At 37.1% G+C, this 65,549-nt stretch overlaps 3 protein-coding genes and 1 long non-coding RNA gene across 4 annotated transcripts; 1 reads left to right on the forward strand and 3 right to left on the reverse strand.

Annotated features, from left to right (window-relative positions):
* Positions 1-23,038: 23,038 nt before the first annotated feature.
* LOC104587067 (Tetratricopeptide repeat (TPR)-like superfamily protein) lies at positions 23,039-30,613 on the reverse strand. Its single transcript, XM_010244520.3, has 2 exons — positions 29,740-30,613; positions 23,039-25,431 (listed from the first exon to the last, which is right to left on the reverse strand). Exon 2 carries the CDS (start codon positions 25,282-25,284, stop codon positions 23,233-23,235), a length of 2,052 nt encoding a protein of 683 aa, XP_010242822.1. The 5' UTR covers positions 25,285-25,431; positions 29,740-30,613; the 3' UTR covers positions 23,039-23,232.
* Positions 30,614-33,753: 3,140 nt separating this feature from the next.
* Positions 33,754-36,313, reverse strand: LOC104587066 (BTB/POZ domain-containing protein At1g21780). Its single transcript, XM_010244519.3, has 4 exons — positions 36,081-36,313; positions 35,742-35,887; positions 34,579-34,694; positions 33,754-34,475 (listed from the first exon to the last, which is right to left on the reverse strand). The coding sequence occupies exons 1-4, from the start codon at positions 36,191-36,193 to the stop codon at positions 33,867-33,869; spliced, it is 984 nt and encodes a 327-aa protein (XP_010242821.1). The 5' UTR covers positions 36,194-36,313; the 3' UTR covers positions 33,754-33,866.
* A 3,882-nt stretch (positions 36,314-40,195) lies between these two features.
* On the reverse strand, positions 40,196-41,563 carry LOC148791480 (uncharacterized). The gene is made up of 2 exons (XR_016076770.1): positions 41,203-41,563; positions 40,196-41,124 (listed from the first exon to the last, which is right to left on the reverse strand). It is a non-coding gene; the product is annotated as an uncharacterized LOC148791480 (long non-coding RNA).
* Positions 41,564-42,658: 1,095 nt separating this feature from the next.
* On the forward strand, positions 42,659-48,879 carry LOC104587065 (uncharacterized). Its single transcript, XM_010244518.3, has 7 exons — positions 42,659-42,881; positions 46,134-46,233; positions 46,357-46,477; positions 47,380-47,501; positions 47,603-47,724; positions 47,831-47,990; positions 48,608-48,879. The coding sequence occupies exons 1-7, from the start codon at positions 42,755-42,757 to the stop codon at positions 48,660-48,662; spliced, it is 807 nt and encodes a 268-aa protein (XP_010242820.1). The 5' UTR covers positions 42,659-42,754; the 3' UTR covers positions 48,663-48,879.
* Positions 48,880-65,549: the final 16,670 nt, after the last annotated feature.

Below are 65,549 nucleotides of genomic sequence, written 5' to 3' on the forward strand. Positions count from 1 at the left end.
TAAAAACAATTATGTATTTTTACTCTTGGTGAATAGGTGGGAATTTTAAATACCCCACTTATTTTTCCCTTGAAATTATTTAAGTTGAAAGAGTTAGACTTCTTTTGGTTTTATTAGTAATTTATTATTTTATTAATAATTAATTATTAAATGAAAATTATTATTTTTTTATATGAATGGTGGAAATTTTGTATGGGACCCACGTGTAATTTTTCAAATATATTTTGAAAGCCAAAAATCACAAAAAAAAAACTCAATAATCTCAATGCCATTAAGGATCAAAATTTGTTAAAATAGCAAGAAATTGAGGTCATGTCAAGTTGTCAACCTAGGAGTTAGGGATGTTCATGGGTCGGGTCGGGTCAGTTTGAGTCATTCTCTTTGATTGATTCAACCTAGTCGATTTATTTATTGACTAAACTGAAACTGATCGATTTTGAAGTAAAATTGACCCAAATATGAAGGGTCGGTTTGGGTCAGTTTATCAGTTTTGTCAATTTTTATATATATTTTAAACCAAAATATCTATATTTAAATATCTATTTATATTTAAGTTTATTTCTTTTTAGTTTCTATGCAAAACCAAAATATATATTTAAAACAATTAGTTTTTTTATGCAAAACTGATATTTTTGTCAATATATATTTAAATTTATACAAAACTGAATTAAATATTATACCATTGTATTATATTTGTATTAGTTTTGCGTTTATAGTTTTTATTATAAATAACCAATTTTTTCAAAGTTCAAACAAAACACAAATAAAATATATCAACATTTAACATATAGGGTGGGGACTAATTAGTAATTACTTAAACATACAGGATCGGTTCGATTCTGAAACCGAACCAAGTTGTCAGTTTATTTTCTCATACAAACCGCAACTGACTGGTGGTTTTGAAAAACCAACTAGCTCAAGTTGGGTTGGGCCAGTTTGGTCGGCTTGGCATTTAATGTAAATACCCCTAATCATAATATTTTAAAAATCGATCTGGAGGCCGATTCACTTTTGCCTCCAGGTCGTAGGGTCAGGTAATCAGTTTCATTTCACCTTAAAATTGCTTTTTGGCCAAAAATCATTGATTTGATCAGCATTTGCTGAACCAGACGATCGAACTATCACCCCAAGCAACGGTTTTTTACCTTTTATTTTATTTATTTATTTTTAACTTTTTTCATTTTTTAAGTAAAAAAGGGTCATTCATTTGAACCGAATAGTCAGACCGTTCGACTCGAGAATCAATTCTATGTTTGGTCTAGTTTTTAAAACCTATATATACTAGTAATTAAGCACATGCGTGAGAAACTTTTCTTCACATTAATTACTTGAATTTTAGATATATCATAGTTAAGATATAAATTGAAAATTAAAAAAAAAAGTAACAATATGATTAAAAATAAACTTAAATATTTATTATTCAATTATGACATCATGCATTTTTTTGAAAAGTTGGATCATTAACCCACCATCTAGATAAGAAATAGCATTGCTTTTGGATTAGTTTTAAATTAGGGAAAGTTATAGTCAGAGTCGGTTGTATATTTAAAATTTGGTTACAGGTTGGTCCATAAACCAAAAAAACTCTAACAAACGGCTCTACATTTCAAGTTATAAAAACCTTTGCCATGTCATCGGAGGGTTATGTGGCTATTGCCAACATGGGATTCTTAATCCATATTGGACACAATAAAAAGCTTATACTAAAATTGCCCTTTAATGTTGGGTGATTGGAAAATAAAAAAAGGGTTTTTAGTGTCTCTCTCTCAATCTCCCTCACACTCTTTCACTCACAATCATCTTTATCTGCTCAATGACTATGTGATTTGAAAATAAATAAAAATGGTTTTTGGTTTCTGTATTTGCGTTCTCTATATCAATTTCTCTCATTCTCTCTCTTTACCTATCGTTCTCCCTCAATCTCTCTCATTTTCTTTCTCGGTCGATCTCTCCTCCCTTAATTTCTATCGTTCTCCCTCAGTTTCTCTCCCCCTCCCTCTCTCGCTTTTTTATTTTCTTATTTTCTTACACACTTATATAGTATTAATCAGATCGTATAAAAGAACATGAGACCAACTTGGTATGGTTCAAAAATTATTACACCAAATTGATAAAGTTCACAAGAAACTCTTGGCTATGAAATTTACACCAATTGGAGAACGATAGAGATTGTGGGAGAAGGAGATTTTGACCGAAAGAGAGAGTGAGGGAGAAAAATGAGAAATATTGAGGGAGAACAATAGAGAGAGAGAGAGAGGGGTTTTGATTTGGCTACAGACCGAAGCAAGAGAGTGGGAGAGACAAAGGGAGCGGGAGATCGAGAGATGATTATGAGAGTGAGAGAGAAGGGAGGGAGATCGAGAGATAGAGGGAGTGGGAGAGAAACCGAAAACCTATTTTCGATATAGGTTTTCTACTGTGTCCAACATGGAATAAGAGTCCTAGGTTGGCAACAACCACATAAGCCTCTGATGACCTGGCGGGGGGTTTTTATAATTTCCCTCTATATAATATTTTTTACTTGTCACACTTAATTTTTTTTTGTCTATGGTATCATTTTACTCAAACCACTAACCCACCATCTAAAAATAAAAATTGTTTGATTTCTAGGTTGACATTAAATTGTGTATTACATTTCCATCATTGATAAAATTATTTCTTATGTATAAAACTTATTTTTGTTCAATATAATGAATGTACAATATTAGAGATGTACCCAATATTTTATTTTTATAAATATAAAACATTAGAAATGTGCCCAAAATTTTCTCTTATATATGTTTTTTTATTTTTGTGATTCTTTGCATTTTTTATTATTAAAAATTTTCTTATTTGACTATGACATCATTTAATTTGTAGGTAGATTTTGAAATTGGCTTTCCATTTTCATCATTAATAAAAATACTTCTTACATTTCATAGTTATTTATATTAATTTTTTATTATTTAATTATGGCATTATTTATTAATCCATTTGACCCCAAATGGTCAAATTGCTTGCCCACCACTGAGAGGGAAGAAAATGGTTTTATTTTCAAATTACTTTTCAAAATATTTATTTTTATACTATTAAAATTAATATTGTGGATTTAATTACAAGAATTTAATGATGAGAAAAATATATTTTAAATATAGGATTTAATGAGAGAGAATAGGAAAATATTTTTATTTCCAATTGGTTTTAAATTTTATATTCCATTTTCATCATTAACAAAAATATTTATTATTTAACATATTATTGTTTAATATATATGTTAAAAATGTTCCCATTTTTTTTTAATTTCTATTTTTTGCATTTTATCTATTTTTTAATTTTATTATTTAATCTTGGCAACATGGATTAACCCATTTGACCCAAAATGATTTATTTTCTTACCACACCTTAGATGAAAACACTATTTTTGCTAGGTAGATTTTAAAGGTATAAGCTTTTATGTTATCGGAATTATTAATTTATTAAGTATGAATTTTATTAATAGAAATTAATGATGAGAAGAAATAAAAATGACTTAAATATATGATTCAATAAACATGAATGCAAGTTAATAACTTAAATGTTGAATTTAATGAGAGAGGATTGAATGCATTGAATATCTTTAAATTACCTCTTTTCAATTCATTTAATATCAAGAACCAATTATCCTATTTGCCTTAATTTTTTATCATTAAATTTAAATATAAAAGGGTAAATATTGTCTTTAGAAAATTCCAAAAATATTAATAACCAAAGCTACAAAGATGTGCTTCTTTATTGGAATCTGTTGATTATCTAAAGTTCCTTATGAGTACGCATGCAGTACATTGGTGCATCCAACAGGGATAAACAGTTGAATTTTGTGATGTAGAAAGTAAAGGAGAAGGTCCTGCCACTTGGTAATGGTTTTCTGGAAAGATGAAAAAGAAAGAACTCAAATCTGACATAAGGGGAATTAAAGAGTTTTATATCTGAAATATAAAAGAAAATAAAGAAGAAAGGAGATATTGCACACACCTTTAGTAAGACAAAAAAAAAAGGATGGTTTAAAGAAAGAAGAGATACTCGGAGAGATCTCTCCTAACCACAATTAATAAAAGCATAATTACTGTTCATCAAATCCAACTCTAAAATTTTAATCACAAAAACTCTATTCATAAACTCAGCATAAGGGCTCAGATAACCCTTCATAGACTCCAGTTTCAACCAGGAAAAGGACAAAAAAATCCAAACTACTTCAAAACTAAGAAAAACACATAAAAGCCATCCCACTACAACAAAACAAGGCAATTCCAGGATAAGCCCAGAGGACTCAATCCCATCAAAAGGGGCATGGGTCATGGGTTGAGGTCGTGAGAAATGATTTAAGGATCACAATGTAATAATGGGCATGATCTGTGATAGAGTGGAGTGGCAAATCAGGTTTCATGCAGTTGACCCCCTATAGTAATAGAGGGATTGTGCAGCATTAATGATTTTACAGGGATTGTGCAGCATTTGATTCTATAAAAGTTTCATCACCAGAGATCAGAAATCATGGATAATAGCAGAAGAGGATAAGAAAACCAGAGATCAGAAATGAAAATATGACAATGATAGGCCAACATTAATGATTATACAGGGACCGATTCTGTAGAAGCTTCATCCCAGTTCGATAAACCACTAAACCACTAATGCATCAATGAACCACTAAACCACTAAATCTTCATCACCAGTTTGATAAACCACTAAAGCATCAATAGCAGATGGGATTTACCGGAATCAATGTGGATGATGGATGGCATGAAAAGAATCTCTAAAAGACAGTGAAAAACTTCTGAAAACCCGAGTGAAAATGTGGTGAATATTGCCGTTGTAATGGCTGGAGGACAGGGGTGAAAAATCTTTAGAAAACAGACGCCGACGAGAAGAAAGGAGGGGAGGAAGCTGAGAGTTCATTCTCGATGCTTCTTAGTTCAATTGCTGGGGAAGAGAGTTTGAACTCAGTCGAATTTTTGTCAAAATGTCAGGAAGCTGAGAAGCTCAAATTGTCAATAGCTTGGCTCATCTGCCTTTTCATCTATTAGGCTTTCAATAGCTAAATAAAAAAAGACCATTTTTGGTCTATTAGGCTTCTAAAAGCCCAAAAGATTTTTTAAGAAGACTTGTCAAAAAAGACCCTAATTTCTTAAAAAGCTTTGTTGAAAGCTGGAGCTGAAGGAAGCAAAATCCTAACTACTGGAAATTTACCTATGTCTTCAAAATTGGGAACAGACCGTACCATTTATTTGAAGGGTTTATCCGATGATGATTGTTGGGTGGCTAGAACGTGAGGCATTTATAAATGGATCATCAAATAGATATCCCAGCTTGGTGAATATTGTTCCAAGGCCGAATTACAAAAGCTGAACACCATGTAAAAGTCCTCCCAAAATAGTTATGGTGCCAATATATGTGACCGGAGAAATCCATTTAGGGTGGAATCATCTCTATTCCAGCCTCATTTAGGGTGGTTCTCTGCCGGGATTGGAGAAATGGGGAAAATTGTTAATCCTAATCATGGTTTGAAACAGTCATCAACTCGCTCAAATATAAAATGTGAAAAAAAAAGGAGTAAATGGTTCTGGATTATCTTTTAAAACTGTTTTATGTTAGCATAGTAATGAGAGAATCTATGATACCAGAAAGACATGATACTAGAAAGGCTTTTTACCAATTGCAATTCCTGTGAATTTTGATGAAAACTCACATGATTAGTTACCACTTTTATGATGCCAATTGATTGTTGTAAGTTTTTTTAATATTATGTCTTTCCAGCATCATAGCGGAACCCCTAGTAATACATTTATTTAAGGTAATTTTGACCAAATTACATTTCAAGAACTGGACATTCCAATAATCAAGTGATGTCAATGGATTATATTTGGTGATGTGGTCCAGGTCAGGGTAGACAGTCCCAACTTGACAAGTAAATGTGCAAAATCAGTTCTAAACTAGGATATGGACTATCTTGAAAGTAAAAATCTTGCAAACACCATGAAAGCACAACATCTAGGTGTACATTGGGAACATCTTGGGACTATTGTGTCAATAACACCCAATCATAATTGATAGCTCTACTAAAAGGAAATTGACAACAAACCTACTTATTTATTAAATTAACACTTTTGGACAACTCTTCTATTCCATGACAGATCCAAATCGTTTCTGCCAATTGCAGAACTGTTATATTCCAAGATCTCTCACTGCTCGGTGAAATATATTGGTAAAAGATGCAATAAGGTGTCTCACGAACTAGAGAAACATTCTACTTCCCTTTCTAGGCCCTATACTTGGTCCTTGTCCACTTCATTTTATTTTTTATATTTTATCTTTATTCCTAAGCGGTTTAAAGAAATTATTTATTTTATGGCGTCCAAAAAATAATATTATAATATTATACATGAAAATATAGATATTCTTTATGGTGAAAGAGAAAATTAGATATTAGACCCAAGGTGTATCTTTATAATATACCAATAGGCAGTTTGGCCAAGAACAATCAATGTTGATCTTGATTCCAAACTTAATTATAAAATTTAGGGTAAATTACAAAGACCCCTAGCACTAACATCAATGATAAATATCTCTTGAACTTTCATTTGCGACAAAGACCCCTTGATCGTTAAGTTAGATGATGGAATGAAAGCATTAAATTATCAAAATGCCCATATGAACTTTACTTATCTTTTTCCTTACCCTTTATCTTAAACTTTAATTGACAAAAAAATACCTCCATTCTCCAAATGAAACCAGCTAAAATAACAAGAATCATTTTATTGGCATAGAATTTTTTTTTTTAATTCTTGATTCATTTCACTAATATGAATGTCTCTCTTCATCTTAAAATATAAAAATTATCCACTCATTTCTCCAACAAATAAAAAAAAAAACAAATGAAACTATAAATTTATATTTATCAGAAAGATACCTTCACTATTTCATTAGAATATTGAATCCAACCAGAAATCTACAAAGATTTATTGAAGCAATTGAAAGGACTTCAATGTTAACTGACGAAACTCGAATGAAGGTCTCAAATTAGCATGGACTTCGGGCTACATGAACATTGTGCTGGAATCAGATTCTCTCTCGGCAAATGCTCAACCACCCCAACAACATCTCTTGGAGATTTAATGTCTTAGGTAGAAGTGGAAGAGTTATTAAAAAAGGAATTGGACAAATCAATGGAGACATTGCTACAGGAAGGCTAACCGATGCGCAGAGGCAAATTTGGTTGAGTTTGAAAGACAGAATTAAGCATTTTCAATCCCCACAGGTTTCTAAATTATTACTTCTTGCTAATGTAGCGGGGTTTCTACCCCCCAGGTTTTGCCTTTTAGATTCTGCTTTGTTTGCTTAATTTAATCTATCAGATGAATCAAATAAAAAGAAGAGTTCAGGTGGGTCTGTCGCAAATAAAAGTTTAGTAGTATTTGTCACTGTTCCCATACTACAGAGCGCTCTTTATAATTTGTCCTAAAATTTATAATCGTGAAAAATAACACAGACGGAGACCATATATAATTGAATTGGTTCAGCAAGGATCTATCAGGTCTGACTGACCCTTTGGATTGGGCTGCTTGTTCCAGGTTTTAACAGTCCATCCATCAGTTTTGATCTGACAAAAGTTACTACGCCATAAACATTGCCAAGTAATTTATGGGACCAAAAAACCTCATTTAAACATGTCTGTTTTATTGGAATTTTATTCCTATATTAGTAACAACAATAACAGGGTTTTGATTGAATAGAGAACCCAGGACATAAATAGAGGGTATTTTTAACGGCCCGTTTGCTTTTAGGTAAGTTATTTATTCGGATAAGTGTATTTACTCATATTCTTAGAGAACCCATGACATAAATCTAAAAAACAAATATGAGTTTCTTGTTCAATGGGAACTAAAATCCAAGATCAAATCAGCCTCCACAAGATTGCCCCCCACAATGTCCCACAGTACATCCCCACCATGTATTAGGAACATTTCTCGATGATAACATCATCATTTCTAGTATTATCATCGGGAGATGTCAGGTAATGCACATATCAGTGAAAGTGTGGTATAGATGTCCAAGTATTCTCTTATCTGACAATAGAAAGTTCCCTTGTTTAATCATAACCAATAATAATAATAATAACAGAAATAATAAATGGCGTAGAGTAGACATTCCTACCTCAAAGCATAAGGATTGCTTTAAATTTGTAGCCTAGGACAGTCAATAATTTTCTATTTGATTGACTTTCACCTTTTAGGAATTGAAATTGTAGATAGCATCATGTTACGGTCTAACATAGGTTTAGCCTTGCCTATGTTTGACAGGCTTACGTTAGGGACATCACCGTCATTTTCGCCTGTAAGATTTTTGGGAGAATTGATGTTATCTTCAGGCAGACCACCAAAAGTTTAACGTACTCTTTGAGGAGGGGTGGTCGACCTCCTTAGGTGCCTAACCTTGGCACTCCTAGACCTTCATCCCTTGCGGGGTGGCCCTGGTTAATGGCTAGCATGGCTACCAGGGTTCCTCATGGGCGCACACTTGCTCATGGGGACAGTGTTGAACCGGCACTGTGCTACCGATACTCAAGGGAGGATTGACATGCTGGCCTAGCTCAAGCATGACCCTTCACCACGCCAGCCCCTTGCCCAAGCTGAGTGAGCTACCCCGTTGCCTCTAGCGCACAGGTGTGTTTCGGCCCAAGCGGTTGCCTATCAACATGGCACACAGGTGCCCATCCTCATCGGCATATAGGAGACCCTTCACATCAGTGCTAATTCACCTCTTCGGCGCAAAGTCGCCTTACATTATGGCTGTCCCCCTTTAGCACGTAAGCGGCGCCTCCCATGGACCGGTCTAAGCCAGTAGAGTGCCCCGGCCATTGGACTTGAGGTCAGGATCCAGTGCTACTGACTTTGGTGGAACCATCCCATCGGGCAACTCCTAGCCTCTAAGCACAGAAAGGCTTGTCCTAGCCTGCCTTGGCCTGGACGCCGCACGGGTTTCTTCCACTGTAGAACTACCCCCGTGACAACCGGGCATTTGATACGTATCCTCATCTCCTATTCCTCCCCATGATGATAAATTAGGCAAGTCACAAAACTTTAGTGCCTCTAAGGATTGAAATCCACCTGTATAATCAGTGCCCAGAGATTGATTTCCATAGAAGTTACCCTTCACTACCGTCAACAGATCCATTTTACTTACTTTGAGATGCTTGAGAGATGGGAGTTGCCCAAAGGATGGGAGGGTCTTGCAATCCTTGCATTTACAAATGGAAATTGTCACAAGATTTTGTAAATAGGAATCACCACAAGAAAATTGGGATTTAGTGACAATAATGATGTTTGTCACAATAAATAATTTATAGTAATAGATTTAAAGTTCCGTCACAAGAAATATAATATTTAGTGACGGCAAAATGACAAAAACTAATAATTGAAGTTTCTATCATTAAAATGTAATTTATAGTTGTTGTCCGTCACAAAATCACAAAATCTTGATATATAGTGATGGATAGTTATGATCTGTCACTAATTGTTGAATTGTAGTAACGGACAATTGAGTCATCATGACTAAATGTTGAATTATAGTGACGAATTATTGAATCATTGTCACTAAATGGTTAGCTATAGTGGCGAACAATTAAATGTCTGTCACAAAATCACAGAAGTTGATTTATAGTGACAAATAGTTTAATGTTAGTCACAAAAAATTTATTTACAATGACAAATAATTGAGTATTTGGTACAAAATGTTGATTGAATGTTTTTTCATAAATTAAAATCAAAATATATTTTTAGTGACATTTTCTTACAATGACACTAAAGATCTATATATATATATATATATATATTATATATATATATATATATATGTATGTATATATGTATGTATGTATGTATATATATATAGGGTTTGGCTTTAGTCAAAGTGTGATGGGTTCGAACATTATGAGAGGATAACATGCGCCCATAAGCACGTATGCATTCCTCATTTGTGCGGGGATGGTAAACGGGCATTTAACTTGAACGTCATTAGCCATCCCTCGTTCAAAGTATTTTTGTGAAAAACCTTTCGTTCTCTTCCTTCCTGCGTCTCTCCATTCTCCACCCAAACCTTTCGTTCTACTATAATCTCCAACTGGCAAAGGTAAAAGGCATCACTAGCGAAGGCAAATTTCTTCCGATGACCGACGATAGAGGTTTAGTGTTTTTCTCCCTGCAGTGGTTCATCTGCAACTAAAACCCAAAAGGAAAAGGCATCACTAGCGAAGGCAAGCTTCTTTCGGCAACCGGGGGCAGAGGTTTAGTGCTTTTCTCCCAACGGCGGTTCATCTACAACTGAAACCCCAAAAGGCAAAAGGCATCAATGGCTTCATCTACAACTGCGTGCTTCTATGGCTTCATCTGCAATGGGCAACAGAGGTTTAGTGTTTTTCTCCCTACGGTGGTTCATCTGCAACTAAAACCCCAAAAGGGAAAGGCATCACTGGTGAAGGCAAGCTTCTTCCGGTGACCGATGACGGTGGTTTAGTGCTTTTCTCTTTGTGGTTGTTCATCTGCAACTGAAACCCCAAAAGGCAAAAGGCATCAACGACTTCATCTTCGACGGCTTTCACCTGCGGTGGTTTTAAGGCATCAATGACTTCGTCTGCAACAACTACATTTTACTTTGGTATATTTTAGAACAGAACAATAATAAGATCATTTCTGGGTTAATTTTTTTCTCTTATGTAAAATCATTTATGGGTTATTTTTTTCTTCTCTTATTTAAAAACATTTCTGGGTTATTTTTTTTTCTGTTATGTAAAATCATTTATGGGTTAATTTGTTTATGGGTTATTTTTTCTCTTATGTAAAATCATTTCTGGGTTATTTTTTTCTCCTCTTATGTAAAATCATTTATGGGTTTGTTGAATTGCTTAATTTGTTTATGGTTTTATTATTGCTTAGTTTTTTGCTTCAGTTTGGTATAACCTTTGTCGCCGATCGCCGGATGGAGAGGATAACAGAACAAAAGGTTTGGGTGGAAAATGGAGAGACGCGAGAAAGAAGAGAACGAAAGATTTTTCACAAAAATACTTTGAATGAGGGATGGCTAATGACGTTCATGTTAAATGCCTGTTTACCATCCCTACATGAATGAGGAATGCGCATGTGCTTATGGACGCATGTCATCCTCTATATATATATATATATGTATGTATGTATGTATGTATGTATGTATGTATGTATGTACATATAACGTCTATGCATGCATGTATGTGTATATACATATATAAATAGGGCATACTGTTGTTCCTAATAGTTTGGAGGCACGTCAAATTCAACATGTAGAATTGCTTGAGAATAAAAACTTTTTACTTGTTTTGGATGATGTCTGGAGGATAGATAACAAAACATCTAATTTCTAAAAATATTCACATACATACAACTCACTTATTTTACCAAAAGATAGAAGAACAATAGATGATGAAGGAAATTGTTATTTTGATGGGTTGTGAATGGGGTTTTTATTTCAAAATGTAATTGGTGGCTTAGATAGGCATTCAAAATATGTAATGCATGATCTTATACATGATTTGACACAAATTCTCTCGTGAGGAATGTTCAAGAGTGGAAAATTTTGACAAACAAAAAGAGCAGAGAATCTCTTCAAATGTCATCCATTCATCATGGCTTTGCAAAAATACAAGTATTTATCGGCAGATTCGAAGTTCATATATGAAATGAAGAGACTGCAGAAAATCGTGTTGTGATGTACATAACAAGGTATTAGTATAAATATGTTTGAAGATATCAAATACTTGTGTATGTTGGATCTAAGCACTAATAGCATTATTGATTTGTCAAATGTCATTGGTGGTTTGAAGCACCTTAGATACCTTGACTTATCTAAAACTAAAATCAAACTATTGCCTGAAACAATTGTTAAACTTCATAGGTTACAAACCCTAAAACTCAAAGATTGTGGAAAGCTCGAAAAAATACCACAAATGAAGCAATTGATGAGTCTACAACATCTTGACATGGATGTTGATAAAAAGCTTGGAGAGATGAAGGGTATGGAGAACCTAAGATCACTTTGCATTTCAAAACTTGAGAATGAAACTACAGAGCAAGATGCTAAGGATGTTGCATTGGATGAAAAGAAGTATATTCGCAAGTTGAAGTTGGAGTGGAATGAGGGTGTAAACATTGATAAGAACATTGTCAAAGAAGTCCTGCAAGGACTTAAACTAGATGTGGATCTCTATGAGTTGCATATTATAGCTTATGGTGGTCTGGAATTCCTAAATTGGTTGAGTGCAATACAAGAAAATCAGTTTTTAGTAATAGACAAAAATCATCACTATAAATCATATACCCGTCACTAAAAAGTCTATAGTGGCAAGCAATCAATGGAATTGTGTTCGTCACTATAGGCAGCGCCACTATAACATATGGTGACGAATTTAAAAATCCATCATTAATGGATACCTTATATTCACGATTTAGTTCGTCACTATTATGATTAATTTTAGTGACGAATATTTTGTATGCATTACTAAAACTTATAAATAGTGACAAATATGTCCGTTACTACTGTAATATGTTTTAGTGACAAACACTTTTTGTCGTTACTAAAATATAAAATAGTGACGAATATGCCATCATTGTAGGTAAAATTTTAGTGATGAAGTTTTTAATATCCGTTACTATTACATAATATAGTGATGGTCACTTTTGTAACTATTATCAGATAATAAACAAAATTGTGATGGATTGTCCGTCACTATAAATAAATGTATAGTGACAAAATTTTTAAAATTTATCATTATTAAATAATATAGTGATAATTATTTCTGCCACTATATAATCGACTTGTAGATATAGTGAGAGTGTTATTCGTTAATATAGATATCCTATAGTGAGGAATACTTTTGCTATTATTATCATATGAAAAGGAAAATTGTAATAGATTATCCATCAATATAAATAAATGTACAGTGACTGAAATTTTTAAAATTTGTCATTATTAAATAATATAGTGACAATCATTTCTATCACTATATAATCAACTTGTCGATATAGCAACGGTGTTGTCCGTCCCTATAGGGTATTTATAGTGACAAACAATACCATCTCTATAATAATCCACTTAAATATTAACAATGTTATTGCACATTGATATATATTATTCACCTCATTGATGTTTAACAACTCTATTATTTAATCTCACAAAACACAATGCTAAGTATATTATAAAAAGTAATAACAATCAAACTTTTTAAAATATTTATTACACGTCAATTCTATAATAATTTATGAATTTTACAAAAAAAAAGTATAATAAACATCGATCTCCAACAACTTTATCAATAATCGACTTCTACACAAATTCAACCTACATTTTACAAAAAAGACTATGCATTAGCTAAAAATCATATAAATAAATATAAATGCTTGTATAGTAATAAAATACTTACATAATCTTTTACTCAAGAAACTTTTAATTGTACAATATTTTGTTGGGTTATAATGTGTTTATATGGTTTCATTAGTAATGTTAAAGGGCTAAGTACAGATTTAATGCACACTTCTACTCATCAAACTCCTAATGGCTCTCTACATACAATTTTAATAGGATCATCACTTGATAAAACACCATAAGCTACAATTCCATTAACTTTTAAAAACTTCAACTTAACTTGTTTCTAGAAAAACAAGTGACTATAAATTGTAACTACAAAAGTTGATTAAAATAACTTAAAATAGATAAACAAAGTGTAAAAGAATAAAAAAACTTGTAAATATAAATTTGATTATTTAATATACCTCTTTTAATTGTGTTGTTCTATTCACATAAGATGTACTGGTAAACATAGTTGGAGGACTAGCCATAGGAACTTGGTTCTGTTAATTATTAAGAAGCTTGTAATTATATGCATTAAATAAAAAAACTTAATAATAATATCATTTAATTAAATAATATATAAAAATTATCATAAAATAAAATTTGACAAAGTAAAAATTACAATATCTTACACTTAAAGAATTTTCTAGTTGAGCCCTGATGGAGTTGTCAGTTTACCTAAGGCTCAGTTTGGAAAGAGTACAAATACAAATATGTATAGTATAAATACAAATAAATATTTGTACTCCTTCGAAACTGAACCTAAATCTAGTTGAGCCCTGATGGAGTTGTTAGTTTACCTAAGGCTTAGTTTGGAAAGAGTACAAATACAAATATGTATAGTATAAATACAAATAAATATTTGTACTCCTTCGAAACTGATCCTAAATCCAGTTGAGCCCTGATGGAGTTGTTAGTTTACCTAAGGCTCAGTTTGGAAAGAGTACAAATACAAATACGTATAGTATAAATACAAATCTATAGAGTGAAAAACCTTATATTTTGAATTATTTTGTATGTATTTGTATTTGTACTCCTTCCAAATTGAGCCTAAATTCCAAACCAAGGTTTTTAAAATCGACCCAAAGAATGAACCGGTCAGGGGTCCGGTTCCCAGGTCGAATGGTCCAATCGTTCGAACCGAACAGTTGACCCATTCTAACAAAAAAATAAAAAAGAAATAAAATAATAATAATAAACGGTCAAAACCATTGAATGATTCGAACGATTCAAATGGTTCAACCACCCGGGTCAGTGGTTTGCTGACCAAATCAATGTTTTTTTTTGCAAATATCTAGTTTTGGAGAAAAACAGAACCGATCACCTTACTAATTCCCGATTTTTCCGGTCCAACCATCTGATCCAATTTGATTTTGAAAACCATGTTCCAAACCTACCTAGAAAGTTAGCAAAGCCTTAAATTCTCTCTCATTTGTTAGTTTCACTTTCACAAATAGAGGTTCTTTATGTATCCTACCACTATATTTGAATCTTTCATGTCATAATTCAACTTGGCAGCTGCAACCAATCTATTTATACTTGGTTGATAATACTTGCACCGTTTGGGCCCGTCAAATCAATCTTACATTCCTGTGTTGTACTTTGCCTTATAAGCCATCTGCATGTGTTATTGACACAATTAAAGAAATCACAGTCATTATTCTCGAACAGCTCTTTTGGTATTTTATAGTGTTAAATTCATCTATAACAATTACCATGACTAGAATTGAGATCTTGGGTATTTAGCTTTTTGTCTGTGCCTCTGGATCTTGGTCAGCCCAATTATGGAAACACATTAGGTGGAGTGGATGCATGTAGTTTTCTTTTTGAGCCTTGATAAATCTCCTCCTCCGCCACCACCATCTCCTCTTCCTCCTAACCCTCGTACCCTATTTTCTTCCTCAACGTTACAATTTCCACTCTCCTCATTTCTTCAGGTCTCATGATCAAAGCATTGTGCATACAATTCATGAATATTGGAGATTGAGATCTAAGGGATTGTCTTGGTTTCTTGCAATTATTTTGTTTTTTTAGTTCCTTTCCTTCATATTTTCAGTTGTTAGATTGTAAAATAGCTGGAGGGAAGTCAATAGAAGATATTGTCTTTGATAGAGAGAAACGGTAACACTGGATTTAGTAGCCCATCCCAAATTGTTAGAATAAGGCTTGGGTGATTTGAGCTGAGAACTTGATGTAAATCTTACTTAGAGAGTTTGCACTTTGTACCTTAGGCTCAGTTTGGAAGGAGTATAAATACAAATACGTAGAGTGCAAAAGCTCATATTTTGTATTATTTTGTGTATCTATACTGTACGTTTTTGTATTTATACTTTTTCCAAACTGAGACTTAAAAACCAATCAAGATTAAAGTCTCACCTTTCATGAGTCAAGGATTAATGGATTGGCACCACTGCACCATGAGGTTATATAAAGTTGTGTTCCATGAATATCATCTCCTTTACCTTAATGCCATATCCGTTCTATTTAATGCCATATCCACTATTAAATTATGAGTGCTTAAATCATTTCTTACTACCATTTTTTTGTCTATCCCTAGCCCTTCTAGTCCCTTCAACTCATAACAAATCACTTCTTCTAACTAGTGTTGTTGATAGTCTTCTATGCACATGACCAGACCATCTTACTCTACTTTCTCTCATTCAATCACCTATTGGAACTACTAGGTTTCTATGAATGACTCCATTCTTGATCCTATCCTTTCTAGTTTCTCCACCATCCATCTTATCATTTGCAATTCTACCACACTCATTTTTTTGGATACATTTTTTGACTGTCCAAAACTCTACTCCATATAGTATAACTGGTCTTACAACTGTTCTATAGGGTTTTCCTTTTAATCTAAGGGTCCCTTTGGTTTGCAGCTGGAATCAGAATCGGCCCCCCACTTGTTTGGTTCAAATGGAAATTAGAATTAGAATTGGAATTGGCTGGAATAGTCTCAAATGGGAGAAATCCACTCCACCAGGAATGGGAATGCTATTCTCCCTTGTTATGGTTGAACCAAGGTACTGAGAATGGTCACATTGAATTATCTCTTGGTCTCTGATCCTAAGTGTATCCTGATTTACACTTCTACTAGATTGAAAAGATACTTGTTCAGATATTGATGAATAATCAAATAAAGATCATTACCTAATGATGGCCTAAATTATCTGGGGTCTTGGGAGGATTATACTGGATATGGACCTAATCTTTTGAATTTTTCATTCATAAAGTGGCTGCTGTTTGATTTGAACCTACATTTTCATGCTTGTCACTTGTCAGCCTGAGGTTTTACCATTATATAAAGCAATGGCTCCTTCACGAGTAATCAAATATTTTTATTAATTATAAGGATGTTTAAGAAGGAGAACAGGAAATATTGCTCTAAACTTCTACAGTAATACCACTTTCTACACCCAATTCATTGTTGAAACTACCATCCCTTTAACTGATCTGAAGCATGCAAGGGCGAGAGACTTATTCATGAGAAAACTACTTGGATCTGTACAATGATGGAGAATGGATATTTTTTGAAAAGATAGCTGTTGTATTGATGAGAAAACTATAGACAGAAAACACCTTCGTACAACAACTAGCTGCTGTACAGTAGGATGGGAGTTTTTAAATGCCTTTAAAAATCTTATAGTTCCTTTCTTTCCAAATGGTCTAGCAAATATTAAAGGGAATCATAGCCCAAATAGAAGCACTTCTAGCACCTATTTATAGTGGAGGTCATACCTGAATAACTACGAATGCAAATGGTATATATATTGTTGAATTCATATTTAATTCAAATCTTATCTGGTTAATCCAGGTTTGATCTGTTTACAGTTGGATTAAGCATGGATCCGCCTATATCCAATCCAATCTGATAACATTTAAATATTTATGCTACATAAAATGATAAAATTTATATTGTATCTATTGGTAACATTGGTTTAAACGTTTTTTGTTTACAAAAGAGTCATAGGTTCGTATCTTGTAGAATTTATTTTCACTTCATTTATCCATGATATAGTATGTCAGTCATGTTTTAGTTCATTTTTTTTGTAATATATAATATTTTGATAAACTTTAGTGTAATTTATTATTGGAATTTAATATCTGAAACTAACTCTGAATTTGATTATAATCCTATCTAAATCTGATGGATAAGATTCAATTTGAATCTAAGTATTTTGAATTAAATTTGGATCTAGGGCACACCATCTATCATAGAGAGATGATCTGCATTGATGTAACCCAAGGAATAGACTCCAGTAACAGAGTCAGATACAAAGGACTTGCCACTAAAATCCTTCCTGATCCACAACACCTCCAACAGGTTTGATTGCCTTTTGCTCAACCATCAAGTTTAAGAATGTAGGTTTTGTTTAGTGTTTTTGGGTTTCTATTATTTTCTTTTGCCTTTTGGCTGCATTTGGCAAGAGTGAAAATTCAGAACTGAAGCAAATCTGTAGTCCAGATCAGTTTTTCAGGTGCTTGGTAAGAATGTGCTTTCTGTACTGAAAATGAAAGTAAAACGTCTGATAGTAAACACTTTCACTGCTTGAAGATGGATGAGAAAATTTTCAACAAAAAATTTATTGAAAGTGTAGCACACAGTTTGCCAGATAAGTCATGCTTATAAGAGAAATTAGGTACCATTATGAAGGCCCTGTTCAAAAGAACTAAAGAAAGAAACTTGTCTTCCTCTTGTCTGCATATTCTTTTTATAGTAAGCTTGTTTTCATATTCTTTTTGCTCTTTTCTGTCCTTCAAGTTGGAGTTCAAAGAAAACAAGTACTGAGCTTGCTAAGTAACTCAGACCCATCTTGTTTGAAACTACCCTTCATCAGTTTAGCATCAGAGTGGTTGTCTTACATTGAGGTGACCTTCAGGTGGTGATTAGTTGTATGGGCAGCAGTTCTTTGGATCTGTAGTTGGTGGACAACTACAATGTTGTGCATGGGACAACTGAGTTAGATGGATCCGAGGGTTGCCTGGCCCATTAGCTTACAGTAGATAATAGAAAAAAAGTAAAGATTTGAATCATAGTTTTCAAGGCGCCAAGGCGAGGCTTGGCAACAGGGGAGATGGATTTTTTTTAGTAAAAACATGTATCCTAGGATAGTTCCCTAGGTTCCATAATCATATTTCCTTAATAAATATCCATAATTCTTATAAGAAAATTATAAACTTCATGTTGAAGTATAGAAAATCAACATATTCATGAGAAGAAAAAGAAGAAAGAAAAGAAAATTCAAAAAATATAGGGGCTGAACCCCTATTTCTGTTATAGGAAAAGAAGAAAAGAAAAGGTGGAAGAAGAAGAAGAAGAAATTAGTATATAAACACACAAAATTAGTAAAGAAAAAGAAGAAAATGTATTTGATTGGACAACATTTTATGTTCTTCCTTATTGGTTTAGGTTTTGAAGTTTTTGAGGGTGCAATACAGCATTTAGCAATGTTTTTGCTGATTAAACCCTAACAAATAAGAAAATAATAAAAAAGAAATTAGTATGTAAACACACAAAATGAAAATTTTAGTTTAAAATGTCTATTTTATAATTATAACCTAAAAAATTAAGAATATAAAAGTTTTTTTATAACACGCTATAGAAAACTGCTTGGCGATTAGTCGAGGCGAGCCTCCAAGGGCACCTTGTCGCCTAGGCGTCGCCTTGACAACTATGATTTGAATTATATTTGATTTATTTATGTTGATATTTTTTCTTCTTGTGAATTTGCTATCTGTAGTTTCTGGGGAGCATTTGGGATGAGTTCTATTCATTGGATTTAGTACTTTATGTATTTTACCTCTTTTTGTTTTTTAATCATTAATAGAATCTATTATTGATAACAAGGGACAACAATTTTAGTTGCATGAAATCCATTAAGTATTCAACTTTCCAAGAAATGCCGGATGCTAGAAAGGCAAACAAAACAGTTAATCAGATGCTAGTAACCATAATATGGGTAGATGGAAACATATCATGAGCTTTCTTACAAGAAGGGATTGTGTTCACACTTGTAAATACTAAATACTAAACTGTTATTGTTTTTTTTTTTTCTTTTACTTTGGCAGTACTTCTGTAACCTGGATGGTTTTGACTATTACAATACATTAAACAATGCTTTTCTCTAGGGATGTGACAGTACTATACCTGATATAGGGAAAGATGCAGATTGGGGCCAGTTGTCACACCATGTATCTGCTCAGAACTATACCTTTTTCAATTACCTAACTTAAAGATTGCACCCTTGCTGAAGGCTTCGAAGGATTTGTCAATCCCATTCTGAACAGGGCACATATGTGTGCTATGGGCCACTCCTGCATCCCAGTTGCCATTGCTTAACTCTATAGTTCACCTCTACAACCTCCTTCCACCAACTGTTAAGTTCTATGCTAAACCACCAATGTCATTTCCCCACCAATGCAGCACTTATCACTTTCAAATTCTTTATCTGAAGATCCCCTTCCTCTGGTTTAGAACTGAAGTCTTCCAAATGTGTCTAGGATGTCTCTCACTGATGAGTTTTCTCTGTGCCAAGGCACAGAAGCACACTTCACCATGGGCAGGCTTCTCAGACAATCTAAACTTCATCTGGTCTAAAATAACTGCTGCTCCTGGTAACTTAAGTCTTGTTTATTCAATAGACTTTTAAGAGTAAACAACAGCCTGGGCTTTCATGTTTGCCAATCAGATCCTTTCACCACTAATTCTTTTGCTGCTAGTTGCCTTGTTTCTCTTATTGTTGGTTTAAAACAATGCATCTGTCTTTTATTTTCTTTTTTTTTTCCATGTTGTCAATAACACAATCACCACAAATCTGATGTCTTGTTTAAGGAAATTGACAAATAGTGGTTCTTGAATGCAAAAGGGTAAAAATAATGTTGTTCATTTTGCCCCCTAAAACTCAATCTGAAATGATTATAATGTACTCATGAGTAAAGAAAGTCAAATATTGAAAAAGAAAATAATATGTTTCTATACATAATTTTGCAGTGTGCCACATGAGGTGGCAGATACAAACTGGTTCATCTGTTTGTGATTTGTATCTTTGTGATTTATTTTGTCAAACCAGTAAATTGGTTATTTTTGTTTCGCACATATTGTAATAGAGAAACGATGATCTTCACGACCTTTGTTCAAGTTGGTTGATGTATTTGCTTGCAGCAGCACTGATGTTTCTATTTGTATGACAATGCAGCCACCAGCCAGCAATGGATCAGGTTGGGGAATACACAATTCAAACTCAACCAAGAAATGGATAGTGTTTACTTAAGTTGGTAAACAATGGGATTGAAGTATTTAACATTGGCTATTAAACAAGACAAACAGCAATGAGCAGATGAAGGCACATCAAGCTACAGATCAAAATTTACATTCTGATCAATTCATTATGCTAGAAATCTATGCATCAGTACCAATTCAGACCCTGATGCATCAATGGAATTTGAAAAAAAAAATGATAGATGCCGGTTGATTATACCTGAACACAATGAAGAACAACAAACATTGATGAGAAAGGAGAACACGGTGAAGAACATGAACATAGTGAACAACAAGTCACGATTAGCAATTGTGAAGAGAAGAAGAAGAAGAAGAAGAAGAAGAAGAAGAACATACCTGTGTTCGATGCTTCTCAATTGCTGGGGGCAGAGAGTATCTCTGAGTCGAATTTTTGTCAAAAGTATCGGGAAGCTAAGAAGCCCAAATAGACCATAAGCTTGGCTTGGAGCTTCTCAGATCCAAACCATTTTGGTCTTTTAGGTCTTTCTTGGGATCCTGTCTTTTGGTCTAGTGGGCTTTCAGTAGCCAAACAGAAAAAGACCATTTTTGGTCAACCAGGCTTCTAAAAGCCCAGAAGATCTTTCACAAAGACTTGCCAAATAGGGCCTAAGTTAGTTGTAAACTATAGGGGTGTTTAATAAAAAACAAACTATAGGGTAGGTTTAGTAAATCCATTAAATTATATGGGCTGATTTAGTAAATGGCCCTGATTAAAATTACCATGCATGTACAAAATACAAATTCCATAACTAGTGGGTTTGGGCTATAAAGCTTTCTGCTTGGTTAAACTGTTTTGAAGAAGGTGCTTTGGTTCAGCTGCATAAATAACATAAACTATGTTGACAACTGGCTTAGCTGTCTAAGTGAGAAGCCAGATGATTTTGGCAAGGCACTCTATTTAAGGGGCATTCAATACCGTGTTTATATCATGGACAGGGCTATTTTGGTCCCGTCCACAATAATAAGTGGTGTTCAGTTCATTGGGAAAGGTCCCCGTCGCCAACAATTCATGGACAGGGACCATCCCAGATTAAATTCTCGTCAATGCTTATTTTTCGTAGATGGTCCCCGTCCACTGGTGGACAAAGAAGGGCATGTAATAATATACATCATATAACTTAGTTTTTGTTGTTTTTTACCATTACACCCCCGAGGCTATATTTCTTCCTCCCTTTGTGGCTAACAAAGTAGAGACCCACTGCCAACCAATGAAACCAATGGAAGTTTTAAATAATTCAATCATTGTTTATTGAATCATTTAATTTTTTAATAAAAAATAAAAAATATTTTTGTTACTTATTTAATTATTTTTCACTTATTTTTTGTTAAAATAAATTTTTATTGGTTAATATGTATTTATCGATAATATTTCCAAACTAATCTGGGTTATTGGGTACAGTTACTTCTTTATAATCGATTTTGTAGCCGTTTCACAAAATGTATGGAATCAAAAAGTGTGGTATGGACTGATCCACAACACACCTACAGAACACTATTGCAGGTGTGGATTGATTTAGTCCACATAGTTTATCCATAGTTCAGAACAGCTGTGGATTGTGGTGCGGTGTGGATTGGTCCCTACCACAGTAGTGTGGTGTGGATCCACAAATTTCTCATCCATGGAACAAAACACCCCCTTAAGCTATTCAAAGAGACCGAAGTGGACAGCCTATCAACTGGTTGATCGACAACTGATTTGGCTCTCCAAAATGGGCATTGAGCTTGGGCTTTTCAAAGTTTTAACCAAGCAATCTTAAGAGCCTTTTGAATCAGCATCACCTTGTAAAACCAAAGTTAGCAAGATGAAAGTACATGAAAGTCCTCCAACAAAGAGAACCATGTAACCTGATGACCAAAATTTGACTCTCCTGGCTTTTCATCAAACATTGTTTATAGGTTCTGTGGGTACTGCCTTGCAAAAAACAACCCAAAAGACACAGTGAGAAAGCTCTTCCAAACAGACAGAGGGCCAATTTTGGAGCGCAGAGCTGAAGATTCAACCAAGCTGGTTCAGCTGCTTCAAAACTCTCTGAATAAATTATTCAGAGGCTGAAGCGAACAGCCTTTGAAATGACTTACCAACAGCTGATTTGAGCTATCCGAAATTTTCACCAAACATAACTTGTAGGCTGTCCGTGTGGGGCCGAACACCAAAAACGAGAAGCCTACTGAACTTCAGCCTTCTCAAACAGTCACTGATTGTTTTATTATTTTGCTGGAGTGAAGAGTTTATGCAGTGGTAGCATTGCAGTAATCCTCTACTTCCTGGATGTCTAAATGGGTTGAGACTTAAAAAGACTTGAGACTCAAGAGGATTGATTTTCGGTGAGCGTGTGTGTCAATGTCAATTCAACTCGAGAATGGTCCAAATAAAAGTATAAAACTACATTACCATTTATTTGCTTGCTTCGTACTCAGCTCTCTAAGTTCTAATGTGAAATTTTGCTGTTTGTCCTTTCTACAAGCATTCAAAGTTGCGGGCAAATAAGATCAAAATCGAGGAAAATGGCAAACCAAAGCATCACTGGTCATACAGTTGTTGCTACATTAAAACCCCACGACTGTCACCAATAATCACCACAGGAGCACTCGCCATCCTCAAATCTATGAAACCTATTAGCATCTCTCACCACAAACACCCTCTTTAATACCTTTGAAAGACCCTTAAAGAATTCATGACAATCCCCACAAACCCTCAGGTTCTTGAAGACGCTTACAACTCCTCTATCCAACCCACCATGCACTAATGCTAACCCAATTGCCAACTTCTCACTATGAACTCTCAAACTCTCCTCCTTCGACTCCTCTTCTACATCATGTAGTGCAAACTTCACCCCATGTGCATAACCTGTCTCTTCTTTTATTCTCCTCTCCATCACCTTCAATACCTCGTGAATTCTCTCTATAAGTGGGTGTGTGTCGTCTCCTCCATAGAAAAAGTGCACCTCCTTGTCAATATCAATCCAACTACACCCAGCTTCTTTCTTCAGCCCTTTCTCCTTCATTGCCTCCCTCACTTTCTGACACTCCCCCCATTCACCAGCTTCAGCATAGATGTTAGACATCATCACGTAATTTACTGGGTTATCACCATCCAACCTCAATAGGATTTCTCCAACTTCTCTGCCAAATTCCAAGTCTCTATGTACCCTACATGCGCTTAGCAATGTCTGCCAAATGCCTACACTTGGTTCTAGTGGCATGTTCTCTATGAGATCCTTGGCTTCTTTTAAATGCCCAGCTCGGCCAAGGAGATCAACCATGCAAGCATAATGTTCTACTTTAGGAGTAATACTTTGGTCTTTGCACAATGTTGAGAAGTATTTGTTACCTTCTTCAATGAGACCAGCATGGCTGCAGGCTGAGAGCACAGCCAAATAACTCACCTCATCGGGCTTGATGTTCTCCAATTGCATTTCTTCAAAGAGACGTATTGCATCTTTGCCATAACCATGCTTTCCGTATCCACTGATCATCACAGTCCAGGAGACTACATTTCTAGCAAGTATCTCATTGAAACACTTCTCTGCTTCTACCGTTAAACCACACTTGATATACATATCCACAACTGAATTGGCTGCTGAGATATCTAAACCGTATGGAACTTTTACCATGTAAGAATGTATTTGTTTCCCTTGCTCCACAAGGGCAAAATCGGCCAAGACACCCATCATGCTCGAGAGAACAAACCCATCAAGTTGAATGCCTGTCTTCCTAAACTGCCTAAACAAGTCAATAGTCTCTTGTAGCTTGCCTTCTTGAGCATAGCCTGCAATTATTGCCGTCCAAGAAATCACATTCTTATCTTCTATCCGATCAAACAACTTCCTTGCTTCAGGCAACCACCTACACTTTATATAGAGTTCTACAAGTGCGCTTGCCATGATTGTCTGAATCAAAATAGGAAACCCTCTTGTGATCAAAGAAGCATGTATTTGGCGCCCTTCCTGAACTGCTCCAAGACCAGCACAAGATTTTAAAACACTGGAATATGTAAATTCATCAGGTATTTCTCCATGTTCTTGCATTCTTTTGAACAAATGTAGTGACTTGCTGCTTTGTCTTGCATTGGTGTACCCAGCAATCATCGAATTCCAACTAATGAGATTCCTAGTTGGCATTATATCAAACATCCTAGTTGATTCCACAATTTTCCCACATTTGGAGTACATATCAATGATTGAATTGGCCACAACCAGGTTCCATTCAAAGCCAGTTTTAATACAGAGAACATGTATTTGCATTCCATTCTCAGCAATACCTATAAAACCACAAGCTTTTAAGCTAGTTGAGAATGTGAAGTCATTCGGTTTAACTTCTGAGCTCCCCATTTGACAGAAGAGTGACAATGTTGCTTTGGCATTACCCTGACACAAGTACCCACCCATGAGAGTTGTCCATGAGATCACATTTCGTTCAGGCATTTTATCGAATACAAGTGAAGCCATGTCTAGCCTATTGCACTTTCCATACATATCTACAAGGCTATTGTTTATTATCAAGTCCAATCCAAGTCCCATCTTCACTGTTGTTACATGTGTCTGTAGGCCCCGGTTGAGTAATGAATACTTTGAACAGTCTCTAAGGAGCTTTGCTAATCTCTGCCGCTCTGTCATTAATGGATGCGAAGATTGGTATTGTGTTGTGCTAACCGGAGATTTGGAGAATCAATTGATACCCATGTTGCGAAAACGCGCCAGTATCACAGGATTGAAGAAAGTGCACGCTGACAACTTTAGTACTCTCTATCATAAACCAAATTCCTGGCGACAAAAATGGTTTATATATCTGATATTAATGGACATATAGCTTATGAAAGTTTACTTTTCTAGCAGGTGATTGGGCTAAATGTTATTTTCTTTACAATGCAATAATCAGAGCCTATACCCGTAACCACTCTTATGGTCAAGCTATCTCCATCTATAACCAAATGAAGAGGACCCTAGAACAGTAGGCACAAGATTCCTTTTTTTTTTTTTCCTTCGTAATTAAAGTCTGCAGTATGCACTGCACTTCTACTTCTTGATCTTATTAAGTAGTAAGGATGATCATTTATGGACCGGCCTGGGCCGGACCTGTACCAAGCTTACATGAAATCTGGGACGGCCCTAGATGCTAAAACATTAGACTTGGAAAACCCAGCCCGGCCCGGACATATAGTAGGGTTAAGGGTTTTTTAGTTTTTAAAAGTTTTATAAAGTTTATACATGTGGTAGTAGATGGTAGGGATATACATTTTTTGTTGAATGCAACAAGTTATGGTGTTGATATATAAAAAAATAGAGGTTGCCTTTGATTTCTATTTGGTTATATAAGGCTGTCTTTGCTTTGATAAAAAAAATTGTAAGCTTTTTTTTTATAAATATAATAGGTTATATTTGAAAAGTTATTTAATGTTTGAGATAGAAAGAGGGAAAGAATTTTGCTCTTATACGACAAGTTACAGTCTTAACGTTTAAGAAATTTAGGTTAATTTTGGTTTTTTTTTAATTTTATTGATATAGGATACCTTTAATAGAAAATTCAGATGTTAATAATTTAATATGTTATACTTTTTAAATAAATATAGAATATATGTTAATAGTTGAAAGTTGAATGTCATTTATGTTTTAGCGTAGTTGGGGCATAAGCCCAAAACCAAGCCCAAGTGTAGTTGAAAATTGAAAGTTGAATTGTCAATTAATGTTTATGTGGGCATACCTGCACGTCCAGCCCGGCCTGGTTCAGTCCCGGAGACATTATTAAACTGGGGGTGCGGTTCGGGCTGGGCCAGGCAGCCCTATACTTTGTTAAAATCCTAGCAAAACCTAGCCCGGCCCATGATCATCCCTAGGCCTAGTTCTAGGACCAAATACTTGGATTCTATGAGAATTGAGAAGGGATTATAATATTTGATTTAACTATTGAACATTACGGACGTGCGCTAAAACTTCTTGGAAATTCTGGTTATCTTGAACTTGATCATGCTGTAAAATTGAAAAACAAAAGTGTTGCCATTCAGTTGGATTCAACCATTTAGGAATCATTGCTTAAATCCTGCAGATCATGCAGCAATCTTGAGACTTCTGTAAAGCCTGTAAGTCTGTAACTGGAATGGAATTCAATATTAGACCCTGCGAAACAGCTAGCTTAAATTACCTCATGTCTTTACTTTAATGGAGTCGAAAGAGTGTAAGATGTGTTTTATGTAATTGATAGCCAAAATAGAACAAAATGGAATCCCACGGAAGATTGTGAATATCCATACTAAATCTCAGAGTCACAAACCAGATTAAATGGGCTTGCAACTTGGGTGGGTCCATTCTGATCCCAACCTGACTTAATTTGAGCTGTTGCATCATGGGCTATGCATATATTTTAGATTGAGTTTGGATTGGACATGGGTTGGTAAACTTTGGGCTTGACCTGGAATTGGACCAATCTTGAATCCAAGGTTTGAATGTTAGGGTTGGACTTAGGTTGACCCCTCAACCTGATCCAACCTGCCTGAGTTGTACCCCTATTATGGCCGATCAAAGATACTAGCTTCAGACATTACAATGAAGACTCTCCTATCAGAGAATAATTATTAACATGAAAAATATAAGGGTGCAATTAGGGTTGCCTGTTGCCCAATTCGAAGATTTCTACTGCTTCAGGCTCTAGTAGAGAAGGTCAGCATCATTAACCTAATCAGGGTGCAGTTGGTCACCTATCAACTTTCTTTTTCTGAAGCATATGCAGCTCTTGTTGGAACCAAGATGGCAAGGAAGATGAACCTAGTGAACTTCTGTGTTGTCCTTGATTGCCGAAAAATGTTGTAGAAGGTCCCCTTAATTGATGCAAATCAACCTTAGTCTCTAAATATGGATAATGTGTTTGAGCGTCGGAAAATGGCTCATTTGGACTGATTTGGGATCGCCACACATCGGTTTTATCATATTTTCTTATTATTATATTTGTTTTTATTTTGTTATTCTCTCTTCTTTCTTTAATTTTGTCAATTTTTTTATTTTTCTTATATAAAACCCTATTTGTTTTGTTGTTTTAAAAGCGCAAGGTGCATAAAAGGCACAAGGCAATGCATGCGCCTTTTTAAGAAAGGCAAAAAACTACAAAAAAGAAAGCTAAAAAATAAAAAATAAAGTCAGAAAGTTTTAAAAAAATGCAAAAAATATTAAACATAATGTTAATAAAAATATAAACATAAATTTCAAAATAAATGTTTTAAAAATCCAATTATCTAAAATTAAAATACATAAACATAACATGTAAAGTGTATTTAAATGAGAATTTAAAAATAAAAGCAAACATATAAAACATTTCAAGCATGTAAAACCCACAATCTTTTTTTTTCTTTAATTGCATTGCTTCAAGTAGCTAATGTGATGTAAAACATATTGCACTTTTTATTCTCTGAGTCACCTTACTACCACGCCCTTCGAGGCAAGTTAGAACAAGTCTATGTTAGGGTTTGAAATTCTTATTTTTCACATGAAAAATAATGATTTGATAACTTTAATTGTCTTTTAAGAAGATATTTTATTGGAATAAATGAATGAACAACATTAACAAATTGGGGTTCTACTCTGCTCCAGTTCACTCGCACCGAAGCTCCGAGAACCCCAAATTTGCTAATGTTGTAAAATCATTATTTTTCATGTGAGAAATAAGAACTTCAAACCCTAACATAGACTTGTTTAGGCTCTCTTCGAAGGGCGTGATCAGGGTCTAGGGGCAGAGCCCCCGACCCAGTCGTTAGACTCAAGAAAAGGAAAAAGCATAAAATTTTAAAAGGACGTACACCTGGGCTGAAGCGCAAGGCGCATCAGGCACACGCCTAGGCGCACTAGGCATGCACCGTTTGAAAGGGGTGCGCCTAGGACCTGGGCGAGGCACATACCCCAAAACGCACCTCGCCTGTGCGACTAGGCATGCCTTTTAAATCACTGATTTGTTAATAGGGATGGCAATTTCCCTTGTAAACCCGGGGGCTCGCCCTGCCCCGCCCCGCCCTGAATGGGAAGGGTTTTCCCTTACCCTAAACAAGGACGAGGTGAGGATGGTGAAAATATTTTTCCCTGAACTAGGGATGGGGCAGGGACGGGTTTTGTATATAATTCCCCGAACCCGCCCCGAACCCAAAGGTAAATTAGTAAAATATCTCAGGTTTAATATTGATATTTAAAATATCTCTAAGTTTTCCCTAAATTCTTAAAATCTTAGGATCCCATTATTCTATTTGTGAATTATCCCTAAATTATTATAATTCGATTCTTAAAATACACCCAAATTCCTATATCCTATGTGTAAATTCTACATAAAATTGATAATTTTTAATAGAGAAAATTTGAGTGGATGCCCCAACCCACCACCGAGGATAGGGCAAGAACGGGGCAAAATATCTTGACTATGGGGCGGTGATGGGGAGGGGGTGCCCTGCTCCAAGCCCGCCCCGTTGCCATTCCTATTTGTTTATTTCTTTTATGAAATTATTATTTTTTATTACATATATATATATAGAACCTTTTATATACTTTCTGTTCATAGATTATTCTCCCTACAAGGAAATTCTAATCTATCAAGCTAAACATCGGGATCTGTTGATCAACCCCATTATTACCGATTTTCATTTTTTGGTTTTTCTTTTTTGATCATATCTTTTGTTGTTTCAAATCTGTTTTGTTTTCTGCAACCGGCATCCCTCATTCTTTTAATTTACAGAGAGAATAAATCACCTCTGATCTAGCAAGATATCAATGGAGGAACATGCACCATAAAATGCTTTTAGTTCTATTTCATTTGAACAAAGTAGCTGATAATCAATAAAATTAAATCACTTTTTTTAAACCGTTCTGATGAGAAAACACCCCACACTAGCAGCATATCATGGAACTTAAAAGAATACGTATATGTCCAAGAGAACCTCAGCTAGCAAATTAAATAGCAGAAAAAGAATGGTGTCAGAGACACTATCTTCACTCAGAAAATAACATCAACCATCTCAGAAAGATGAGTTAGTTAAGTAGAATTAGGAGTTCGACCCTACTGATATCTTATCATCAATCAGCAAACACAAGTGGGGAACTTACCTTCGATGGATGTGGCCTAAGATGGGGATCGATGCTGATACAAGCTCGATGGCCTCGGGTTGGGTTTGATTCCTACGGTCGAGAAGACCTTTCTTGGTTTGGAAATCTGGATCGAACTGGAATGGTAAGCTTGCACGCAGACTTTGAATGGATGACGTTTATCGAATTCTGAAGATCAGGGCCAATTCGAGTACAAGTGTACAACATTCGACCTCAGACTCGGATTGATTTCGACCTTCATATGAACAATGAAACGGGAGGAGGTTTAATCTGCTTCGGCTACGGCTTCTTCACCCTTGAACAACGATGACCTTCGCGGATGGTTATATGCAGATCGATGGAAGTGAAATGATGGAAATCGCCGATCACCGCTGCGGTAGCTTCTTCAGTACGAACGGCGAGTTTACAGGATGTAGGGGATTCGGCCAACGACCCAAGTGGTGGAAAAGCAACGAGATAGTGGGGGAAAGGACTGAGGGAACAATAACAGACCCGAAAACAATTGGATTTTGGCCCGAATCGAGTGGGGATAAGGGGAGGGTTCTGCCGCTGCAACTCCCCTGCTCTCCTCGATAGAGACGATGAACAGGGGCCTGACGGAGAGGTGGTCCGGGGGGAGAAGAAACAGGAGAAATCAAGAAGAAGGGGAGAAGTAGAGGTGCATATCCGGTCGTGCCACCCACGGCATACAGACCGTGTTGGGGTTTTAGGTCCGGGGGTCGGGCTGGCATGGCACAACCGAGTGGCTGTGCCGCCTACGGCTTGTGTGCCGACAGAGCCCTGCCCGCAGCCCAACACGATTCATATATATTCAGGGCTTCAGGCTGGTATGGCACAACCGAGTGGGCTGTGCAGCCCGCGTGTTGAGACGGCCCGGAGCATAGCCCAAAATAATTGTCTTCATTTTTATTTAATTATTATATATATAAATAATTGTATATATCAAAATTTATATAAAATTAAAATTTTAAGTTTTTTTAAATAAATAATTTTGGTTCAGTCTAACTTAAGACTTGGCCCACGGATCAGCCCGGCCTGTGACATGGCACGAGCTCGTATAGACTTGGGCCGTGAGCCATGCCAGGCCAACCCCCACGTTATTCTAAGGGAAGGCGGCACAGCCTGATGGACCATTCTACACCTCTAGGGAGAAGTATGAGGGGACGTCGCTGCTGGTTTAACATCGAGGGAAGAAGATGAACAATGAATTCTTTCGAAATTCCTTTTTGTTGTTAGGGGTTTGGGTAATTTTGTAAATTTAGGGCTAATTTGGTCAATTCAAGTCTAAGGGGATCAAATAGGGATTCTAATTTAATAGTGGCTTGTGGGGTTCTGGTGAGAAAGGAGGATGGTGATACGTTTGAGGGTGTATGGAGGTTTTATGTGCGGGCGAATGAAATAGATTAAAATGGAATTTTTTTAGATAAATAAGTAAATATGGGTATTTTTAGTTAAAACTTGTAAGTGGGATTTTTAGGTGTTCTAAATCAGTTGGTAAGGGAAGATTGGCCCAACTGGGCCCAGATCTAACAAATCTAAAGGTGGTTAATTAGGCTAGATTAAACCTTAGAAATAAAGTCTTTGTGCAATACAAGGGAAATTAACGGTATCTTAAGCTAAAAGTTCACAAGTGAGTAATTTGAGATGTCTAAGGTTTGATATTTGATGTAAATGTTCGATTGATTCAATCATGAAAATGGGAAAATCTATGATACGAAAAAGATATGATATAGTAAGAGTTTTGATCAATCAAAACCCACACATGAAAAAATATCATATTTTTTTCGTATTATAGTCGAACCCGACGGCATCTTTTTAATTTTACATCGTTGGGGTTTTACATCATGGTTTTTAAAAATGAATCGGTTAGGGGTCTAATTATCGGTTCGAATTGTCTGACAGTTTGACTCAAATAATTGGCCTATTCTGACAAAAAAAATTAAAAAAATTGAAAAATTGAAAAATAGTCAAAACTGTTTGAACGGTTCCAATGGTTAATCAACCGGTTCAGTGGTTTGTTGATCAAAATCAATGATTTTGAGGAAAAAAACAATTTTGGAAGAAAACGAAATCGGTCAGGTGACCGGTTCCCAGTTTTTCTGATCCGACCGTCCGATCCGGTCCAGTTTTGAAAACAGGATTTTACATTGAGTCATTGATTGCAAACAATGCCTAAAGGAAAACGATTCAGTTTCCAAAGTCCAAAATAACAAAAGGGGATGATGAGCAGAGTTGCAGATACGCATCATGAGTCATCAATTGCTAAAGGAAAACGATTCAGTTTCCTACGTCCAAAATAACAAAAGGGGATGATGAGCAGAGTTGCAGAAACGCATCATGAGTCATCAATTGCTAAAACGGCATGCATACATGAAACCGAAAATTAGAGAAACATATGAGACTGATTGTGCCAACAATTACAAGTATTGCTCAGACTGGGAAAATCAGAATCCCAACTTAAAAATGTGTGTTTGAATCTCAACGTCTTTCGAAAAGGATCCCTGATCTTCAAAACACCACCCCTGGGTTGACATGATGTCAAGTGTTTGCTCTCTTTTAACAAATTTTAATATTTTAATGGATTTTAGACCATTGATGTTCAGTTTTGAAATCAAGTTAATTAACAGATAACGAAACAGTGGAAAGATTGATCATTTAAAAGACAATTACTCTTGGAACTTTGTAATCATGACAACTTTTGGAAACTGGAGATCTCTAATTAGGAAATCTCTGATAGAAGATATCAAGTCTCGGAGATTGTTTTTCTGGTCGAGATTCAACAGATAAGAGACAATCAGCCAATCAAGGAAAGATGATTTCAAAATTGAATCCTACTGGGAATTAACTTTGACAAGACCCGGATCAGCCCAATTCCATGATGGTTTTGGGTATCTGGACCTCCCCATATATGATTAATAAAATTTTGATTTTTTATTAATTAAAGTTATAATTCAATTTTAGAATCAAAGTTATAAAAAAAATGTTATAATTTATTATTAGATATGAGAACAGATTTATTAAATATGTTAAAAATTTATTATAATTCAATTTATTATGATTTTTATTAATATTATTAGATATGAGAACAAATTATTATAAAAGTTATGAATATCATTTTGGTTAAGTGAATTGTTTTTAGCCAATTCCTAACTTGAAAAAAAAAAAAAAAAAAACTGGAACAAAAAAGAAGAAGTGAGTGATGGTTCAAAGGGTTCAACCATTAACGTCAATGGTGGGTTGATAACATTGATCATAACTCCTACAAATAAACAAGCACTTCCCTATCTTTAGAGACCACTCAGAAAAATGTCCCTTAGAGCTGAAAAGCCTCCAAGTTCTCATTGTGACGGCCGCCGTATTCCCAAAACTCTGCACAACTGTAACAAAAACATGAGAATCCAGCCACGCATTAGGAACATCTACCCATGAATTGAATGGGAGATACTCCCAATATGGGGCTGGATGCTATGTGAACAAAGTTTTTGATTAATGTGGGGACTGCATCATTTTGCCTACTACAGTCTTACCATACTCCCCCCAATCTATAACCTTCTTGCCTCCATTCCCCCCTTCAAGTGAGAGCCACCTCATTTTAATTCTCACAAGCAAACAAGACAGTCAAATCTGAATAAAGTTAAACCAGATTTTGAATTCCCCCTACAGTCTGCACTGCAAACAGAGCCTATGGAAACCATTTGAGATGCACAAAATCTTGCCCTAGCAATTTAGAACTATATTTTTCCAAATAACTAAAGATTCCATAACCTCGTGAATCCTAGAGAATAATTTTCCCCCTTAAATTATTGATGGTAATGCTCAACGCTTCAAGAAAATTATTGCCAAATATGAACTGCTGTAACATCTTCCAAATTTCTCATTTTCAGCTTGGGACCTTGAACAAAAGAGTGCTATAAGCACATCCTAGACAAATATCCCAGTATGCAGCAAACCAGCAATAATGACAAAAACATACACATTGAACTCAAAACAACTAAGAGAGAAAAATCTTCCATATACTGCTAACATGGGTAATATGCCTGCATTATGATAGCATACAAAAGATATGTATATACATTCTTACATGTATGCAATCACAGTAAATGCTAATAAATTTGGCAGAGTGGAAGTCATGCAGGTTTCCACACTGCAAGGACCTCCTGAAACATTTTCAACATCAATTCTCTGTCGGCATGGTGGAAGAAACTATTCATTTCATCTTTAACATCATATATTTTGCCAAAATCGAACAAATACGTCAAGCACCCTTTCTTCAGCTTGTTCAGCTGGTAGAGCCAGGCCTCTTGTAGCCTCTCAAGGACATTGCTGGAGCTGATATCTTCCAAGAGGCTTTCTTCACAAGCTTCTTTTAGGTCAGTAATATCATACTTGTTTGCTGCCCCAAGAAGTGCAATCCGGTGATTCCAAAAATCCTTATGTTTTATGGTCCCATACAAGTAACTGAGCATAGCTGTGCAGGATTCTAGTGACATATCCTCTATCTCAATTGTAGAAGAATTTTTCTCCTTGAGGTCGTGCAAGAACATACTCTGGAACACAGGGGAGCTTGCAGACAAAACAGCCTTGTGAGCACTCAGTGTTCCATCAGCTGTGTTGATGGTGACATCTGCATGGATAGCCTCATCAAGCATACGAGAGAAGCATCGCAGGGTGGTTTCTGTTGCAAGGTTCTTCTGCACTGTTCCTTCACTAGGCCATATAGAATAGGCTTCTCCACCCTGAACTTTAGGTATGTTAGAAGCAGAGTTCTAAACAGGAGAAACATGTATGCTGAGATTAAAGTGTTCATCAGAATCTAGAATATTATCAAAAGCTACTAACATTTAGTGGAGAGATCTTGAGGTCAAGAAATTCAACATCAATGATTACTCGACCATTAGTACTAGAATCAACAGGCCAAACAAAGTCTTCACCGGTCCGAAGCAGCCTCTCCTGAACTGCAGCACCAAGCAATGGCATGCCAGTGAAAATCTGTATATATTTGCGCCTAAACAGAAGACCATCATCAAGTTCATGGGACAGATCTATTGATAACAGAAGGACAAGCTAAACATTCCACTATTCAGAGCTTGAGCAAGAGGATTCCTATGTTTCCTAACATAGAAGAAATTACAAAGTGTGGACCCCCTTGACAGGTTTCATACCAAAAATTTCATTTTAAGCAGAGTTCAGAGTTCTTGCTTCACACTGGACATTGCAACACTAAAGTAGCTAAACCAGGAAAGGATTGACAAAATGTACCAGAAAAGCCATCCTCAATGGAACATGGATCCAGTAAGGATCAAACCAACTCAAATTCTAAAATACACTGCCACCAACTTCATACAAAAGCTCTTCCATCAGTCAACAGCAAGAACAGAAAATTTGGCACATGAATACATGATTCATTTTCCCCATCTGTCAATTACTTAACTATGAAGGAATCCTATAGCGATATTGCTTTTTTCCCTCTTTTTGGTTCCTGACAAAGAGCTGAAGTAGAAATGGAAATGAAGAAATAGAACATTAGTTAAGCTTCACAAAGGTTTAAGAAATTGAGTAAAAAGAATGAATCTCTAAAGTTATGGAATAAAAAGATCCTTGACTGACTGAAACAGGAAATTTTGCTCATCGGGCTAGTTGGAGAACTCATTTATTCGATTTTATGTCTAGTTCACCACATTATGTGAAAAACACCAAAAGACATTACTTTTTCTATTGTGCTTTCTGATAAGGCTATGTTTGATTTGAAGGAAAAGTTAGGGAAAGGAAGGGAAAGGCAAGGAAACCTAATACAAGGTTTGTAAAGGTTTCCTTACCTTTTCCTTCCTTTCCCTACTTTTTCTTTCAAACCAAACACAGCCTAAGTGAATTGATGCTGGAAACACATTTTAAGCGAAATATATAGTTAGTTGCTCAAAACAAAATGAAGTTTTAATGTAACAGAAGTAAGAAGGAATTAATAAGTTCAAATATAAGTAAGTGATGAAATCAGAAATAATTACTCGGCGAGATATATGGGCAGCGGTTAGCTCCAAAATCGGATACTCGGAGAACAAATCTGGCGATTGGAGGCTGTTCTTTAGAAATCCGACAAAGCTCTGGGAACAAACGAATGTAGAGATATCGGTTCTTCTCTACCGACAAGTGCCTGCATTTCGATCAACAGCAACGATACTCAGAGCATTAAATCAGGCGATTCATTTTACCAACTTCTTTTCTTAGAATTGAAGTAAATTTAGATGAACCCAGAAGAAACAACAGAAATGAAGAAACAACAAAGTAGATTGAACGAAAAACAAATAGGATACAGAAATGAATGAGGCAACAACAGAAGGTATTACCAGTTCCAGATTCCCACTTTGAAAAGGTCGGACCTTCTGTAAGAACAGGGAACTAAGTTCTCTATCTTCCATTGAGCAAGTCTCGAGATGATCTCTACCTTCGAATCGCTCATCACTCTCTCAGAATCAAGACGCTGCAACTTCTTCTTGGTAGTTAACTATAACTCAAGACTGCTATCGAGGATGAAGAGAACGGAGAAGGTGAAAAGACTGGAGGTCGGTGCCTCAGTGGCCTTCCGGCGTTAAATACGAATCGAGGGACCCAGCCTGAATAAAATATTTAAACAATAATGAAATTACAATAATACCCATATAGTTTGAAATGATAAGAGTTTGACCAATAATAACACTTAATTGACTATCACGTTTATGATTCCAATTGAATGCTAAGACGTTTTTTAGATATCATACATCTCAGCGTGAGTTTCGGTATATTAAGAGATGTTTTTAATAGACTTACACGTTTTGTTCATTATTAGTTGTCATTAGAAAATATTTTCTTATATACCGTTGAGATGTTTTGTGGGGTGCATATGCAAATTTAAATTTATTGCGTATTTATGATTGTAAATTTTCACTTTATAAGTTGTGTTAATTTCGTAACGGGATAGCTTTTTCTTTAGGACCTGTTCGTTTGATCTGAAATCTGACATAATGTGCAATAATTATATTAAGAGCTATATTGGTATTGGTGAATTTTTTTTTCCTCTAAATTCTGAATATAGAGAATATTGTTCTAAATTCTGAAAATTATCAAATATCTATTTTGACTCCATATATGATAGTTTTTGTTTATCTTTTCGGAAGTATCATTGGAAAACAAAAAGTTAAGTGATTGTATTTTAAGAGATAAGAGATAAGAGGAAACGGACAATCATTTTTCTCTTAAAGTTAAAAGATTCATCTTAAGAGATAGGAGTTAAGAGGAAACGAACAGACCTTTAGTGTACCGAGCAAGAAAGTTTGTTGTTAGCTTGGCATGCTGGTTCGAACAACTGCTCATACCTGGAGTGGATCTCTTGTTATCTATACTACATATAAAAGAGTGAATACCCATTTTTTCTAAAATTGTCATTGGACGTTTGTTACCCACCCCCTTCCCTCTTTGTCTAAGTATACAGTGGGTATAAAGAAGACATATATATCCTTTACTCTCAAAGTGAGACCAAAGAATTTGATATTGAGAGTCTCGATTTACAAGAAAATAAGATTCTTTTAGAGAGTTTGTTGAGAGTTGTAGAAGAGGATAATGAGAAGTTTTTGTTGAAGTTCAAAAACTGAATTGATAGGTATAGACTCTTCTTATTTTTTCTTCATTTCCTTTCCCTCTTTTTTTTTTTTTTGCTGAACTGGATTTTTTCCCTTGAATATACTTACTAGGTCACTTTCTCTACATCTTGGTTGTTTTCAAAGTTGGACTTGATATTCCCAAAATTGAAGTCCAGTTTGAGCATTTAAATGTTGATGCATAAACTTATGTGGGAAGCATAACTTTGCCAACAATTCAATTTCTCGGTTAACATGCATGAGGTGAATTAATTGCATTCAATATTTTAATCACCATGTATTCATGTATAGTTTTGTTTGACCTGTTATCTTTGATAGTGTCATGTGCAAATACATGTACACATTTATTAATGTTTCTTAAAATGAAGATTTGGGTTGCATTTGATACCATTGTTGTTAAAACATTTTGGGTTGATCAATATAAATTTACATATAAAATATGAAATCTAAGCATTCTAATTAAGGTGATTCAATCATATGTGGTATGAGAACACCGAGCTCTCAATGGGTTGGTTATACCCAACCAAATTGAAGCAATATATGAGTTTTGGTTTTTGCTTGTTCCGAATCAATATATTGTTAATTGTGTATAAGGGTTTTCTAGTTTTTTTGTGTTTTTTATTTTTATTATATTTTGTGTAAAAGGATAAATTTGTTAGTTGATATATAAGATAATTTTGATTAAAATACTTGATTTATTAACATATAAATGGTTTACTATTCTATTATCATCTTTATTAAGATTATATATCATCAAAAATGAAATTTTAAATTTTATTAACATAGATAATTATAGAAATCGATCAATATAAACAGGTCAAAATAATTAGGGAGATTATGGGTATATAGCATGTCCCAAACCAAATCTAATCCCTTGACAACCTTAACGATGGAATCAAATGGGATAGAGAGAAAATCATGCACACCAAGCTAGACAACATATGACAAATGAACACACCATTGTTCTATACACATGAAACCTGCATGGGATTCCACACATTGTGCACATGGTAACAATTTATGCACAGCAATGGTACCAAACAATGCCTTAAAAACTGCAAAACCAGAACTTCTTTGGGCGCGGGTTTTTGGGTCAGTGGTTTGACCATCCGGTCAAACAAATCAATCTGTGACAATTTAGAAAAATAGTTAAAAATAAAAAATGGCCCCAAGCCGCTGTTTGGGGTCAAACTGGTCAATGGTTCCATTGCCCGAATCAATAAATCCTTGACAAATCCAAATGATTTTAGGCAAAAAATAGAAACTTGGGATCAAAATGAAACCGATATTTTGACTGATTCCTAGGCCAAACAACCCGACTGGGCGACTATCATGTGAACATGCCACTGTTCAGCAATTATGAGACAAAATCATGCACACCAGATAAAATCACCCCTCAATGTGCCAGATAGACTTGTTCATGGGCTGGGTGGCCCAACGGGCCGGCCCAGCCTCCGGACGAGCTTGAAAATGCAAATGAGCCCGTGGGCTTAACCTCGGGCCATAAAGCCCGACCCGCAATTTATTCGAGTTGGGCTTGGGATTTGCCAAAATAGCTCGACCCGAGCCCGGCCTGGCTCGACCTATAGACTAAACTTAAAAAAACCCTAAGTCGAACCTCTCTTCTCTTTCACCTCTTTCACCTCTTTCCCCTTAGTCGAACCTCTCTTCTCTTCACATCCTCCTCAGTCCTCACACTCTCAGGCAGCCACACAACCAGTGAAGCGGCGAACATTCAATGACGCAACAACTCCGGCAATGAGTCCTCTCCTTCTCTCTCTCTCTCTCTCTCTCTCTCTCTCTCTCTTTCTTTTTCTCTCTCGTTCCTCTTCTCACTTCTCTTTCAAATCTCAGACACCGGCGACAACAGTGAGTTCTCTTTCTCTCTCTCTCAGACGCGAACTGACACACTTTTCACTGTTAAAATCGCAACTCATCGCGAATTCAACTCCGACGAACACAATCACCGGCGGTGAGTAAAAGCTCGGGCTCGGGCTTCGAGCTTTTTATCAGGGTCGGGCTTGGGCCCAAATTATAGGCCTGTTGGTCGAACTGGGCTCGAGCTCAGGCCTAACAAATTTCTATTCATGAAGAATAAAAAGCCCGACCGGCCATAAACAGGTCTAATGCCACACCACCCTGTTTTATCTATTGTGAGTAGGGTGTGGGTGCCATTACATCGTCTGTCTCTTAATACAGAAAATTTTCTATATCAGACCAATAACAATGTGCCACACCAGCCTGTTTTCCCATTTTAAAATTAAAGTGATTTTTTTAAAATGATATAATATATAACCATTGATCCGGTACAAAAAATTTTCTATATCAAGGAAACACCAAGAGAACAGACTATATGACCTCATCTCGACTAAGTCAAAATTGGGAATCACCGGCTCTTTTCCCTGTTGTTTCTTTCAAATAAAATCCATACTTTGTAGCAAAAATGTCTTCTTTTATCTATAAGCTTCTTTCTAAAAGGAGAAACTTTTGGGTAACTTCGCGGAGAGGGTTTTTTCATCTTATAGTTATACACCGTGTCAACCCATTTGCAAAGATTCTTAATCAAAAGAAACAGTATAAAAAAGAGAATGATCTAATCCTATAAAGAGAAAAGGAAAAGGTGGAACTAGATGGTTCAGCAGCTTTACTGGGGTCAACTTAGGTTGGTCAGTGATTAAAGACATTGATTTGTTTTGTGATTTTTCTCCATAAAAGCAAATTCTTATTTTTTTTTTCTTTTCGGTAAATTTTTTAAACATTTCTACCGTTTAATTAATTAACACGCGGTACCCCTATTATTTAACTATTATCTTGCGGTACTTTTTAAATTTTACAATTAATTGATTTACTCTACCCTTGCCAGTTAATATTTTGCCGAAATTCATACACACCTGACACAGTGACATCACGTCACGTGATGTATACATTTTTTTCAAAATTCAATTTTGCCCTTCGTCCCTCTCCCTTCTTCACCATCTTTCCATTTTTCTGGTGGTGAAGGCTATGGCAGTGGCGATGCTGGTGGAGGCTATGGATCTGGCGGTGGTAGTGGCTATGTAGGTGCTGCTAGCGGGGGCTATGGAATTAGCGGTGGCGGTGGTGGAGATTATGGAGGAAGTGGTGGTGGCGGTGGCGGTGGGGGCGGAAATTATGGCTTTCACCGGATGGTGGTGGAGGTTGCAGCGATTCAAAATGCGCTCAAGAATAGAGAGGAGCACCGTCGCCTTCACCAGCAATGCTTGTCGCTGCAATTTCCGGATAGCAGTGCGACGATGAGAAAGGTTGGAGATCTCAAATCTGCAAGGAGAACCCAGATCTGAGATCTGGCCCGTTGTCCGCCGCTTCGCTGTAGGTACTCACCATCCATCTGAGATTTGCAAGGAGAACCCAGATAAATCTGCAAAGAGAACTCAGATCTGAGATCTGGCCCGTCGTCTGCCGCTTCAATGTAGGTACTCACCGTCCATCTGAGATCTGCAAGGAAAACCCAGATCTCAAATCTGCAAGGAGAACCCACATCCGAGATCTGGCCCGTCGTCCTCCGCTTCAATGTAGGTACTCACCGAGTCACCGTCCATCTGAGATCTGTAAGGAGAACCCAGAAAGTTACCTACGGTTCGTGTCAAGATGAAGAACCCGGAGTATATACAACACCGATTTGAGTATACAACATCGGCAGCTTTCTGGAGTTCTCCAGCAGCGATACGACGTCGGTGCTGAGTATACAGCATCATCGGCCCGCTCGCCCAACCAATATCTGTTATTCAAAAAAAGAAAAAACTGACTTTTTCATCTCTATGAGAGAGAAGGGAGGGAAGAGAGCAGAGGGGATTACAGTGAGTTATAGAGCTTTATTTGCAGCCCTTTCATGGCGTTTTTCATTTACGTATATCCATGAGTACGTCTTCCCGTATTCTGGTGGCCCATCGTCTCTGTTAGTTCAGGAGCTCAATGGAGTGACGAGAGTTTGACTGTTCATCATCTTTGTTAGCTCAGGAGCTCAACGGAGGGTTGATCTTGATAAAAATGTTAATTTGAGAACTGATTTGGTGTTGACGGAGAAGAATATTTCTTTGTTAGCTCGGGAGCTCAACAGAGGGTTGAAAGAATATCTACAATGACGCCAATGGTAATTCTCTATTTACAGTGATGAACAGTGATGAAGATGGATGAAGGATAAGCAGACAAAGAAGGAGAAAGAGAATAAGAAGAGGGGATGAAATTTGAAGAATAATGGCGGACAAATTTGACATTTCATTTCCTTTTTTTGTCGCAATTAAACAATTTTAATACAAATTTTAAGCCATTCAAATTTGGAAGTCTATATAACATGGTTCAAATATATTATGCATAAGGTCAGATTTGTGCCCCACAACGTCCCATACTACATCCCCACCGTGTATTGAAAATATCACTCGATTATCATTGGGCTCAATATTTACGGCGGGATGTGCCTTAGGACATTGTGGGGCACAAATGTAAACTCATTATGCAGCAAGGTGTATAAAGGGTTTAAATAATAATTGATCTCCGACCCTGATCTCTGTGGGATAAAAGTTGTCCTCCACCTTCAGAGATAAATTCTCTATAGAGATTTAGATTCCTAATATTTTTTTAACGGTATTTTTTCAAAATATAAATTTACTTGAAAATAAATATAAATTTTTAAATGTAAATAATAATTTCAATATATTTTAATATATATAAATAATATTATATATTTAATATTTAATATTTAATATATATAATCGGAGACAGGGGGAGACTTTATTCTCCATCCATAACCCGATGGGAGAAATCGGACACCCGTTGTGTATATGATTCAAATAGATAAATTAGATCTTATCATACAATCCGAAGCCCAACAACAGATTATCCAAATCAGATAAAATAGAATCAAATTATGATCGGATCGGATCACGATCCGATTCATTTCCACTCCTAAACGAGGTCTATTCCGTGATCCTGAAGCTCAATCCCATGCAAAGAAGCTGGGGTTGGATCGGATATACCTTTAACTCCATGTATCCGATTTGATTCGATTCATTTGCAGCTCTTCGTTTCGGTGCATGCGGGAATACGTGTCACTCAATATGAGCCCATGCTTAGTTATGGATAATGGATCATGGATGAATGTGGGACGTATCCATAAAACAAAAATGGGCCGACTACAGATGTCGAAGCCATGGTGCCCCTACAGCGACCTCATTATGCCACGTTGACGCTTCAGTAGAAGTGTAGAAGCAGAAGCATTGTTGCATATTTATTTAATATCCGACCGAGCCAGACCACCGTCGTTCTCAACCGTATCGATTCCTCTCACTCAGTTTCATACATCTCCCCCCCTTTCTCTCTCTCTCTCAGGTGGTCTGGTCTGGTGCAAGGAAATGGAGAAGAGAACACTGAACATATGGGGAGTTTCGATTGCGTCTCTAGTAGTTCTGATGATCGTAACTCCCAGAATTCCCCAGCCTCAAGCTTATCACGATTTCGCTGATCAGCGCAACTTCTTCGGTATTTCCATCAATTGTTTTTTAATTAATCTCTCCATCTTTTGCTCTGTCTTGAGTTCCATGTTTGAAATTCATGAATTCGCTCTGCGTTTGCTTCGTTTCCTTCTTGTTCGTGATTGGATTTGGGAAGTGGATTGTGCTCTGGTAGATTTTGAGAATTTGTATCCAGTTAAACTAATTGGACTAAAAGGAAAATGGATTTCTGGTTGAGTTCATGCTCTCGCTCAACACAACAAACGGCTTCATATACTCGTTCTGGGGTACAGAAGCCAAATCTGAAGTGAGCTTAAACCCCGATTGAAGAGGAAAGGAGTCGCCAACTCGCCATCTAGTTCCAACGCAGGGTCCCAACAATAGCCGTTGCAGACTTGCAGTGCAGTAGGGATATCATTTATGGCCCGGTTTGCCCGTCCCGGCCCTCGTTTCCCCTGCCCGGACCCGTTTCTGGGCCTGAGTGCTGAAAACATTAGGCCCGTAAAACCCGATCCGGCTGGGACATATAAGTAGGGTTGAGGGTTTTTTATTTTTTAAGAGTTGTAGTACTTTATATATATATATATATATTTGAATGTGAATGCAACAGGTTATATTATAAATATAATAAGTTATATTTGAAAAGTTATTTAACCTTTGAGGTAAAAGAGGGGAAAGAATTTTGCTGCTATATGGCGAGTTACGTTTTTGATGTTTAAGAAATTTAGGCAGCCTTTGATTTCTTTATTATCTTATTGTTATAAGAATATCATTGATAGAAAACTGAGATGTTAATATTTTATACTTTCTTTTAATAAATATAGAATAGATGTTTATAGTTGAAAGTTGACGTTGAATCATCATTTGATGTTTTAGTATAGTTGGGGGCCCAAGACCAAGTAGTTCAAAGTTGAAAGCTAATTGCCAATTGATGTCTATGTGGACATGCCCGTACGTCCGACCCAACTCAGCCTGGTCCCAGGCCTAAACACATATTCTTAAGCTAGGGTACGGTTTGGGCCAGGCCTAGGCAGCTCTATATTTTGTTAAGATTCTAGAAAAACCCTGCCCGACCCATAATCATCCCTATGTTGCAGCTAGGGGTGATCATGGGCCGGGTCGGGTCGGGCCGGGCTTTGCTTTCATAACAACAGGCTTAGGCTACGCTTGGGCCCGGCCCGACCTGCATTATGGGCCTAAAAATATAAGTCCATGCCTGACCCTACATGGCCCGGACTGGGCCAAGATTATGAGCCAAATTATTGTATTTCAGTTTCAAAATTAAATAGTTATACTTTTTTCCCCTATTAGTAACCTATAAGAAACTTTACACTTAAAATTAAAATAAAAGCTTCTAACATAAAAAAAATTAAAAAGCTTCTAATATAAAAAAAATTAAATAGTTATACTTATAAGTTTCAATTGGTTATTAGTATTCTAAAAAATGATAATTTTAACAAACTAATTCTTCTATCAACAAAAAATCAACCTTGAAACCTATAATATCTATAAAAAATAACCAATCTATTGTCATGTAAAATCCACAAAAGGGGCTCCATCTTCCATTCAACTCCTACAAATAAAAAGTGAAATAAAAAAATATATATGATCAAACTACGAAAAAATAGTTCAAATTAATGTAAATAAGTAATAAAATATTGAAAGTGGTTTCAATTTACTCAAAACTTGCAACCACTCTAAACTTCAGATTTATCTTCATCAATGGAGTTTTCATCACTAGAAGATTTGTCTTTTGGAGAGAGATTGTCTTTTGGAGAGAGAGAGATTGGTCATAGTGGTGGTTTTGTGAAATTGGTGAGAGAGAAAGAGCCGAGAAGATTAGGGTTTAGTAATTTCTACATTTCATTAAATACTATATTATAATTTGGTATTTGGTAAGATCTAAGACTGTAAGATTAAAATCTTTAATCTCCTACAAATCTCTATTAATCTCTATTTAATATATAAAATATCAATTATCAAATATTTTTAAATAACATATATACATAAAGATATATATTATTTATAAATATCTGGGTCGGGCCTTAACAATTAGGCTCAAACCCAACCCTAAATTTTGTGGGCCCGGGTCTTAACAAAAAACCTAGGCCCAAGCCTAGATTTTTCGGGTCGGGTTGAAATGATCACCCCTAGTTGCAGCCATGCATTGAGAAGTGAGAACACTTCCCTTGTCCTTCATAGCGAGATGTTCAACAATGCACACCTACAATGCCTATTGTGATGTTGTTGGGAGCCTATGTTGGGACCAGTTCCGAACTCAAAAGCTCCACAAATTTTGCTATAATTCATCTTGTTTGGGCTTTTTTGCTTGACTTGGAAGGTCCACAAATTCTGGTCTGATCTAGGGCCAAAACTTCTACACCCATTGGGTCTAGCCCAACTCATACTTGTATATATAAGGCTGCAAATGGATTGCATCAGATTTAGTAAAGGGTATACCTGATCTGATTCGATAAGAAATCCGTTTGATTTCCAAGATTAGGATACGAATTCGAATTCAGATATTCGATTTGATTTGGATTGTAATAAAAAATTGATGATATAATATAAATAATATATTATATTATTTTTATAATATAATATAATATAATATAATATAATATAATATAATATAATATAATATAACTAACTGATTGGATTGGGTCATGGTGAAATAGATTGGGATATATTCAAATTCAATCTATTAATTAAATGGATTGACTTTTTCGATTCGACCCAATTTGTTAGGATCAAGGGAGGTATCCGAATCCAGCTCTTATTGGATTGAATTCGGATTCGAATCAGATCTGATCTGACTTATTTGCAGCCCTAATATATAGGTTTATTTATTTATAATTTCTAAACGTATTATACAAAAAAAAATTATGATGCTGGAAAGACATGGAACCGGAAAGGCTTTGATCAATCAAAATTCCCCCTTGAATTTTGATGAAAGTCCAACTGATTGATTATTACTTTTATGATTGGTTTTATAAATGTGTTTGTATTTGTATATTGTGATTATTACTTTTTTGCTGGTAATTTGTGCTTTTGTCTATTGTTATATTATGTGAGAAACCAATTAACTTAAAAATACGATCATGTGATTCTACATTTTTTTTTCATTCTTCAATCTTAGGATTTTAACTGTTTCTTTTTTTATTTGTTTAGTAGCATAGCTAACTTCCTACGTAAGTACCACCCTTTCATGTTATTTTTCAGTACCCTTTTTTTCTTGTTATTTGATATTTCATACCTTATAAAGTTCTTATTCTGTCAGGGATACCTAATACATTGGATGTGGTTTCAAATGTACCCTTTCTTATTGCTGGTATTATCGGGCTCGTAGTTTGCTATCGTGGAAATTATTTTCGATTGAGGTAATTTTGAAAATTTAGCAATAATCACTGATCAGCCTCTTCTATTATTGTTTCTGTTCATTTATCTTTGTTGATAAATGATCTTGATTATGAGTTGCTGATGAATTGTTGCTGCGGATATAGTTTGCAAGGAGAATTGTTGGCTTGGACAATTTTTTACATTAGCATGGCAGCTGTTGGATTAGGGTCAGGCTATTATCATCTCCAGCCAAATGATCCTCGACTCGTATGGGATCGTGTGCCGGTGAGTTTATTCTTTTAGAGGTGAAGGGCAATAATCTTTTTCATGGATTGGTCATCTAGTTATATCTTTTCCCTTTGCAGCACATATTGAGAAATTTCTATAGCATATGGTTTTATTTTTGTAATATAGCACATAAATTAGAATTCAACACTATGTTAGATTGTTAGACTTCATTATGTGCGGATGAGTGGTAGTTATGTGAATCCATGTAGGAGACTAGTTTGTAGAAATGAACACAAAATGCTTGCATAAAAAGAAAAAAAGATCAAAATATTTACATGGTTACTTTTGGTTCATATATGACTAGAAAAATGGTTTCTGTCCTGCTTTTTCTATTCCCTTTGGTCTAGCTTATCCTTGCCAACAAGAACATGCATGAAAGATCATATCAGTTAATTCCTATAAGGATTTCTATCTAACAATTGCTGAAACTGGAAGATGGCGAGTTTTTTATTGTATTAATTCATCTATTTGTGGGTATTAGCCATAAGGACATACAATGTCAATGAACTGCTGCATTGTGATGTTCAGGAACATCTCCCTTGTCCTCCATGGCGAGATGTTCCCAATGTACAGCTGCAATAGCTGTTGGGACCCTAGTTACGACTAGAGCCGGTCTCAGAGAACCATAACACCAATGAGAATGACAAGATCTTTGTTTTTGGTAATTACTTCTCACATTTTAGTCTAATTCTCTAGATTATCAAACCTAATTGTCCAGCAAAGGAAAGATGGGCCAATCCAGGCAATCCATCAAGTAGGAGAACCTCTGGACTGACCATGTAGTCACCAAGAAACAGAACGTGCTCTTCTTGTTCTTGTTTTATTTACTTGTATTTCTTCAGATTATTATCTTCTTACTGTTTTAACACACCATAATGAAATGTTCCTAATGAATACAGATGAGTGTTGCATTGGCATCAGTTCTGGCAATATTTATCATTGAAAGGGTTGATGAGAAGAAGGGAACAATGTCTATCATTCCCCTTATCATGGCAGGTTTAGGAAGCATTTTGTATTGGAGGTAAGCATTTAAGATCCCATTCTTCTCCATATATAATGAAGATTACCTTTGGGACTTAGTCATCTCATTGCATCGCTCTTGTTCCCTTATTCATGCTGCAGGATTTTTCGTGATGTCCGTCTATACATACTATTCCAGTTGCTTTCTTGCCTTGCTATTGCTGCAATGGCCATCTTATTGCCTCCAATGTATACTCATTCCATTTATTGGCTTTGGGCTGGAGGTTTGTGGTTCTTGGAATATAGATATTTCATGAAAGTCTGTAGTCTAGCAATGCTGTTTATCACATTGATTCAGATTACTCATGGTATTTACTCCCATTGTTGCAGTATTTTTTCTCATAGGTAAAATAGGAGAATTAGCGGACCAACAAATCTACGACTTGACTCGCCAAGTAATCGGTGGGCATACTCTTAAGCATTTGGGCCTTGCAATGGTTTCTGTTTTCACAAGCATCATGCTTGCCAAGAGGAGTGTTGCACTTAAGAGGTTAGTTTCCATTGCACCCTTTTAGCAAATAGAGCTTTCGCACATTTTAACAGAAACAAAGCAACAAGAGCACATTTAATGGTTCAGCTAATCAATCTTAGACTACATCCACGAAAACACCCTACAAAAACACTAGAAACATGATGTATATACACTAGACCCAAACCCTATCGGCCCAAGCGCTTCACACCCACCAAGTTCTTCTCCACAAAAGTCAAGCCGGGTCGGTTCATGGAGCAGGCTGCATAAAAGAATTCAATTCACAACTCAAGATTCACATCTTAAATGTTATGGATCAAATCTCCTGTTTTTTAATTGAACATTCCAAATTACAAAAAAGAGGGAAAGGAAAGGAAAGAAAAAGCAAGTTTTATAAGGCTCTTTATTGTAGAGCTTTCTTTTCCCATCACACCTTCTACCAGCTGAGAGAATCTTGAACCTTTTTCTTTTCTTTTTTATCTTTTGTTTTTCATTTATTTGCTATGATTGTGGTATGTTTTGGGTCCACCCAGGATGAAAGGAGAACTCAAGGATGGTGATAGGAATAGTGACCCTCAACTCTCAAGGTCTGTTTAGTGAACTTTTTACTCATCAACAACTATATTTCTTTAATACAGGCAAAGTGTGCTCGATTCATTGAGGATTTCCAAGTCAGCGGTTAAAACGGAGTGAAAGTGGAGACTTGTACTTAGAGTTAAACTCTGTGTCAAGAAGTGTGTTCTTCCGACTTGAAAAAACAAAATGCATACTGCTTAAGAGTTGCATATACAAAGTAGCTAGATATTCTGTTGTGTGTGGATTCTGTAACTGTAAGGAAGGAAGAAATTCGCCCTTTACTTTGTAAATATGTTCCTTTAATTCGATGGGTTTTAGGTATGCTATGGAATTATCTTCATCTTCAGTGTATTTCCTTTTTTCAAGTAATCGGTTGATCTGCACTTGATGGCGAGTTGTGTTACTGACTGTTTAATCAAATAACAAAATCCCACGACAGCCATCAAGTGCACATGCCCCACAACCCACGCTTAGGGATCTGGTATCAATGAAACCCTCCCAACACTGTCCCAATGAGACAATGCAGTCACACATTGGCAACATCTCCGGGAGATGTTCCTGATGTACGACTGTAATGGCTTGTTGGACAGCATTGGGAGTATTTGTTGAGATGATGCACTACCAATGAAACACTCCTAACACTGTTCCAACTAACCAATGCATTCACACACATTGAAAACATCTTTCTCATCCATGGGGAGATGTTCTTGATGTCCGACTGTAATGACTTATTATGTCTCTGCTCACAACCCACAGTTAGGGATATGCTACCAATGAAACGCTCCCAATACTGCCCCAACAAAATAATGCAGTAACACATTGTTAACATCTCTTTGATTTTCCTTGTTTATTCATGGGTTTGTTGGAACAGCATTGGGAGCAGATTTGACCCACCCCACAACCCACTTCAAGGGCGTTATTTGTTAAACATCCTCTCCTCCGACACAGTGGGGGATGTTCTCAATACATGGCTGAGATGTGGAGGAGACTTAGATCGGTTAAGTTCAATATGAACCGTAACTATACAAGCCTCTAGCTCTGTGGCCAACCACTAAGATAGTAAGATGAGATGGTGGTTTTACTTTGTAATTTGATGCCCTTTCTGTTTTATAATCTTACCTTTTTAATAAAAGTTGTTTCTTTGGAATGCTTTTTCAATTGGGGTACATGTGGAAGATGCAACCTTGTCTAACTAAAAGAAACATTTCAGTGTTCTTTTTCTTTTTTGCCCCTTTTCAGCCTTCACCTGGTTATCTTTCAACTACACTAACTATTATCTCTTATTTATTCATAAAGGAATAATGATTCAACCCAATCACTAGCTTTAGTTAGTTCAGCCATAGCTTTACTAATACATAATCTGATACTACCCTTTTTTCTGTCTCTATATGTGGGAAATGGATCTATTTGTCAAGTTATTCAAGAAAAGATTTGGGCCTAGGACGTGTGTGCTGGGCCAGGCCTAATCTTACATGAAGACCTTTCTGTGCTAAGCCCGGCTCATGACCACCCCTACTCGATATATCCAAAACCAGTCCTTTGTTCTTACCATTTTAGGATTGAGCAATGCTAGTGAAACAAACAGAGTGCTTGAGCAATAAAAACCCTGATGGAATAAAAAACCGTTTTGTATTTTGCTCTTTTGTGCTCAATACGCTCATATTAGCACCATCATCATCTAAGCCTTGTCCCAACTATATGAGGATGGTTGCATGAATCCTATTTTGCCATTTCCTTCAATGCAGTGTCATATCTATCACTAAATTATTGGCATTTAAATCATTTCTTGTTACTTTCGCCCAAATCATTTTTTGTTTGTCACTAACTTTTCTAACCCCTTCAACTTGTAATAGATCATTTTTCCAAAAAGGTGTTGTAGATGAACTCGGATTTCCTACTCACAAAAATCCCACTCACATCTACCCACATGACAATACAGCTATACATTGGGAATATCTTCAGTATTTACATGTTATCATTCATAGGGACATGTTCCCAATGTACAGATGTAGTGTCATGTGGGTAGACGTGGGTAGGATTCTTGTGCACAGGAGATTTAGAGATGTTGTAAATGGTCTTCTATGCATATGACCAAACTATCTCAGGCCCCGTTTGGATCGTGGGAATAAGAGTCTAGAATCGGAATCAGAATAGGCCTAATTATATATAAATGCCAAGTATGATAGGGTCTAATCAGATCACACGCAATTATTCCGAGTAATAATCTGTTCGAGACTGATTCACTTTGTCCTTAGCTTTTTTATCACTAATTAGGGATATCTCCTGTTTATCTAACGCTGTGTTTTGTTTGAAAGAAAAAGCAGGGAAATGAAAAGAAACCTTAACAAACCTTGTATAAATTTTCCTACCTTTCCCCGCCTTTTCATACTTTTTCTTTCAAACCAAACGGTCTAACATAACGTGGGGTATGTTCTAATCACCAACCATCAATAAATGCTCTGTTAATATGCATAGCAATAAATTAATGGATCACATGCACGTACCATTTTGTTATTAATAATATATCGAAATGCCTACAACATCTGGTTGATAGAAATTAAGTACCTGTCTGGGAGGGCTTTCCAAACAGGCTTATAGCTTGTGAGTCCTACATAGAAAGCCTAAGAGCTATGTTTGGTGAAAAATCAGTAAAGTTGTATATTTTCCTTGAATCAAGAAAGTAGGGCTTTCCAGTGAAGCCATTTTTAGTAGCTTTTTTCAAGGTGATTCAACGAAAGCAACTCGATCAAAACTAAAACCCTCCCAAATAAACCTTAAGAGAGAAACAGAAAGTTGAGGGAACTCTTAATGAGTTGGTACAAGTCAGCTTCTATAGTCGTTGATGGACTTCAATTTTAGGCATTGATCCCCCTTCTGTGGTCTGTTTCATTTAAGAATAACTATCCATCCAACTTGAGCTTCGGCCATTGATGAGGTAACCAACATAGTGCCTATTTTGGATAGCTGAAGTGCAGCACCTTCTGGTCTTCTGAGATGGATCCCAAGACATCCTATATGTTCTGTTTGGTGAAAAATTTAGATAGCTCAGAATCTCAGATCAGCCATCTATCAATCATTTGAAGGGATGTTTGCATCAGGCACTTTAGGGCCAATTTGGGAGGGCCGCTCTGGTCTAGCTGCTTTGAATTGCACTCCAGATAAGCTAGCTACTCAAGGAGGCTGAAGCGGCAGCCCTTTAAATGACTTACAGCCGATTTAGGCTCTCCAGATTTTTCACCATCGTTTATAAGCTGCCTATGTGGGATTCACCTCGGAAAACCAGAAGCCACTGTGCTTCCACCCTCCTTAATGAGCACCTAAATGGCTTATTTAGAATAGGATTGTTCACAGTCCGGTTTGGTGTCTTTTGGAGAAGATCTCAGACTAAACAGGTAAATTATGGATTGAGAAATTTTTAAATAGAACCAAACCGTTTTATTACGGTTTTTAATACAATTTGAGACTTTGGATAGTTCTATGATTCTTTTGGGCTTAATTCAATTAGAAAGCCTAAATAGTTATCCTAAAAATTAAAACTAAAACTTAAAACTTTTATTTATTATTTTATTATAAAATAAAGAGTTCTTTATACATTTATAATTTTATACATTCCATTTAGATATATTATATATAATATTTACATATCATATATTCATATTATAAAATTCAATAAACCAAACTGAAACCATAAACCACAATTTAGAAAATTCTTAAACAGAACCAAACCATTTATAGTTATCGATTTAGTTTTGCAGTTTGAACCGTATAATGAATACCCCTAATTTAGAGTGCTCCATAGCAGCAGTTGAACCAGCTTAGCTAAATCTTCAACTCAGTCCTCCCAAACGAGATCCCATTTCCAGGTTCAAAGTAACGATACGATACACCCCACATTGGGTATATCATTATATTGTATATCTCTTACCTTTAGGGATCCAAAACACCTCTTTAGGTGTTTTCGGGAACCCCCTTTTTATGAAAAATATATAAAAATAAACTAAAAGAACATAAAAGTACATGCTTTTAAGTATCAATACACGGTGCATCGATAATTTGAACCTTGCCCATTGCCTAGGGGTGTCAATCGACCGGTTTTGGGTTGGATCCAATCCGATCCAAAACTTATCAAATCGGATTTGGACAATTTGTATAATTATTGGATTGGTCCAATCCAAAATAAATTGGTCCATATTCTTATTGGTCTGAATTGGACCTAAACCAAATTTCCAATAATCCGATCATGAGGCCAAACACTTGTCCAATTTTGAAACTGATCAAAACTGAAGCCAGCATAAAATCACTTTTGTGAGAGCACTTTTATAGAAGTAATTTTATGACAAAAATACTTTTATGAAAGCACTTTTACAGAAGCAGTTTTATAAAAACACTTTTACGAAACCACTTTAATAAATTTACACGAAATCACTTTTACAAAAGAACTTTTATAATGCTTTTCTGGAAGTAATTCTATAAAAGTACTTTTGTGAAAGCACTTTTATGGAAGTACTTTTATAAAAGCATTTTTACGAAAGCACTTTTACAAAAGCACTTTTATGAAGGAACTTTTACGAAAGTACTTTTATAAAAGCACTTATACAAAGGTACTTTTACGAAAGCATTTTTACAAAAACAATTCTACAAAAGTACAAGTACTTTTACAAAAGCACTTATACAAAAATACTTCTACAAAAGCACTTCTATGTAAATACTTTTACGAAAATATTTTCATTAAAGTAATTTTACAAAAGCATTTTTATGAAAGTACTTTTATCAAAGTACTTTTATGAAAGCACTTTTACAAAAGTGCTTTTTCAATGCCAAAAGGGTATAATTTTATAATTTTCAGATTTTTTTATTTTAATATATTTTTTTTGTAATTTTTATATGTACTGTTTTTTATATATAATTTTTTATATTTCATTCAGTTTGGATTGGATCCAATCCAATCCATTTACATTTTAATGGATTGGATTGGATTTGGTTTATATTAGATTTGGACTAGATTGGGTCCAGTCCATTTGTAAGTGGACTCACATTGGATTGGATTGATTTGGACCAAATCTAGTCCAATTGACACTTCTACCATTGCCTACTCTCTAGACAATCCATATAGACATGGTTTTCAAAATCGGACCGGACCGGATGGTCAGACCGAAAAAACCGGTAATCGGTTAGCCATCCGGGTCCGGTTTTACTAAAAACCGAAAATTTGAAAAAAACATTGAAAAGTAAAAAAAAAAAAAACGCTGACCCGGGTGATTGAACCGCTAAACCGTTCGACCCGGGCAGCGGTTCGCGGGTTAATGTTTTAAATAAAAAAACAAAAAATAGAATGCCAATTATATCCCAATTAGTTCGATTTTCGAATCCTAGTCCTAGTCCCTTATTCGGTTTAGCCTTTAGGTTTCCTGAGTTCCCTCCTCACTCCTCAGTCCTCTCAAGTCTCAACCCTCACACCCTACCACTTGTAGTGGCCATCAACTCCAGCATCCGATGGCAACAAACACTGACGGTGACCGGCGAAAAGAGTCACCCAAGCACTTACAACGTCGACTTGTAGCGGTAGACGGTGAGCGACTTGCAGCGACGGAAAGCGAGCGACTTGCAGTAGCGAACTGCCCGAGCCCACGGTGGAGAATCCCTGAAGGTATAATTTTTTTCTGATTTAATTGATTTTTTGAATTCTTTTGATTCATTTGTTAGGATAAACTCTCATTAGTTGGTTAGGATAAGCAAGGAATATCTTAAATTTTATCAAATCAACACATTATTCTTCTTCTATCCTTCTTATTCGTCGTTTCCTATGAAAAAAAACAGGGACTCATCCTATATTTTTCTGAATTTTCTTTCTTTTTTTTTCTTCTCAAAATATGTTATGATATGAAATTTATGTTTTCATCTCAAAATATGTTCAGATATTTTTTTTCTGAACTGATATGCTTTTTTCTTTTCAAAAAACAGGTGCTCATTACATATTCTTGCTTACATATTTGTTCTATATTTTTTGAAAAAATTTCTATATTTGTTTGGATTTTTTCTGTATTTTTTGGAAAATTTTCTGTATTTTATTATTTTTATTTTTTCATATGTTGTTCATTTTCCTATATTTTTCTGTGTATTTTATTTAAATTTCTATAGTATTTTTTATTATATATAAGTATTTTTTTGTTTTTTATTTATTTATGACATCATGGGTCGAACCATTCGACCCAAACGGTTGAACCACCGAACCGGAAAACAGTGCGCTGACCGGTTCGGTTTTAAAAACCATGCATATAGACCCCTTAATAAAATGTAAATATGCCATTCATCAAAAGATAAAAAAAAAGAAAACAAAATATCATATCAATTGGTTTTTGGTTTAAAACACTGACGTGTTTACATTTCATTAAATATCACATGTGACCATGGTTGCAGCCTTGCAGGAAATCTTTTCTTCTCCCAAAATGGACACTTAGCTGATCCAAGGCAATTTAGCCCTTGTTTGCGACTTGCGAGTGCTTATTGGATAGTGTTATGAATGTTAGGTAAAAAAAAAAAAAAGTATTTTAAAAATTACAGATGGGCCAAGGTGGCCCATAAAAGTTTGCTGATTCTAGTTTAGATTCCGATACAAAAACCATAATTTAAAAGTGAACAGGATTCAGTCAGAACAAAGTCCATTCCTACAGCTATCATAGCCTTGAATTGAGAATATTTTCCCATAAAAGGCTATAAACGCTATTCGAACGGACTTTGCTCTGAGTGAAGCTGATCTGATTTAAAAGTCAACTACGTGGCGTTCATTAAAAACAGGGCTGCCAACTCTACGACACTATAATACTATCCCTATTATGTCTTGAAATAGACAAAGTGTAGGTTTTGACGATGGCAGAACACTTAAATAATTAAATAAACTAAAGAGAAATTCATGAAACGTACACAGAAAGCTTAGATTTGTAATTAAGAAAATTGAACAATACATTGACAGAAGCTCAAGTTCGTACTTGTTAGAAAATACTCGTTTCCTATTGAAGGAAGGATACGTCACCAATGCTATTTTATACACTAAGGGTTCTTAATTTGGTTCATAGTGTAGGAATTGAAATCAGATTGATCTATTTTCATTTTCATAGTCTATAATTTGGTTTAGAAATGAATTAAAATGGGAATTGAAATCAATCAGAATGAAAATGAAATTCTAATTCCATTCAACCAAATAGTTGGAATTAGAATGATCCATTTTAATTCCGATTTTAAACCATATTTCTACAAGCCAAATGATCCTTAACTTTTAGGAGCTAAGGTTTAAGAATTTTGGGTTTGGAGTTTAAAACTGAAAAAAAAAATGTTGGATCATGGTAAGAGCCCAAGTATTACCCACGAAATACACTTTTTTTTTCTTCTTCTGATAGTTACCCACAAAATACAGTTGGATCTTGGATATAAAACTGCTGAAATGACTGAAGTGTCGAATGACTCCTATTGATTTGTCAGTAATTAAACAATAAATAATTTAAGGCAAGGTTTTAAAAATTGACTCGGAAACGGAATCGTTCTAACCCCTAGTTTTTGGGTCAGCGGTTCGATCGTTCGGGTCAAATGGTTTGAGTATCTTACCCATTATATTGGAATATTAGGGTAAGATGCATACTATATAAGAGAAAATAAGGGTTGAAGCTTGAAAGAAAATTGTCGGCTAAACTGAAAGAGTTTAGAAGAAGAAGAAGAGGAGGAAGAAGAAGAGGAGGAGGAGGAGGAGGATGAGGACTTGCAGGTTTGCAGCGGTGACGACAACAGCGATGACAACGGCGACGGCGATGGCGATGGCAATGGCGAACTACAGCGGCAACAGCGGCAGCATTCTCAGTCTCAGATCTCACTCTCTCTCACCTTCTTGTGCGAGAAAGACAGATATGATATTTCTCAGTCTCAGAGTCTAGATCTGAGATCTAAGCAGTAAACCGTTCTCTAGGTCGAACGGTTTACCGGTCAAACCATCCGGGTCAACAGTTTGTTGACTAATTGAACTGTTTTTTACCAAATGGTAGGTTTGGGTTAAAACAGAACCAATCGCCTAAACGGTTTCTAGTCTGAATGGTCCGACCATCTGGGTCAACGACGGTTCAAAAACATTGATTTAAGGGTACTTATTAATCCAATCCCCATTTCAGTCATTAACGAGGAGGGTGTTCGGTTCCATTTACGTTTATTGAGTAAACGTTTTGTATTCGTGTGGCTGCAAAACCGAGAAAAGCAATTAATGAGGGTGTTTATGACACATAGATGCCATTAGGCACCACATAAGCAAAGTGTCAATAAACGCCTACCCGTTTAAGGAAACTTCAAAACAAGAGAAGTGGACAAAAATCAATGTTTACAAAAACAAACATCAATATGTACGAATGCAATTAATGAGACCTTTGCTGACAGGGTGCCTATGGTGGCAGCATTTACTCAATAAACATAAACGGACCAAACACATATGAGGTACTCTAGCTGGTTGTAGAAAATAAAAACAATAACCCAAAAAATCATTCAATTCAACCACTTCATCTGGCCCTAAAACTTGAGGGGAGCAGGATTTGTGAAAACCCTTGCTTGCCATATGTGTAGGATTCATGATATTATATTCTCACCTATTTTCAATTTAAATATAAGAATGTGGTGCTCACCATCTCCATGGTATATATTCTTGTCTAGTTTAAAAAATTACTATCTATTTATTCTTCCCCTGCGCTAATCTCTATCTCTACAATCCATGAGATTCAGGCTTGATTTCAGCGAGCAACGAAAAATATGGGTAGATACAGCATACTGTTGTATCATAAATGTATTTTAATGAGAATAACCACCAAAATCCACATAACAGGAAAAGGAATTGGCAATTTTCTTGTATGGTCATAGATAAATTGTATAATCACATGGATGTAAATTATGAGAAAACCGTACAGACAATTGTACGGTTCAAATTTAATATTCTTATTTTCCAAATGTACTATACATGTTACAAGAACATAAATGGAGTTCGGTGATAGTTCGCCTTTTGGTGTATGAATAAGTGAGAATTCAAACACTCCCCCCACACGAAAATGCAAAACCCTCTTTACATTCAAGGGTGGGGGTGGATTGGGTTTAGAATTTGATGGAGGGTGATTTGGCCCGACTTCGCAGCACGGGTACACATGGGCGTGACCTTGTTCAAACAGTGACTCAGCATGATAGCGCAACGGATGTGACCACAACTCGGAGGGAAAGTCCCACCGAACTCAACTCGGCAACTAGGCGGGTTGCCTCTCGCCAGAAGTCGTCTTACCCGCACCTCCTCCCCGGGGTTAAGGCACTTCAGGGGCTCCTGAGTTCGGGGCACCCTGACCTCTCTAAAAGCCCGAGCTCCTCCCAATGGACCTCGGGCCACTCCCAGACAAGAACGCACCGATCCATCTCTAGATACCCTGAGGCATGGACACCTCGAGTCAGCCAACTCGGCATAGCTTACTACGGGTAGCTCGTCACTCAAAAGACAGCCCGGCTCAGGGTAATTCACGGAAGGGTAGCTCGGCGTACCGCAGGAAGGCTTTCTGCTCGACCGTCGTACCCAACAAATATATGGACAGCAGACATGTCCCTCGTCAGAAAGCACCGCGCCTGTCACCTTCAGAAAGGTGTCTCGCACCTGACAGGCACGTACCCTGCAACGATGGCCCCGCGCATGCCACCTCAGCCTTGCCAGTAACGGTTGTGGCAGACTGACAGTGGCGGTTATACCTGCCCTGCTAGAAGCAGAGGGCCTGAAGCCACGTGAATTTATAAGGGGCTTATTCTCAAGGAACAAGGTATCTTCGAATCACCTGCACAATCTTCACTCTTAGCCTTCGTTTTCCCTTTGCTTCCTGCACAAAATACTGACTTAATCATCAGAGTGTTCCCGCCGAGCAAAACCCCGGGAGTTCTTCTTCCTCTTCGTTTCAGGTACCTCTCAGGAGCCACGTGAGTGCCAGCTAGGAGTGATCGGACCGCGCTACATCATTTGGCGCCATCTGTGGGAAACGCTTCAAAAGGCCTTTCTCTCTAAACTCTCATAGTTCTCTTCTTCCTTGAAAAAACTCAGCACTCATGGCTTCCTCTAGCAACGCCGGACGAAGCACGAAAATGGGTAACTCCAAGGAACAACCCCAGCTTCCTACTGTTTGTATCGGACAGTTCACCGTCCCCCTCTCGGTGGACGGAATCCCTAGCTTGAATGTGCCTCTTACAGTGGCACCTGTCGTCGCCCCACTCCCTGCTACCATCGGAGCGACGTTCACCGAACCTTCGGTCATGCCCCCGACGGCCGGCCCGAATCAACTGGAGGACTTGATGCAGTGCGTGCGGGCCATGCAGGTCCGAATGCAACAGTTCCAGCAACTTCAACTCTATCAACAACATGTGCTGCACCAGGTCTCCCAGTATCAGTATCAGCAGCAGTTCCCCCAGCTGCCTCAACCTCAGCCCCGGCAGCAGCAGCATTGGCCTCGGCAACGCTTTCACCAGCAGGTCTGGTGGGCTTGGCAGCAGGCTCGGTGGGCCTAACGGCAGGTTCCGCCATCACCTCGGGCCCCTTAGGCACAACCCCTTCTTCCAAGTCGACGACAGGCGTGGCTACCACCTTGGGCCCCGAGGCAGAAGTCTACGGAGGTTGGGGCTCGGCTGAAGCTCGCGGGGACTCAATGCGCGCCTTCTTGGCTACGCGTTTCTTTCTCTTCATCTGGCGGAAGAGCTTCTAGTTGTCTATTCTCGCCGCCTCCATGGGACCTGCAGCGAAACACGACATCAGCAACCCAAAGTAAACATATGAACAGAAAGCCGAAGTGGAGGAAAACTACCCGGGCTCAAGCTCGCCTGGACGAGCTTTTCCTCAGAAGTGAAGTCTTTATAATTCAACCCGAGCTGAGCCAATGACTGGAGCACCTTCTTGGTCTTCCCGTCTAGGATGACACCGGGGTCTTGAACGACTATCCTCCAATCGATGGGGAAGGGCCACCCCGTACTGCTTCGGACTACGAAGTAGTCCCACTTCCAAGCTGGGACTTTGCTCGGGAGCTTGTGCATGAGTTTGAAACCCGGGCGGGGGGACAGGTAGTAGGATCGCCTGTGCCCGGGGAGAGCACCCGGAGCGCTCTTCTTTATGGCCAAAATTGTACTGAGAACATCTAAGTCTATGGAGAGGGAACGATCAAAGCAAAGAGAGATGGACCCCACCACATTCCGTATGGAGTTTGGGTGGAGTTGGTCGAGGGTGATGTTAAAGTGTACCAACACCTCAATGATCAAAGGGTGAAGAGGAAGTCGGAGCCCGACTATCAGTTGCTCCCTGAAGATCACGATCTCATTAGGACCGTGCTTCCATGGGAAGTTGCCGAAGGGAAGGCTATATGTGTATTCCTTAGGGAGGCGGAACCTCTGTATAAGGTTCTGAAGCCTCTCCGAAGTCATTATAGAAGGCCCGAACTGATCTGGTTCCCGACCTCGGTGGGAGGTGGACGCTAGATGACTCGAAGCCACCCGTACTTCGGATGGCTGGGCAGTAGAGGAGTCACCCCGAGCCGAGGTACCCACCTCGGGCTCGTCGATAAGGTTGTCTACACTAGACGACATAGCGAACTAAAGGGGAGAAACAAATTGAAAAGGGGGAAGGAAGCTCGGGGGGACTCACCAAAAGAAATGCAACCGGACTGGGAGAACAGGACGAACCGGAAGACCTGAGCTAAGAGACCTCCAATGCGAGCTCAAACGCTAATGACAAGAACTTTTTGGCGAAGAAAATGGCCAAGGGTCCCCCTATTTATAGCCAGAGCTGTGGGTTCCTCGAGGCGAAAATGGTTTAGTGCGTTTTTGACATCCGCGAAGTCCAAATCGTGTGAGATCCGCGCGTAATCCAGACGCGACTCGGGTCTTTTTTGATTAAACCGGGCGCTAGACCGGTCCAGCTGGACGGAGCGCGCGACAAAGCGACATGAATACCAACGCCAAATCCACCCGGCATGTCATGACCTCCCCGCGCTGGGTCATCGCCGCCAGCGCAGGGAGTGGGGGGCAATTGATGGAGGGTGATTTGGCCCGACCTCGCAGCACGGGTACACATGGGTGTGACCTTGGTCAAACAGTGACTTAGCATGACTGCGCAACGGACATGACCACAACTCAGAGGGAAAGTCCCACCGAGCTTAGCTCGGCAACTGGGAGGGTAAGCCACTCGTCGGAAGCCGTCTTACCCGCACCTCCTCCCCGGGGTTAAGGCACTTTGGGGGCTCCCGAGTTCGGGGCACCCTAACCTCTCTAAAAGCCCGAGCTCCTCCCAATGGACCTTCGGCCACTCCCAGACAGGAACGCACCGATCCATCTCTAGACACCCCGAGGCATGGACACTTCGGGTCAGCCAGTTCGGCATAGCTTGCTACGGGCAGCTCGTCACTCAAAAGACAGCCCGGCTCAGGGTAATTTGCGAAAGGGTAGCTCGGCGTACCGCAGGAAGACTTTCTGCTCGACCGTCGTACCCAACAAATTTGTGGACAACAGACATGCCCCTCGTCAGAAAGCACCGCGCCTGTCACCTTCAAAAAGGTGTCTCACACCTGGAAGGCACGTACCCTGCAACGACGGCCCTGTGTGTGCCACCTCAGCCTTGCCAGTAACGGCTGTGGCAGACTGACAGTGGCGGTTATACCTACCCTATCAGAAGCAGAGGGCCTGAAGCAACGGAATTCAGTTATAAAGGGCTTATTCTCAAGGAACAAGGTATCTTCGAATCACCTGCGCAATCTTCACTCTTAGCCTTCGTTTTCCCTTTGCTTCCTGCACAAAATACTGACTTAATCATCGGAGTGTTCCCGCCGGGCAAAACCCTGGGAGTTCTTCTTCTTCCTCTTCGTTTCAGGTACCTCTCAGGAGCCACGTGAGTACCATTTAGGAGTGACCGGATCGCGCTACATCAGAATCCATGTCTAATTTCCTATTATTTCTTATCATATATAAGTAATAAATAAGTAAAATAACATAAATAAAAATAAAATTCTTAATTTGATTAAGACATGTAAAAAACACATAAACTATCAATTGTCCTTCATGTAAAATTCAAAATGTTATTAAATTTAAGACCCAATACATAAAGCTTATATGCTTTCTGCCGATTGGGGAGGATCGGGTTTAGCCTAATACCATTACTCTACCCGTACCCATACAGATTAATCCCAAAACCCATCTCCACCCCAAACCCCGGTACCCCCGGGTGCCATCCCTAGGTAGAAAATCCTTTAATTTTTTCATTTTTGATCTTATCTTTTTTTAATTTTTTCATTTCAACATTGTATCTCTACCACACTTATTTTTTGAACATGTTTATTGATTGCTGAACACTTTGCTACGTTCAACATTTTTGGCCTTACCACTATTTTATGGAATTTTCCTTTGGACCTAAATGCTATTCACATGATCCCCTCTATTTTGTCCATCCCATTACTTTGGTTTCATGTTTACATTCTCCTTAATCTCTCTATTGTTATGAACCATTAAACCATTCTTGAATTAAGCCAGTAAGCCTAAAATAATCAAACTGAACCAACCTAATTATATAGGGTTAGGTTTGCTTTACATGTTCTTCATAATCGGGTGGGATTTGTTCTAGTTGTTGAGAACCAATTAATACCTAATCCAATATTATATATAATTGTATAAGTAATTATGCATCTGTACATCAACATATTGAAAAAAAAATAGACAACCTAATGCATCATGCACATGCCTATATTTTTCATGATCTAGTTGTAATATTCACATATCTAGGGATGCAAATGGATTGGACCGAATTTGAATTAGGATAATTTGAACCCGATCCAACCTGAAGATCTGATAGGATTTGATAGGCCTTGATCTGAATTTGAATCCTATCGGTAAGTTGGATCATCGGATCTTATCCAATTCGACTTGTTTTTCTAAAAATTAATAAATTATTAAAATAAAAATAAAATATACTAATTTGAATAAAGAAAAAACAAAAAATACAAGTATTTTTAATTATTTTTATCATATATATACATGCTTTTTATAAAAAATAAATAATATAACAAATTTATAAAAATAGAATATAAATAATATATTCATAAATAAATAAATAACATATATATATACTATATTATATATATATATATATTTATATAAATAAATATATAACATATATTGGATTGGATCTTCTCAAGTCGGATAGGGGTAATCTGAATCCGATCCGATTTCTGGTCGGATCCTATTATCCATTCCGATACGATTCAAAGATATAAATAGAAGTGACTCAAATTCGATCAAATAGGACCGAATCTCAGATTGGATTGAATTGGATTATGATCCGATCCATTTGCACCCCTAAATATATCAATTTAACAAATAAGTAGAATTATTATCAAATTATAGATTATAATTATTGTTGTAGCCTAGGATGGGCCAAGGGAAACAAGGTAATTTCACTTCTGAGTCGAGGGCTAACTGAAGAGTCCAAGGTCTATTGTGACCAAGGGCCAATAGGCCAGTCCTATGATGAGGGAGAGAGGGAGAACATTAGAGGTCCCATGTGAGTACCCAAGGCGGAGACTCCAATGGTTAAGTTAGTATAGGTGCAACAAAGGGTGAATGAGGCCTGTGGTTGGAACACTCACATGAGGTCACGAAGGGAACAAGGAAACTCTTAATGATCTTAAGTCTAGATGTTTACCTTGAGAGGGTATGTTACCCCCTATTTATACTTGAAGTCACCTGGAGGTAGGTTGGCACAGATGACCAAGATGTGGTATGGCTCTGAGGAGCACGGTCATCTGAGGCTACCGCATGCGGCCACGCTATTAGCCCAATGATGTGTGCCGGCTTTTGCTCTCTACACACCCTCATTGGGTCTGCCCTGCGTGCCACCATCTGCCACACACGTACATGCTATTGATCCGGAACATGGGCGCCTACATCAATTATTATGTATAACTATCAATTGTAATGGGTCTTATAGAGCTTAACACGATATGTAATCTCAATTAATAATTCGGTTGGCTCTGATAGGGTCTGGTTTGAATTGCTTATGCAGATTTATTTATTACATATCGGTTCTGATGAATCAATTTTTGGTGATGTATCAATTTTTTGTACTAAGTACATCATCATTTGGTCTGCTTCCAAGTGGCCGATGACTCTGAGGCCGAAGTTAACTTCTGTTAGATGAGGACCTGGATGCCGAGCTGACCAGGCCGAGCTGGGGGCAGATTAGGTGCCGAGTTAACTGGGTCGAGCTGGGCAGGTTAGGTGCCGAACTGACTGGGCCGAGCTAGGCAGGTTAGGTGACGAACTGACCAGAGTGCCGAGCTGACCAGAGGGCCGAGCTACCTGGTGGCGAGCTGGATTGATTGTTGAGCTTCGTAGTTCTTTAGAGACCTGCAAGGAATCAATGTCAGAGGACCCGAGGTGGCTAACCCGGCGAGGTTGCTCCGATGCTTAAGTCAGTACTCTCATAATAGATTGTGAGCTAAAAATCACAAAGTATGAGAGCTAAAATATGCTTACTTGCCCCCCCTCATGTCATTGGGATTGGTGCCTTTATATAGGCATTGGTTGGTGTGGGCTTCACGCACCATATCCAAGATTTCCGAGAAGTCGTTTAAGTGGTCCGAGATTCCTTGAGGCAACCGCCATGCACGTTAACCACCCTCCGAATCGTTCGGCACGTGGGCCAACTTCCAAGGATCGTGGGAGTGTTAGGATATGCATGCCGAATTTGTCGCCGGGCATGTCTCGTAGGTCGCCAGGTCGGCGCCTGGGCCAGGCCGCCAGGTCGCACCTGTACCAGGCCACCAGGTCGCGCCTGTGCCAGGCTGCTAGTTTGCACCAGGGCTAGGCCGTCAGGTGGGACACCATCAACTTGGATAAGGCAAGTTGTTGCTAAAGTGGTTCTGGGTATCACCTAGTTGTTCTGAGATGCCATGTGTCACAATATCATTGGAGGGCCAGATCCGCCCTCATCAGGTTCTATCTTGACATAGCCCCAACCTCAACTCATTGACAGTATATTTAAACGTGTCATATGCTGGCCCCCCTAAGATTAGATCTCCTCCTCACACTGTGAGATCAGTGTGAGATGCACTGTGTGAGGAGCATGCTTCAATTCTTATGCGAAAATTGAATTAAGAGTTTTTTATAGTTTAATTCACCTATAGAGTGGAGCTAAGATTCGTAAAGGGTGGACTGAATCTGTCCGTAGAATTCACGGGTAAGATACGGTTTAGAAGGAGGTATTAGTAGACTAGGAACCGGCTGCAATTTCAGATTTTCTATCCCTCTCATGATTAATTGAATGCAATGATTCTGTAACCAATAATAACGGCCCGGTCATTAAAATGCATAGCTACTCACTCTCCCACTTGGCATTTATGACTTGTGTTGGGGTGGTCTCGTTGGTTTCGCAGCCACCACATTCAACCAATCCAAATTTATTTATGAGTTTTCGTGCTAGTCATAAAATCATGATTAGTAATTGGGTCGATTGTGGTACGTTCTCCTTCGGAACCATTCTGTACATTTATGCTGACATGGACCCTACTATCAAAACAATTAACTGCGCCACCTGTCAAACTTGTCAAACGCAAGTCCTGAGCCTGACCCCTAATGCTCAATAAGGTAGTGTTTGTTAATGTGATGGTTTTGTTTTTCAAAACAAAAACAACTGCCATGTTTTTTTGAGTTGGGCAGTTATTTTTGTTGCTTTAAAAAATAAAAATATATACATTGGCAAAAAAAGATAGCAAAATTTTTATAAATCTTTTAACTAAACATAGCCTCAATTCATTCATTCAATCTCATAAAATGACTTCTAGAAAACAACCTCATAAAAAGCTTAAGGATTTTGTAAATTCAATTTCGCATGGTCCTAGATTTTTTTATTGAAATTTTAATATTTCGATTACTTTGAATTATTTTATTAATATTCTTAATCCAAATAAATGCCCATTATAATTGCAT

This window comes from Nelumbo nucifera, chromosome 5, assembly GCF_055504915.1.
Source record: "Nelumbo nucifera cultivar China Antique chromosome 5, China Antique-T2T, whole genome shotgun sequence".
In the NCBI taxonomy this organism is placed as follows: Eukaryota; Viridiplantae; Streptophyta; class Magnoliopsida; order Proteales; family Nelumbonaceae; genus Nelumbo; species Nelumbo nucifera.

What these genes read in the sequence shown, in the direction of transcription:
- LOC104587065 (XM_010244518.3), top strand. Translation starts at nt 42,755, where the DNA reads ATGGAGAAGAGAACACTGAACATATGGGGAGTTTCGATTGCGTCTCTA. An exon ending in GGAAGCATTTTGTATTGGAG is followed by an intron (nt 47,502 to 47,602) that starts GTAAGCATTTAA and finishes TTCATGCTGCAG; the next exon opens with GATTTTTCGTGATGTCCGTC. An exon ending in TTATTGGCTTTGGGCTGGAG is followed by an intron (nt 47,725 to 47,830) that starts GTTTGTGGTTCT and finishes CCATTGTTGCAG; the next exon opens with TATTTTTTCTCATAGGTAAA.
- LOC104587067 (XM_010244520.3), bottom strand. Translation starts at nt 25,284, where the DNA reads ATGACAGAGCGGCAGAGATTAGCAAAGCTCCTTAGAGACTGTTCAAAG.
- LOC104587066 (XM_010244519.3), bottom strand. Translation starts at nt 36,193, where the DNA reads ATGAGCGATTCGAAGGTAGAGATCATCTCGAGACTTGCTCAATGGAAG. An exon ending in AAAGTGGGAATCTGGAACTG is followed by an intron (nt 35,888 to 36,080) that starts GTAATACCTTCT and finishes ATCGAAATGCAG; the next exon opens with GCACTTGTCGGTAGAGAAGA. An exon ending in TCAAGATCTCTCCACTAAAT is followed by an intron (nt 34,476 to 34,578) that starts GTTAGTAGCTTT and finishes CCTAAAGTTCAG; the next exon opens with GGTGGAGAAGCCTATTCTAT.